The sequence below is a fragment of the Trifolium pratense genome, linkage group LG1 (assembly GCF_020283565.1).
Source record: "Trifolium pratense cultivar HEN17-A07 linkage group LG1, ARS_RC_1.1, whole genome shotgun sequence".
Classification (NCBI taxonomy): domain Eukaryota; kingdom Viridiplantae; phylum Streptophyta; class Magnoliopsida; order Fabales; family Fabaceae; genus Trifolium; species Trifolium pratense.
Window position 1 is genome coordinate 45,545,987 of NC_060059.1, and position 72,089 is coordinate 45,618,075.

At 35.0% G+C, this 72,089-nt stretch overlaps 2 protein-coding genes, 2 long non-coding RNA genes and 1 pseudogene across 7 annotated transcripts; 1 reads left to right on the forward strand and 4 right to left on the reverse strand.

Moving 5' to 3' along the window:
* Positions 1–19,435: 19,435 nt before the first annotated feature.
* Positions 19,436–23,705, reverse strand: LOC123913781. Its single transcript, XR_006811710.1, has 6 exons — positions 23,448–23,705; positions 22,739–23,195; positions 22,472–22,574; positions 19,985–20,632; positions 19,754–19,893; positions 19,436–19,593 (listed from the first exon to the last, which is right to left on the reverse strand). It is a non-coding gene; the product is annotated as an uncharacterized LOC123913781 (long non-coding RNA).
* Positions 23,706–28,370: 4,665 nt separating this feature from the next.
* LOC123883908 (ketohexokinase-like) lies at positions 28,371–34,886 on the reverse strand. Of its 4 annotated transcripts, none has more exons than XM_045932876.1 (13): positions 34,698–34,884; positions 34,530–34,604; positions 34,365–34,454; positions 34,068–34,145; positions 33,520–33,594; positions 32,420–32,472; positions 31,644–31,794; positions 31,091–31,201; positions 30,486–30,625; positions 30,312–30,405; positions 29,139–29,277; positions 28,964–29,016; positions 28,371–28,718 (listed from the first exon to the last, which is right to left on the reverse strand). In XM_045932876.1, the coding sequence occupies exons 1-13, from the start codon at positions 34,782–34,784 to the stop codon at positions 28,641–28,643; spliced, it is 1,224 nt and encodes a 407-aa protein (XP_045788832.1). In that variant the 5' UTR covers positions 34,785–34,884; the 3' UTR covers positions 28,371–28,640. The 4 variants fall into 4 exon arrangements, with proteins under 4 accessions (XP_045788832.1, XP_045788842.1, XP_045788823.1 ...); XM_045932886.1 differs by having other exon boundaries at positions 30,312–30,409; positions 30,499–30,625; positions 34,698–34,883; XM_045932867.1 differs by lacking the exon at positions 28,964–29,016 and having other exon boundaries at positions 34,698–34,886.
* Positions 34,887–43,796: 8,910 nt separating this feature from the next.
* Positions 43,797–53,350, forward strand: LOC123922685 (monothiol glutaredoxin-S10-like). Its single transcript, XM_045975385.1, has 4 exons — positions 43,797–44,227; positions 44,323–44,397; positions 52,623–52,649; positions 53,048–53,350. Exons 1-4 carry the CDS (start codon positions 43,867–43,869, stop codon positions 53,122–53,124), a joined length of 540 nt encoding a protein of 179 aa, XP_045831341.1. The 5' UTR covers positions 43,797–43,866; the 3' UTR covers positions 53,125–53,350.
* A 5,586-nt stretch (positions 53,351–58,936) lies between these two features.
* Positions 58,937–59,709, reverse strand: LOC123907991. The gene is made up of 3 exons (XR_006809540.1): positions 59,614–59,709; positions 59,212–59,301; positions 58,937–59,107 (listed from the first exon to the last, which is right to left on the reverse strand). It is a non-coding gene; the product is annotated as an uncharacterized LOC123907991 (long non-coding RNA).
* Positions 59,710–60,232: 523 nt separating this feature from the next.
* Positions 60,233–72,089, reverse strand: part of LOC123894974 — a 15,218-nt pseudogene continuing 3,361 nt past the window's right edge.

Genomic DNA, 72,089 nt, shown 5'->3' on the forward strand with positions numbered 1-72,089 from the left:
CAATGCTTACATGGGAATCATGTTTATAAACAAAGTTCAAATTGTAAATTAGGGGAGAACTTATAATAACTAGTTGGCTTGATGCGAATTAGTATCTCAATATACATGTTTGAATGTTCCCAAAATATAAATTAGAAGTTATGATCTCATAAGTATCAATCATGTAATTACTTTAGACGTCTAAAGAATGGATCTTCTAGTCCATTTTTTGTATGATCATATTCTATTTGATATCGATTTCAATTGACATACGATACTTATCAAATATTTTCTAAGAATTTAGAAAATGAGATCTTAGCAAAACTATTTGCGAAAACAAACTCACAAACTTCTGGTTGTGAGTAAACATGCATGTGACCAATTTAGTTGATGCATCAATTCAAGTCACAAAATATCTAAATGGTCAAAAATCTCAAATTATCAATTTCTTTTGGGAATTAGTAACCTATAAAAATTATTAGAATGAAGGAACTTCAGGCCCTTCACTATATATTTATAGTTTTTTTTTTCCCATCATAATAAATCCGGGATGACCCAACCGGTATTGCCAACAATAAATTTAATATGATTTGTAAACTTCTGGTTTACAATAATTTGTGCTTCAATTGCATTATTATATATAAAAGTGTAGTATAAACTTCTGGTTTATAACTTTTTCATTACACTTAATTTATCCAAAATATGTGTAGTAATATATAGAGATATCCAACATCTCTTCATTTCTTGTTTCCATATTGATATTCATATATGAATGACAAGAAGATTATACTTATGCAATCAATTGTTCTGCAAATCAACATCTCCCTTATTATTGGGCTGAATTGTTACTATTGTCATTTTATGTCCGTTTAAAAACGTTTCATCATATTAGCGAGTGAGTGCCTTTACCAATCATTGGTACATTTATATAAATGAGCTACAAGCAAACTTCAGGTTGCCACTCGAATTCTTCCTTACAAATGGAGCCAATAAATTTTGATGACTTTACAAGTCATCTCAAATAGCCACAAATCAACGGCAAACCAATGTATAATAATAAAAGAAAAACTCTTATAATAAATCAATGTAAGGATAATTTAATACTCAATTGTCTTAATAGTTCCTCAAAATAATAAGACAATATAAAATTTACAAAATATTTACAAATATTCATATAAATAACATTTGGTGTAATAATTATCGTAAAAAAATTTGGTGTAATAATTAACAAAATTGAGCCTAAAATAAATTTCCAAATAGAACACTTTAACAAAATAATTAACATTAGTGTTACAACTTTTAAAGTAAAAAAGAGTTTCTCATATAATATTTTAGGATCAAATCGTGAGATTAATATAGTTTAAAATTATATATGATTCTCAGTTCTCAGATTCAATCAACACCAAATATTTAAAAATTTCACAAAATAAATTCAAATTCCATAAATCAAGGATATGATATTAATATCAAACAAATATTCTTGAATTCTTGAATTGAATATATAAAAAAAATATTCCAGGTATAAATTATAATTAAATTTATTTCCAAAAGAAAAAAGATATGATTAAGGTATGAATTATAATTTTATTTCCAAAAGAAAAAAAATATCAATTAAATTGATTTATTACGGAAGAAAAATATTTTCTTAATATGACAGAATTCATAAACAAATGTAAACATAACTTATATTAGGTACTTAATTAGTTTCTATCTCTTTTGTTAAAAGTATGATAATTGGTATATGGAAACAAAATCAATTATAAAAAAAAAAAAAAAAAACGATACATAAGGAATATATTTTTTGTTAAAAAAAAAATAAAACATTGATAGTTATATTTGGAAACAATATTAAATATGAAGATTTGTCTTAATTTAGAATTTTTAACGGAAAAATCAATACGGCCATTGACCTTTGTTTATATTACTGCAGGTCGTAAAAACAAACGGTGCGATTCATGCTACATGCTTTATGTGAAATTTACTTAGCAATTGAATTTTACAATTTTATCCATTGAGTTCTTCAGGAACTATATAATAAATCACTATCAATTTACAATCCTTCAAGAATGTAGAAATATTGAATTCATCTTGAATTCATTGAAGAGAAAAAGAAGTTGTTTTATTAGTTCTTCAGGAACTATATAACACATAAAAGTATTTTGATGTTCAATCCATTAGGGATGCATGATGATAAATGATGATATTTCGTAAGTTCTTCAGGAACAAAATTAATTTTTTTCTAAGTTCTTCGGGAACTAAGATTGTGAATTCTTCAGGAATTCATGTATTAAATGTCTAAGTTCTTCAGGAACTAAGAATAGGTTCTTTAGGAACCAAAATTATGAATTCTTCAGGAATTCATGTATTAACTTTCTAGGTTCTTCAGGAACCAAGATTATGAATTCTTAAACATGTTTATGTTCTTTTGGATGATCGAAGTGTCGATGTTTCACCATACAGGTGTCGGTCACGAAGCATAATGATGCTTCACCAGACTATTGTCGGTCACGAAACTCAAACAATATCAAACATCCAAAATACATATTATAAATAAATAAATAATTGATCAACATTTTATGTAATATTAATGATCAAAGTGTTATGCTTCACCATACAAATGTCGGATATCACGAAGCGTAAACAACATTGAATCAATTAAATACATAAAGAAATGATGCTTATTTATTTTTTTAATTTTAATTAATATTATTTGATCTTTGTATACAAGGTTCAAACGATTCATAATCATATAACAATCAAAAATAAAAACTACTTGTGATTTCATAAAAATAGAATAAGAATTGTGTACCTCAGTTGGTAAGCTCGTGCTGATAACGTGTTATGAAATATAAGTAATAGTAATAATATATAAGTATAGAGGAGAGAAGAAGAGAAGAGAGAAAGAATAGAGATTGTATTATTCTCATCAAGATGTATCTTTACATGACAATACAAGTCCTATTTATATGACAATATAATGGGCCAGTGGAATGGGTCAATGCTTAATGGACATCCACCAAATTATTCATAACAATCTTAGATTAAGATGTTCCTTTTTTATGTTAATACAAAGATAATTATTTTGTATTTCTTGTTCTATTTGATTTAATGCAATTGGTTTAATATTGATAATTTATATGATTACAAGAATAAAAATGATTTTTTTTATATTATATACAATTTAAATCGATAATTTTTTTTATTAAGGAGCCACTTTTAAATTTTGCACAGAGTCTCCTAAAACTCAGAGACGCCCCTGTTTGCAGTCTCCATGAAGAAAGGTGTTTATTAGTTCGATGGTCATTCTACTATTTGGATTATGTAAGGGCTGTAGTGGTTATTTCTTCGATGTGCAACCTATAGTGACATCTTGGTAGTATGTAAAATTATGAAAAACATATTGAGCATGTGTTTACGTGGAAATTTGGTAAACAACCGCTAGTTTAAGTATTTAAACTGGTGAGATCAACTAGTAAATCTCAGGACAATTTTGTGTTTTATTCATTTAAGAAAACTGTTCGAATGTTCGTTTTAACAAGGAAAGCAAACACTTAGAAATTAAAACGTTTTCAAAATACAAGAGAAACTAATTCGAATCGCCTCGAAGTAGCAGTTTCTCGAGCAAGCATTTGGAATTAAACTAAAGAAAATTACTGGAAAGCAAATTGCATTGAATGAAAAGCAATTACAAATAAAGATGGTTCACAAAGCATACATTTCTCCTCTGAATTCCTTTCGTTCGATCGCTGAGTACTTAGAATTTTAGAGAGAGTGTTTGTATAAAATTTTGTGACCCCTGTTCTGAATGAAAAACTACTATAAATACTACAACGAAGTGGTAACTGTTTCTTGATCATCTGGACGCTCTTCGATCTGCCACGTCGACCACGTTCTCCATTTTCATCTTCCATTCCTTCAGCGCGCGCCAATGCCTCTTGGGCCGTTTGTTGTTTCTTTTTTGGGCTTGGCCCAACTATCTTTCGATTCGATTTCGCGCTTTCGATAGCCTCCTGGCAAAACCAAAACTGGACGTGTCCTCCACAGCCTTCGAAACGCTCTTTTGCTTCGACATAGTTAGATCTCGACACCACCTTTGAAAGTTTTATTTTGACAATATAACCTCCAAAAATAAATGTTGGACCCACCAATTATATTTAATTGATAAGTACCAAATTTATGTCCAACAAATTGCCCCCCAAAAATGCCATTTTCGACCGTGTCTATCGAAAGAGGAAGTGGCGTTTTTGAAAGTATTAATGGATATCTTTCTTTTCCATTTATCTCTCCTATCGTTTAGGCTGCCATTCAAAACTTTGGATTGGCTCCAAAATTTGTTTTCCCCTTTTTTTTTTCACCTGTCAAGGGATTTGGACACTTGTCAATATAGGAAGTTGAAAAATTTGTTATTTTCCCTTTTCGGATTATTTTATCCTTCAGATCGCGTGCCTCTATAAATAGCTAGATCCTCCCTTTATTGCGTTTTTTCAATTTTTGCTCTGTCAACTGTTCATCTTCTTCTTCATCTTCTGCGATTCTTTCTTGAATTCTTGCTTCCAAAAGGCTTCCTATTTCCACCACTCTGTTTATCACCAAATCATCAACTTTCCCTTCACTCGGATTTTACTAAACTGTCTCAAACAACTTGTGATTCCCAAATTCAACCCTAATCACCGTTCTTTTACACAATCTTTACACCTTCATCAATGGCGTCAGGTTCAGACATTGGAAAAACCCTTCCTTACGCCGGTAAATGGACCACCGCCACGCTTTCTTCTTACGACGAGGATGTGGTTCCAGAACCATCGTTGCGTCTGGACTTACAAAAGTTTTGGGAAAGCCAATTAATCTTTCCTTATTCTGTTGATAATCTTGTGCATGCGTTTGGGGGACCCAAACCAAGTGATAAAAGCCGGAATTCCAAGGTTCTGTCTATTTTTCCTGTTTATAAACCTTGTGCTCCTAGGGTTTTCATTAGTGAACCCTATAATTTTAGCTACATCAAAGCGCCTAACAGGGTGTTTCGATCGGCTCCTTCTTTGAATGACCAATACCTTGGCTGGTTAGACAGGGTACAACGTGATAAAGCTGACATCTGGCAAGCCTGTGGTATTTATGACCTTATTCAACTTTCTCGGACAGGCCTTAAATACCAGCAAGAGATGATTATTGCTGCTTTACACTTCTTTGAGTCTTCCACCAACACCTTTCACTTTGAATGTGGCATGATGACTCCTACACTGCTAGATGTTGCTGCCATTACTGGCCTATCACCTCTTGGCGACACTTATGATCCTTGTAAAGCTTCCGACACCATCAAATTCGATTTTCGAAACAAGTCTTACTCCAAATACATTGTGGAAAATCGAAAGACTAGTGATGAAGTGAGTGACGAAGAGCATGTTGCTTTCTTAACCCTATGGCTATCGCAGTATGTCTTCTGCACTCAATCTCTCCAAATAGCCAAGAAATTCATCCCTATGGCCATTCAACTACATGAATGTCAGCAATTCAACTTTGCTCGACTTGTTCTTGGATGTCTTTATGAATCCATGAGGGGTGCTTGTGAACACCTTAAGAGAACAGGCGATGGATCTACCTTTTTAGGTGCTGGCCCCTTCTGGTTGCTGCAATTGTGGTTAACTGCCACATTTCATACTGAACTTGACCTTTTCCTACCTGAGCCATACTATGAGGAATCAAGAACACGCCAAATCGAAGGCACCAGGCTGGCAAGGATGGTTCCTAGGGAAAGAGGCCTTAGTTATGATGTGGCCTTCCAACAATACTTTAATGCTTTTCTCAGCCTGAAGAAATTCAAGCCTAGCTTTGCTCCTTTTGTGGATAGGCCACTTGGCCCCCCTTGGTTTACTCACACATTTCCTTCTCCACCAGAGTTTGAGATGGTCACCAACAGCATTTGGAGTGCTTACTTAATGCCCACAGTCTTGTCTTGTCGAATTGGCTTGACTTCTGGAGATTTTGGGTTAGTTGGCTACTTCCCAAACCTAGTGTCTCGCCAATTTGGCTTAACTCAAATACTCCCTAAGAGCATATATTTGGAAGAGAGGGAGGTTTGCTTAGGCAAGCATGGCATGACAGAACCACAGTTTCATTCGTTCTTGAACCATTTTAATCAGCCTTCTTATGAGCTTACCCCATTCGACTTTGCTCCCTCACATGCCTGCACTAGGGAATTTTTTAACTGGTGGTCTCGACACTATGAAGGACGCCTGGTTAATAAGACTGCCCTGCTTGCTGCTATCTCTGATGGGTTTGACTCATCTATTTTGAACAAAATTAAGTCGAAGCCGAACGCCAGAGGTACTCTTTTTGCTTCGACTTTTGTTTACACAATTTTTTATCTTGCGTGCTTTTCTCTCATACATACTTCTCCAATGCAGGGAGTAAGTCGAAGGCAGGTTCTAGCAATTCTAACAAACCTCTTCCTCCACCACCAAAGGTTGAGCTAAAGGTAAGTATTTACCTTTTTGTGGCTTCTCACACTTTTGTAGTATTTCCATATTAACTTTGATATGCCCTTTCCAGATTGCCTCGCGCAAAAGGTCCCATTCGACTGAAACTCCTTCTGCTTCGAAGAAACAAAGACCTATTCCAGCCACTTGTTCGAGTGCTCCAGATAAGGTATCCGTTTAGCCAAAGACTTCTTTTTCTTTTGTCTTGAATGTGAACTTACTGAACTGTGGCCTGTAGGATATTCTTGTTCTCTCGACCATCCTTGAGCAGACTAACACTGCCACTACTCAAAATCTCCCTCATAATGCTGAACCCATTACCGATGAGAAGAAGAAAAAGAAGAAGAAGAAGAAGAAGAAGGAACACCAATCTAACCAAGAAGGTACTCCTGAGCAAAAGTCCTCTGAAATTGAGGCACAACCTAATACTCTCGCATCACCTGAGAACCCTCCTCTAGAGCAATCAGAGAAGAAAAAGAAGAAGAAAAAGAAACACAGAAAATCTCCTGCTGCAGCTACTGTTGTCGAGGCTTCTGCTATTGCAAAAGAAACAACTCCACAGCCTGAAGCTTCTGTTACCCATCAAGCCCAAGTAAGCCATTTTCACTTCTTATTACTTCCTCAGCTCTTGACTGTGTCACTTATTCTTTCATGGCTTCATTTATTTCAGCCACAAAATTCTGCCCAAGTTATTCCTCAAGATGAGCCTGCTCCTAGCAAAGCGGCTGAAGGGGTGATCGAAGGACCAAGTGGTACGCAGCCTGAAGGTGTGCTAGAAAAATCTCCATCTCCTCAGCCTGTCGAAACGGCCATCCTTACTGAAACCTCATCACCACCCAAAGCTCCTGGCTCGCCTCACCGCGTTTTCGAAGATGATACCCTTAAGCCTAACAATGAAGAGGACCAACTTGATCAAGGCCTACCGCAACAAAATCCTTTGACAAATCCTGCCCAAGTATTAACTGATAATGATCCTCCAACCAACCTTCAAGCTGACCCTGCTGCCAACATTTCCACTGAACAGAGGCCAACAGTTGATGGCGAACATTCCACTACCAATCAACCACAACCAAGTGGGTCAAACCATGAGTCCAGTTCAACCAGTGCTGACACTTTCGACTCCGATGATGGTAACTCCTACATTGGTGATTCACTTGGTGAAGAGGGAACCTCTGTGTCGAAGCCACCTCCTACTGTTGTCTTGCCAGCTGAACTTGCCAAAGAGTTAAAAGATTTAACTCCAGCAGATGCACTCAACAAGCTTTTATCAAGTCATGGCGCCTCTAGCTCCGCTGTTAAGGACACAGAGGGTAAGGAAGATGCACTTGCGCAAGAACAGTTTGAGCATGAAATCAGATTTAGGCGAGAGATTCTTAATGGGGATATGATGGGCCTGCTTGAACGTGATTCTTCTATATACTACAACATCAAAGCCCTTTTCCGCAAGCTGCAGAACCCAAGGACTAACGAAGCAATGTTCCTTCTAGTGACTCAGGCTGAAACCTTTTTAGAACAGTTCGTTAGTCAATCTCAACTCTTAACCAGGACCAGCAACCTTCTGACATCTCTGCTTGCAACACAGCAACACCATTTCGAGCAAGCTAATAATTGCAATGCAGAAGTCACAACTATCAAAGCTGCCTCTGATGAAGCTCTCGAGCAACTTGTGGCTTGTGAAAACAATATTGCTCAATGGCAATCTGAAATCGAAGCGTTGAAGGAAAAGGTTCGACAAGAAGAGGCTAAGATGGAAAAACTAGCTGCAGTAGCTATCGAAGCACAAAAGGTCAAGCTTGATGAGCTAGCACGTGAAGGCATCCAACATTACAGTGATGGTCTAGCTGTTCAGAAGCGGGTTGAGCATCTTGCTAGTGATAAAGAAATGCTACAACGTAAACTGGTGTCCATTCGAACTCAGTATTACCAATTCCAAGCAGCCAATCGAAAGCCTCCTTCACCATCTCAACAACAACCTTGACTTTGTAAATTTTCTTTTTAGTCTTAAGTTTTTTCTCTTTTGGATGTTGTAATTGTGAATCTTTTAACACTAGCAAATGTCGAACAATTTCGGGCATGCCTTTTGAATGTATGCCCTTTTTGGCTTTTTAATGCTGCATGTTCATATATTGGCTGAGTATTTTATTCCCTTGTTGTTGTTTGTTTTCCTCTTTTTGGGTCATTATCCCAAGCCTTATTAATGGCATTTTGTAAGGAATGAAGCGAACATGTTTCCAAAGCAGTCAACATAATTAACTACACGGCTTTGGGCATTAATGCCATGGCATTTCCCTATGCAAACTGACCATGGTTGGTTGTAACTGCCTAAACATTAACGCGTGTTAAATCCTTCTATAAATACTCACGCCCTGCAACTCTTTTGCTCATCACTTTACACAAACTAACGCATCAACATCTCTTAACAAAGAATGGATAACAAGAAAAATCCTTCTTCTTCCACCCCGGACTCAAACACGCCACGTCCTCTTGGAAGGGGATGAATCAAGATTCCAGCTTCCAAACCTCCATGCACTAGAATCCTTCGCCCTAGGCCGGCAACAGCTAAGGTAGTGGAAACCATCATTCTCTCTTCTGACTCTTCAAGCTCCAGTTCAAATGATGAAGATGAGGATTACCTTGAGTTCCTCAGCACCCTAGAGCCTGACGAAGAATACCCAGGAACTCCGACTCCTTCTTCTGAGGATGAAGACTCTCAGATCTCAGAACTCTCCAATTCTGATTCAAAGGATGAAGGAGCTCAAGCTCAGGGTAAACCTTAAATGGTTACCCTTCAACATTCAACCAGTTCTTGTGCTTTCTTGAATATTCTTGAATGATTGGTTGTATTGTTGATTTTTTTTTTTTATGAATAAAAATTTATTCTTGGCATTTTCTTTTACCATTTCGCAATTTTTGTTCTTGCGTTATTCATTTTTTATGCATATTTCTTGCAACATTGGCTTGTATTTCTTTAAATACTTGCCATTCATGTTGACTGAACGTTTCTCAGGAGTTAACTCTTCAATCTCATAAGCTCCATTTGACAATACTTGAGAAATCTTAAATGGCCCTTCCCAATTGGGTGACCATTTTCCAAAGACTCGATCTCTTTTGTCCATGGGAAGGATAACTTTCCAAACTAAATCTCCTACGTCAAAGAGTTTGGATTTAACCCTTTTATTATATGCTTTAGCAATTCGTTCCTTTTGTCGAATCAAAGCATCCAACGCCTGTAACCTCTCCTCCTCCACGTCTGTTAATTCATCTAACATTAAATTCCAATAATGGTCAGGAGGTAGTTCTCATTGCCTTTGCACTCGAATTGACTGCATCATTATCTCAACAGGTAACACAGCATCATGACCATACGTTAGTCGAAAAGGTGTCGAACCTGTTGATTCCTTAGGAGAATTCCTGCATGCCCATAGGACTTGGCCCAAGGTCTTATGCCAATTTTTTGGCTTCTGAGCAACATGTTTCTTAATTAAACTAAGGGTAAATGATCATTTACCCCCCTGCAAAATAAGCAAATTTTCGTTTACCCCCCTATGCAGATTTTTTTTCTGTTTACCCCCCTGCAAAAAATAGATTCCCTCATTTTGCCCCCTAGGTGTACAGCAGGACATGTGACTGTGCAAATCTGCTGACGTGGCTTGTACACGTGGAAAAAATCATTTATATTTATTTTTTAAATTCCATGTCACATAATTTTTTTTTTTTTTTAAAAAATCCTACAAAAAAAAAACGAATTTTTTTTTCCCAAAATTTAAAATAAAATTTCCTACAAATAATTTTTTTCCTACTAAATAAAAAAAAAATAAAAGATTTCGTACAAAAATAACTATTTTTGCATAAATAAAAAATTAAATTTTCTTATTTTGTCCCCAAAATAAAGAATTTAACGATTTATTTTCAAATATCTTTTAATTAAAAAAAATAGAATCTTTATTTTTGTCTGCGTAATTTAGTGCTGCAGATATAGTACAAGCTAAGGTTGCTGCACAATTTAATATCACATAAGAATTGAAGCATAATTTTGCTTAATTTTTTTTGCTGCATAATTTAATATCACATATAATTTTGGTAGAAGAGGAAAACACAAATAAAACTTCTTCTTCTATTTTTTTTTTAATTCAAAGAGATTAACAAAAAAAATAAAGTTTTGTTTTTAAAAATTAAAGATTATGTTTTTTTTTTTAATTTAAAGAGATTTGAAAATAAATCTTTAAAATATTTAATTTGGAAATAAACTTTATTTCGGAGTAAATCTTTATTTTGGGAGTAAAATAAGAAAATTCGTTTTTTTATTTTGGGAGGAATTTTTTTTTTAAATTCGTTTGTAGGAAAACAAATATAATTTTTAAAATTTTGTAGGAAAAAAAATTATTTGTAGGAATTTTTTTTTAATTTTGGGAAAAGAAAATAAGAAAATTGGTTTTTTTATTTTGTAGGAAAAAAAAATTATTTTTTATAAAAAAAAATATCTGACGTGGAATTTTTTAAAAAAATATAAATGATTTTTTCCATGTGTACAAGCCACGTCAGCAGATTTGCACAGTCACATGTCCTGCTGTACAGCCAGGGGGCAAAATGAGAGAATTTATTTTTTGCAGGGGGGTAAACAGAAAAAAAATATGCACAGGGGGGTAAACGAAAATTTGCTTATTTTGCAGGGGGGTAAATGATCATTTACCCTTAAACTAATTATGACCTTGTTGGCCGCTTCAACTTGGCCATTTGCTTGAGCGTAATAAGGCGTCGAAGTCATTAGTTTAAAACCTGATTGTTCAGCAAAATCTTGCATCTTTCGACCAACAAACACTGTTCCTTGGTCTGTAGTGATCGTCTCAGGGAGCCCAAACCTATAAATAATATGGTCTTGGATAAAATTGATCACTGTTTCCTGATCCGCGTTTGTTAGGGCAACAACCTCTATCCATTTGGTAAAATAGTCGATCCCAACTAATATATATTGTTGGTTCTTTGATGACGCAGGCCTAATCTCACCAATTAAATCTAAAGCCCAGCCTCTAAAAGGCCAAGGTTTGATAATCGAATGCAACTCGCTGGCTGGGACATGTTGTATCCCTGCGTGTTTTTGACACTCTTGACAGCCTTTCGCGTATTCTATGCAATCCTTAAGCATGGAAGGCCAATACAAACCTTGTCGAAACAGAAGCCATTTCATTTTGTGGCCTGCTTGATGGGCGCCACAGGCCCCACTATGAGCATTTGAAATTGCTACATACGCCTCATTCTCATTGAGGCACTTTAATAAAACTCCTTCAGGTGTTTTCTTAAATAGCTCATTTCCCATGATTGTGTAACTCAAGGCTTTATACTTAACCTTTCTATCGGCTGTACCTATTGGATTTTCTATGTATTTAACAATGGGTTGCCTCCAATCATTGTCAGCCAAATTGTCAATCACGAAGATCTCAGTCATCACTTCATCAAAGTGTGCATCTGCCATTTCTGACTCCATTTCGACACTTGGTTCATTTGCCCCCAGCTGATGGGGTGTTACCTCACATGAGATTAGTTTTTCTTTAATTTCAACTAACTCATCTAATCTTTTCCCTGTTACCTTATAGCCAGAAGCAATTTGGGCTAAATCATTTGCTTCTTGGTTCTCGATCCGAGGCACATGTTGAATGTCACATGAATCGAATCGTTTTAGTAACGAGAAGGCAATAACAAAGTACTTCATCAAATGTTCTTGAATGCATTTGTATTCCTTTGCCAATTGTTTTATTACTAACTCAGAGTCTCCTCTGATTTTAACATGTTTTGCCCCCAAGTCTAAAAGAATCTTTAGACCTGCAATTAAAGCCTCGTACTCGGCTTCATTATTAGAGCATGTTCCATTAATCTTGTACTTAAACTTTGTTGGAATCTTTAAAGGAGAAATGATCAAGATTCCAATTCCTGTACCATGTTTGTGCTTCGAGCCATCAAAGTATAGCACCCAAGGCTCAGATTCCACATATGTTATTGGAATTTCAACCACTGAATGATCAACAAGAAAGTCAGCCACTATTTGACCCTTTACAGCCCTCAGAGGCTGGTAAGTCAATGAATATTCAGTTAAAGCTAAAGCCCACTTCCCAATTCGACTATGCAAGATTGGTTTTAATAACATATGCTTAATGATATCAAAATGAGAGTAAACATAAACATGAACTGGTTTGATGTATTGTTTAAGTTTGGTACAAGAGAAATACAAACATAGACAAAGTTTTTCGATTGAACTATATCTAGTTTCAGCATCATTTAAGATTCTACTTAGATAATAAATAGCCTTTTCTACGCCATTTTCATCCTCTTGTGCGAGCATGCTTCCAATAGTCGAATCTGATGCTGCAACATACAACTTCATTGCTTTGTTTCGAATAGGAGGCATTAAAGTTGGAGGCTTCGACAAGTATGCCTTGATATCATCAAATGCCTTTTGTTGTTCCGTTCCCCATTCAAATACATCACCTTTCTTGAGCCTCAGCAGTGGAGAAAAAGGTTGAGCTTTGCCACTTAGGTTTGATATAAACCTTCTCAAGAAATTGATCTTTCCTAACAAGGATTGAAGCTGTTTCTTCGTTCCTGGAGGTTTTGTCTCCATGATAGCATTTGTCTTGTTTTGGTTAATTTCTATGCCCTTTTTATGCACAACAAAGCCAAGGAAATCTCCTGCATGTACACAAAAGCGCATTTTAGTGGATTCATCTTTAATCCACATTTTCTCATTCTTTCGAACGATTTTTTAAGATGTTCGATATGTTCATCCTGGGAGGAGGATTTCACAACAATATCATCAATATAAACCTGCATAAATATTTCAATAAAATCATGAAAAATCAAGTTCATGGCTCTTTGGTATGTTGCTCCAGCATTTTTCAATCCAAAGGGCATCACCACCCACTCATAGGTGCCTAAAGCACCAGGGCAACGAAATGCGGTTTTTGGCACATCATCTTCATCAATAAAGATTTGATTATAACCTGAATAGCCATCTAACATACTTAAATATTCATGTCCTGCTGCTGAGTCAACTAGCATTTCGGCTACAGGCATGGAATATTCATCTTTAGGTGTAGCATTATTCAAATCCCTAAAGTCTATACAAACCCTAAGTGATCCATTTTTCTTAATAACAGGAACAATATTAGCTAACCATTCCACATACCTGGTTGTTCGAATGAACTTGCATTTGAGCAACCTTTCAATTTCTGCTTTGATCTTTGTCATGATTTCCGGTGCAAACCTCCTTGGAAGCTGCTTTACAGGTTTCTTGTCTGGTCGAAGGGGTAGCCTATGCTCCACGAGATTTCTGCTTAGCCCAGGCATTTCGTTATAATCCCATGCAAAGCAGTCTCTGTATTTCTTAAGCAACTCGACCATTCTTTCTTTTAGGGTTGGATCAATATTGGCACTAATATAAGTTAGCCTTTTAACAGAGTCATCTCCAATATCAACTTCCTGCAAAGGATCTTGGGCTTGCATTCTTTGAATCGAACTATGTGGATCTTTTTCAAAACCCAAAGGCTCATCATCATAGATACAATCTAACCTTTGCTTTTTTCCATCATTTACCTCACTAGCCTCCAAGGCCAGTTCGTCTCTTAAGTCACCATTGGCTTCGACAGCCATATCTTCTTGAACATTAATGGCTTCAAGGGCCATTTTGATTCTATTTTCGGCTGCGTAAGCCGTAATTCGATCCCATGCTGGGGACTCAATCATCATACTCATCATGGTTGACCCATCCAGACACTGGTGGGTGTGCATCCTCAAACAAGGGTTTCTCTATGTCTTCCCTTTCCCAACAAAAGCCATGGGTTGGATGCAACTTAACTGAGTGGTATACATTTTTTGACACCACTTCATTTGGATCGAAGGCAGCATCTTGCTCACCACAAGGAGCAATTGAAGCCAGGTTTTTGTCGAAGTTCTGTAAAGTCACAGTGCCTGTCTCTGAAACATATGCACTTTGATCTGCTTCCACATTCTCGACTAAACCATCTTCTCTCCAGATGATTAATCTTTGGTGCATGGTTGAAGGAACAGCTCCAACACCATGTATCCATTCTCTGCCTAATAACAGATTGTAATTAGGTTTGGCAGCTATGACCATAAACAAGGTCTTTCGAACCGTGCTACCAACACATACTTCCAATTGCACTGCCCCCAGGGAATGGCCAGTTTTTCCTTCATAGTTGGCCAACACCACATTGTGGGAATGAAGGTCTGTGTCATAGAGACCTAATTTCTTCAACATGAAGTGGGGCATGATATTCACCACAGCTCCTCCATCCACTAAGACCTTATTGATTCCCACATCATTGACTTTTGCCCTAATGAACAAAGCCTTCAAGTGGTTCTGCATTCCCAGGTTTGGCTTTTCGAAGACAGCTTTTTGCTCTTCGACACAACCATTCTGCATAACATAGTAACACATTGGCTTATGATCAGCCAAATTAAGGGCCTCGAAGTCCTCTTCCAACTCATTGACTTCCGTAGGCACATCATATTCTAGAGGCAGAATGGACACCACATTGACCATAACGTCGAAATCAGACCCCTCATCCAGGAGATCATCATCCTCCATGTCATCTTCACCTTCTGCCCCTCCTTGGGCATTTTCAGCTATTGGCTCTTCCAATACTATCGAAAGCCTCTCTTTTGCTGGCCTCTTGGCCATTTCAACCTTTTCAGCTTTCTGGGTCGCAACAACCTTGCCCCCAGCCTCAGCCTCTTTTGCTGTCAACTTCTGCTTCCTCTGAAACCTTCGCCACTGAGTGCGGGTCATAGGATTTTTTTCCCTTATAGTTATTCCTATAATAGTATTTGTTGACTTCTGTGGCAGCATTCACTGTTTCCTTTCCAGCTACCACTTTTGAACCCTTGGGTTCAGCTACAATGTTCACGTTGACATTGCTAGAGCTTCCATTTTCCATCATCCTTCGATTGAAAGTGACGTATTGTCCACTCACCCATTGGTTAACAGGTGCTCTCCCAGATGGTTTGAAAGTGTTTTGGGGGCCTAGCCTTTGCTGGATCGAAAGGCCTTTGGTAATGGGTTTTCCCCAATTGGCCCCTTTGTAAGGCCAAGCTTTTTGGTTTGGCCTAGCTTTTGGCCATTTTCTCTTGTTTTCAGCATAAGGTACAACATTTTGAAGGCCTGCAGTGGCCTCTTTGTCGCACACAGCACTGCATCTAGGGCAAAGCATCACTTCAGCATTCTTCAGCTTGCACCTATTCAGGAAGTCCACTAGTTCTTCCTCAGCATTGGGATATACCTCACGCACCCTCTTTTCATACTCCTCTTCAGGCACAGCCTTGACTGGAGCAGCAGCATCCATAACTTCAACCATGTTGCAGTCATAGACTTCGACATAGGTAGCATCAGCAGGTGGTAAAGGGTCTGAATCCACCTTCATTGGAGGCTTTGCCTTATCAGCATACTTCAGCCTTCCTTCATTCAGCGCTTTTTGCACCAAATCCCTGAAAACAACACATTGATAAGTTTTATGTCCCAAATAATTATGAAACTTACAATAACCTCTTTTCTTTCTTTGTTCCATTGGTGGTATTTTCATATCTTTTGGCACAATAATTTGGCCGTCAGTCACCAATAAATCAAAAATTTCATCACATTTAGTAATGTCGAAGGTATAAGTCTTCGTAACAAACTTATCATTTTTTGGTTCGACTGGATTTTTTCCATTCGACGGCCTCAACAACCTGCAAGTGTAAGAAGGCCCAGGCTTTAATTCAGCCACATTAATATCACTATCATCGAAATCTAAGTACTCATCACTAATTTCATAATCAATTTCATTATCATAGGAGTCAACAAAACCTATTTCTTTCTTTTTCTGAAACTTAGAATTTCTAGCTTTTTCAGCTTTTAACCTTTCGATTTGTCTCACCCTGTCAGCCAACTGTGACATGTCTCGAAGGTATTGGGTATCCAATTTCTTTCGAATAGAATAATCTAACCCACCAGCAGCCATTTCCACTAGCTCGTGTTCAGGCACTTGAGTAAAGCACCTGGACTTCAGCAAACGAAACCTATTTAAATAGTCATCAATTGACTCTTGGTTTTTCCTTTTTACACTGGCTAACTCTTTCAGGCTTATCTTAGTTTGGCCCATATAAAATTGTTCATGGAAAGTTCTTTCCAATTGGGCCCAACTATGGATCGAATTGGGAGGCAAAGTTGTAAACCAAGTAAATGCATTCTTGGTAAGCGAATTAGGAAAATACTTCATTCGCAAATTTTCATTATTTGCCAAATTCCCAGATTCAGCTAAATACCTAGCAATATGTTCTACGGTTGACTCATTAGTGTCCCCAGCAAACTTAGTGTATTTTGGGACTTTCCAACCTCTTGGTAACTCTGTTTGCAGCACGTATTCATTGAAGGCAGAGACAAAATTTGGCCTTCGACAACCCGTGTTTAGGCCATTTTGGGCCAAAATCGTTTCGACCATGTTAGCCAAATTGTGTTGGCCAAGTAAGTTATTGTTCTGAACCTCTCGCACTACCTCATCAGGATCCTGGTTCCTCCTAACCATTACTACTGGGGGGTTCTGATGAACCACTTGTGGATTTGGGTTGACAACAGGAGGATTTTGATTTACTACTTGAGGCATTTGATTAACCTCGTGAGGATAATGGGTTTCCTCTTGTACAACTGGTGTAGGTGTTGGGTTAGGAACTGTTTCATTGGCCACATAAGTTGGCCTTTGCTGTACTGGAGTCGAAGACATTGCAGGTAATATCACTTGTGGAGTAACAGGATTTACTCTAGGAGGTGGTGGGGGTGTCCCAAAAAAATCAGCAATTCGACTCATTTGAAATGCCAACATTTGATAACTCTCGTTGGTATTCTGAATTAATGGATTAAACACAGTACCAATTTGTTGTGTTAAGAGATTAACCATTTCATGGTTGCTCTCATCCATTTGCTGCCTCAAAGACAACACAGACGCAGTCGTTAAGGGTGTGGGAGTCACCCTTGACGAAGTATACCTATCAGATTCGAAAACTGGCATCCCTAAGCCAAGTGTAGGGGGAGGCCCATACATAAAATTCTGACCTGATGGTGGTTTCGAACGTCCAAAACCAGCAGTCATGGACGGAATTGCCATAGTTGGTATTGGCAAAGTTGGAATAACATCATGCACAGTCGAAATGGTTGGACTGGAGAATATTGGAACATTTACCAACTCAGATGTTCCTAAACTCTGTGGAGGTGGATCGACTCCACCACTCGAACTTGCTTCGCTACTCATCGCACTAGAATTTTGATTTTTACTAGGATTAGATCTTTGAGTAGTTTTAACCATAACCTAACTTATCATCAGTTATATGCAAGTAACAAGTTTCTCATTCCACAATATAAAAAGAACACAGTTTGAATAAACACAAAACCTGTCCCACTGGGCGTGCCAATTTGTTTACGTGGAAATTTGGTAAACAACCGCTAGTTTAAGTATTTAAACTCGCGAGATCAACTAGTAAATCTCAGGACAATTTTGTGTTTTATTCATTTAAGAAAACTGTTCGAATGTTCGTTTTAACAAGGAAAGCAAACACTTAGAAATTAAAACGTTTTCAAAATACAAGAGAAACTAATTCGAATCGCCTCGAAGTAGCAGTTTCTCGAGCAAGCATTTGGAATTAAACTAAAGAAAATTACTGGAAAGCAAATTGCATTGAATGAAAAGCAATTACAAATAAAGATGGTTCACAAAGCATACATTTCTCCTCTGAATTCCTTTCGTTCGATCGCTGAGTACTTAGAATTTTAGAGAGAGTGTTTGTATAAAATTTTGTGACCTCTGTTCTGAATGAAAAACTACTATAAATACTACAACGAAGTGGTAACTGTTTCTTGATCATCTGGACGCTCTTCGATCTGCCACGTCGACCACGTTCTCCATTTTCATCTTCCATTCCTTCAGCGCGCGCCAATGCCTCTTGGGCCGTTTGTTGTTTCTTTTTTGGGCTTGGCCCAACTATCTTTCGATTCGATTTCGCGCTTTCGATAGCCTCCTGGCAAAACCAAAACTGGACGTGTCCTCCACAGCCTTCGAAACGCTCTTTTGCTTCGACATAGTTAGATCTCGACACCACCTTTAAAAGTTTTATTTTGACAATATAACCTCCAAAAATAAATGTTGGACCCACCAATTATATTTAATTGATAAGTACCAAATTTATGTCCAACATCATGATATCAAATGCTCGAGTTATTTTTACCAGGATATCAAATGCTTGAGCAGGATATGAAATACTTTTATCTCTACAAGCTAGCATGTTGATCTGAAATTTTTACCATTTTTCGATCTACTCCTTAAAGTGATATCGTTGGGATAGAAAGATAGAGATGGTAGAGGAAATGATTAAAACTGGTTTTTTTTTGGCCAAACGAGGCAAAAAACTGGCAGCAACGTAACTTCAATTTTTTAGGGTTTGAGAAGGAAGAAAATGAGGGTCAAAGGAGTAAGTACGCAGGCTGGTTCAATGAAAGAGAGATTGGGCTTGGCCCATATTTTTTGTTTTATGCAAGGTTGTCCTCCTAAAATGATAGTGCTAATAGCAATACATTTAAAGTTGTATTTTTATATTACTAAAAAAAAAGGCTGTATTTTTATTGAATATAATAAAATAATTTGAAACCTTAAACTTATATCTTTTAATTTTAAAATTTTGTACCCCCTAAAATATATCTTCGAAATTTTAATAATATATTCTTACACCCTAAAATAACCTTTCAAAAAGAGTTCAGCAACAACTTCATTATTTTGAAAAAAATCCCCATTGAAATATAGAATGCATGAGAAATACTATATGGGCACAAGCCCAAATAATGATTTGTTAGGCACACTCACAATAAGTAAATAAAATTAAAAAAAATAAATAATTGAATTGATATTAATTGATGTGGCAAATATATTTTCCAATTAATTTTTTGGATTGATGTGTGTGGGGCTAAAAATCGTGCCTAAGTAGTTGTGTGCCTAGGTAAGACCTTCTCTAGAATACAAATAGAGGATGAAAATATTGTAGGTTTCGAGTTAAGTAGAGATTGTTGCCGAAGAACTTGATTTTCAGCATATCCAAGAATTTCTCTTCAATACTACAAAAATTTAAGTAAAAGGATCAAGATGTTTATACATTTTGTAATTTAATGGTCAACAAATGGCAAGTACTTCAAAGACTTTAGCCAGGTGATACTTTAAATTATATCAATTAAATATGTACGAGATACCAACAAAGTGTTAATTCGAAACCAAAACCTTTGCATAGAAGTTTTGAACTGGATTATTATCGATTCAGCATCCAAAACTTGCTTCAACCTTTCTTCGCTGAGTTTATTTGCCTCTTCATACCTTTTCTCAGTTTCATCAATTTTCTTTTCCAATGAACTCACCAAGGTCTGCAATGGACTCCAGCAAGTGATTAATAATTCAAAGTATAAAATATACTCTTCAGTGAAGAGGAAGTGTTAATGCCCATAATCAGCTCACCTTCAGTTGCTCATTTTCACCCGTTAGCTTCTCTCCAACAAAGGATGGTCAACAACAGGAACCTCCTGTATGACAGGCACTGTCTCTGCTTCTCTTTTTGCAGCCTCACGCAGTCACGCTCCTTTTGAAGCAATGACTTGGTTTCTTTGAACTGAAGTTGCATCTCGTGCAAAGCAGATTGTAATTTTTCATTTTCTTGTTTTTTTGCTTCTTTCATGTCAACCTACATTTGTTCCAAGAGATTTAAGAAGCTTTGCAAGCGAATGACCTATATAGTTGAATCAAAATACATTATATACAAAACCGCCACTAATGGAAGATATACTTGACAGTGTGTTTGTGTCTAGAAACAAAAATATATTATGTACAATACACGTTTGGTCCACCAATTAAAGTTTCCAGATAAGTATTGTCTAGAGCTAACCAATCTTACTACAATAATATCTTATAAATTAAATAATATGCTTAACATGGGTCAGGAAAACTGTCAGTCTGGTACAATAAAACAATTACAGTTGGCAGTTCACACTGAAAATAATAGTTATCTACCCTCGTGCGTTTTTCCAGCTGCAACCTCAATGTAAGATCTTCAACTTGCTTTTCAAGCTATTTCTTGGCAGCTTGGAGAGCTCCAGTTTCTCTTGCAGCCTAATGTAAAATAAAAGTTTCAATCAATGAACAGATAATTAATAGCAATCATAACAAGAGCTTTAAAACAAACGCCCTTTCCAACCCAAAAAATAGCAGAGCTTTAAAACAAATGACCTTTCCGACAGAAAAATAGCAGTCTGTTAATCCTAACAAAATGGACAGATAATTAATTTATTATTATTATTATTATTAGAGAATAAAGAATATGAGCAGACAGTGTAATAGGTGTTTTACACTGACATCAAATCATAATTCACTAATTTACCATGTAATTTTTAATTTGTTAAAAATTTTTACTGAATAATCACAAGAACCCCACGTTCTCTTACACGTCTCTCCACCCTCATCTTGTTTCTTGAGTGACAACATACTCTGAAACCTTTGGCATACAAATTTCACTCTGTCATCATATCATTTTAGATTGAGAATTTATTTACAATCCCCCTCCCCCTCCCCCTGTGATTTCTAGTAGGCGCCATGTTTACATCCCACCATCATATAACCTCCACCCCTGATTTCCAGTCAACACCCCACATATATGTGTCAGACTAATGGTTCTAGTTCATCTTCTTTGTCATTCTTTTAATAGGAAGGATGGTGCCATGGCCACAGTTTGTGGTTTGTGTGTCACACATGGATGGTATCATATCAATCACCCGTTTTCATTGCACTTTTTAAATAATTGCAGCAATGCCCAGGCAAGTTAAAGATGAAAAGTTGCAGAAGAGTGTCATCAATCTGGTTTGTAGAAAGGGGGGAATGGAAAGTGAAAACTGTAATTTATTAATTAAATTACTTTGAAAGTAATGCAATTAATGATATGGCAAAACTATAAAATTTGATTGGATGACTGTGTTTACACCGTCAGTGGATCTTTAAACTCTTCTTATTATTATTAAGACTATTATTATTATTATTATTATTATTATTATTATTATTATTATTATTATTATTATTATTATTATTATTATTATTATTATTATTATTATTATTATAAGGTTCAATTATCGCAGATAGTTGTACTCCTAATGTACTTATTCGTCATGAGCAGTGCTATACTCAAGTAAACTACAAGTGCACAGCTGAAACTGCAGGATTATGCAATCTGCTGCAAATCTTTCTTAGATACGGAGAGAGACAATAGAGCATTTGATTGTGTTTCACAATTTTAAACTAGAAATCAAAAACAGAAAACTGCATATACAACACACTAGCAGACAAAGGACCTGCAGAGCTTTGGGTATGAGATATTTCAACAAAGAAACAAATTTGACACAACCGTTTTCATAATTATTTAGCTTATTCTAAATACTTTTCTAAGTTATTTATTTCTTAATGGAGGTATGGGTGACACATTATCATAAAAATGATGGATGAAAAATCAATGGGATAGTATTAATTGTTCCAAAACTAAATAGCACATGGTTGAAAATATAGGTAGTTTTGCTAAGGAATTCAAAAGAAAATATCGCATAAACATATCTCGCAAGAATAATACAATCATGGCATCTATTCCTCCTTAAAATGTTGACATTTATGCAAACTAACAATGTATAAGTGGTGATATTCATGCAATGCTGCAATGACTACGGGGTGAACTTGCAATAAGAAGAACCTTAACATAGTTTCCATAATAAGCAATAAGGTGCTGCTAGTGTTAGGTATCTAAACTTTGTACATTTTTCCTTCTAAAAATGTTCAAAAGTGAACTCACTTTAATAACTACTATTTTGAGTCCTGTCAGTAATATTTATAAACTTACCAAATAATTTAACAAGTTTAAAACATTTCATTGATCGATTAAAATAACATTTTCTTGGGGGGTGAGGTAGTTACCATCTTGAGATTTCGACTTTCCCTCTCCATGCACATTGGGTGGCAATTGCTGCCTTTTTAAGTTTATAAAATGATGTTGGGCCAAGTATTTCGGGCAGTGGCTCTGCAATACACAAATCACAAAGACAAACTAAAATAAATCAAAATTATAAAATAAAATCCAAACTTACAAAATGGGTGTAGGAAAGGATGTATGGACCTTTACCAATAACAAAAATACATATTTTAAAGTGTCCTACAATGATGGATTTTTAAAATGTTCTCTACCTGAATGATAATAGCTGCACTGGTCTGCTTCCTAAAGTGAAGCTCACAGCGAGCAGCCATCCCTCGCATACCAGTTTGAATAGAAATAGCTGAGCTGTACAATCTATTGTATGCCTTCCTAGCAATATGCATGCATAAACACCTCTGAATGATCAGGATAGAAGCCTCTTGCAATCCCTCGTATACTTTCCGAGCAAGTTGTCATATAAAAGAACTCATGAGTCTTCTCATGTTTAAGTTTTCCTTCAATAGAACCAGTAGGATAATATTTTGAGAAACTTGGCAGATAGCTTGTATCTGTATAGCAGACAAGCGAATCGAGATGAAACTTTGGTGGGCCAAATAGGAACGAACATCCCTTTGAATAATGCTTGCTGACTTTTCCTAAGATCTCACTTCTGTGAGTATCCAGTTCTTCCATTTGACAAGCTCTAAGAAACACTTTGGTTTTAACAATCTGCAGCAATAAAGAGAACCATTAAAATAATTCACACTTCCGATATATATATATATGCAGTTACCTCGTGCTCATATACATAAAATAGATTAGATATTTTTCTAAATAATATCTAAATTTAGACAAAAAAAAAATAAGTAGATGAAAGAATAAATAAAGAAATAACCAAGTAGATTAACATGTGATAGAAGTGTGATTTATTTGCATTGACTAATAGGTTTATCTTAACACAATCAAAGAAATCGGACTAACTTGGGATATAAACCAGTAACAGTGGAATTAAACGGAAAAACAAATACCCCGAATCAGAACCCAGTAAAAAGAATAAGACATACGAGATAGAAAGAAAAATCCTAGAAATATTAGTAGTATTGAGGTTGCTGTAATTATTTAAGAGAAATGAGAGAAAGAAAATTTAGAGGAAATGTGATGGTGGTTGTTGATCAGCAAGAACAAAAAAACGCAGAGAGATAGAGAGAGGGCTGTGTTATGCGGCGGCTAGGGTTAGAAAGGGAGGTGATTGTTAGGACTTTATTTATTTATTTATATTTATGCTAAAGGGGTTTAAAAATAAAAATTAATAATGAAATTGTATAATATTTTTTAGACAGAAAATTATGGTGAAATATATATATATATATATATATATATATATATATATATATATATATATATATATATATATATAACCGCCGCAAAACTTTAAAGTGTTTTAAAAAATGGGGTGCGAGAAGTAAAACTCGTAAAAAAAACGATTTTCAAAAAGGTCAGTTAAGACCAATAAAGTTTATAGCCAGTGTTTTAAAAACCGGACCAGCCGGTCGAACCGGGTTCCAATCGGTCCATTAGTATGTTGGATCGGCCATATAATTAAACAGGTAATTAATTGGTTAGACCGGTGAGAATCAGCGCGGTTCAGTTTAAAGGAAATAAATCTGCGTGACTTTATTTGTTAAAAATAGATCAAAGAAGTGGCTTGGGCAGGATTCGAACACAGGTCCAACAGGTTAGAAGTTAAATGTCTAGCCACTTGGACAATTAATTGGTTAGACCGGTAATTAATTGGTTAGACTGGTGAGAATCAGTGCGGTTCGGTTTAAAGGAAATAAACCCGCGCTACTTTATTTGTTCGGTTCGGTTTAAAGGAAATAAATTCGTGCTACTTTATTTGTTAAAAATAGATCAAAGAAGTGGCTTGGGCAGGATTCAAACACAGGTCCAACAAGTTACAAGTTAAATGCCCAGCCACTTGGACAATTAATTGGTTAGACCGGTGAGAATCAGCGCGGTTCGGTTTAAAAAAAATAAACCCACGCTACTTTATTTGTTAAAAATTGATCAAAGAAGTGTCTTGAGCAGGATTTGAACACAGGTCCAACAAGTTAAAAGTTGAATGCCAGGCCACTTGGACAATAGTTGTTGATGTTCTATTTGTTGCTTTGTTTATTTATATATCTAACTAACAAAAAATTTAGTTTTAAAATATCAACGCTAATTCATCACCCACAAAAACAACACGACTTCCCGTTTGTAGATTAATTTTTGAGAGAATAATTTGGTGTTGAAATATTTATTTATATTCATATATAATTATAGTATGCCTATTAATAATAAATAATTAATTTAAATATAAAATGAGAAAAGGGAATATGCACTGACATTGTAAATTATATTGTCAACCGATCACAACCATATTTTCCGCCACGCACCCCACTTAACTCCACCTTCTTGATATGACATGGAAGATTGAAATATTCTAATTAGTTGTTCGTGTAAAATTAAACTCATATAATTAATGAAAATAGGAAACATTATATTCATGAGTTACCCGATTCGACCGGTTTAATAACTATATAATTTTATTATAGAGACCGGTTCGTTCTATCAGTTTAATCCGATTTAATCCGATTTGTCATGCAGTTCGACCAGTGACCCAGTAATTCGACCAATGAACCAGTATCTTCGCTGGTTCGATGACCGGTCCGGTTTTTGAAACACCGTTTATAGCCTAATTAACCATGTTTTAAACAAAATTCGTATTAACTGCAATTTTTATCCATTTTTATCCTCATTGGTGGGTGTACTTGGAATTTCATTAGTAATTTCCTTCATTATTATATTTGTTATATTTGTTTTATATGTTAGTATATTGAGAATTTATTCTTGTTTATTGTTCTATATATATACGAGCCTGCAAAACTTTAAAGTGTTTTTTTTTTAAAAAAATCCCAGCAATAAATACGGGGTGCTAGAAGTTTTAAAAAAAAAAACCAAAAAGGTCTGTTAAGACCAATAAAGTCTATAACCTGACTAACCATATTTTAAACAAAAATCAGAATTTTTTTTTTCTACCCCTACATTTATATCTTTACCCCAACATATTTTAAAATATTATCACTCTACCCTTATATTACAATGTGTTGGTATGTTAAAAGTGTGCTGATATATTAAAAGTGCATCAAAAATGTGTTGATATATTAAAATTGCATCAACAGTGTATTGGTATGTTAATTAAAATGTACTTGTATATATTAAAATGTGCTGATATTAATCAAAAGCCATAGCTATCTTCTCAACTCACCAAAATCTTCACAATCTCTCTCACTCCCTCACCACCCTCAAAACCTTGATCGAAAATCTAGAAAATTTCAAACTCACTGCAATTTAATGTTCTTCACACACAACTCTCCGGTTGAAACCACCAGCAAAAACTCAGTAAGAAGGTTTTCTAACAAAACCACTTCTCCTTTTTCTTTATCTCATACTGACAAAAAGGTTTCTTTGGAATCAAAATCAATTAACAGTACTAGTTACAAGGTTATTAAGAAAAAGAAGCAGAATGAAAGTGAAACTAAAAATGTTGTGGAGAAGAAGAATAATAAGAAGAAGATTATGGACACCCCACAAGTTAAATTGTAGTATTCTTTGGATATGTGTTCTAAAAGAGGTGATTTAAAAGGAGCTTTATCCTTATATGATTCATCAATTTCTAAAGATGTCAAATTGGCACAACGCCATTAACAAACAAATTGAAGATTCAAAAACTTAGGTTGAGATCTAATTAAAGTTTGTGAGATATTGTTACCTACCAATAACAATTGGAAGGGGTCATTGCAGGATTAATTTGTGAGATAATGCTCTTTTTTTTTTAAGAAATTTGTGAGATAATGCTTGATGATGAATGACTGTGTTCTGATGGATTTTCAAGATTTTGTAGTTTAGCCACGGTTTAACCATGACTAATCTTCAGGAATTGTTTTTTAGAGTTTTCCGGTTCCTAATTCATATCGGCTTCAAATTGTAACATTCCAAAAATCTTTTAAGTGTTCCGGTTTGATTTTTTAAATACCAAAAAAAATTACAGATTGGAAAAAAAAAATTGTAGGAGTAAAGTCAAATGATAAAAGGGTAAAGTTGGAAAAAAAATTGTTTGTAGGAGTAAAGGTATAAATGTTGGGGTAGGAAAAAAAAATTCCAAAAATCGTATTAACTACAACCTATTTTCATGTGTAGTTTTCTTTATTATAATATTTGGTTTATATGTTAGTGTAGTGAGAATTTATTCTTGTTTATTGTTTATATTTGGATTATTGCGACACCTCTCATTGGGTCGGTTGATGTGGATAAATTGGTTTGGGAGGAGGAACGAAATGGTTGTTATTCTGTCAAATCCGGGTACAAACTTGCTATGAAGTGTATTTTTCGTAATGATAAATACCACGTGGAAGGTAATTGGAAAGAAATATGGAAAGCGCATGCTCCGCATAAAGCGCGTCATCTTTTGTGGCGATTATGTAGGGGATGTATTCCAACGAGGCGTCGGTTATTAGAACGTTATGTTGATTGTGATGTTCATTGTTCATTATGTGAAGATGAGATAGAAGATGATGTACACGCTTTTTTCACCTGCGTTTCTACTCAATCCAGTTGGCAAGCAGCTGGACTGTCATCTGTTTTGGGTTCTGCAGCTTGTCAGCAAGGCAGTGCGGCAGATAGAGTGTTTGCCTTGTGTCGGAATGAGGATTACGCTACTATAGGTAGAGTGGCTACGCTGTTATGGAGTATATGGCATAACCGGAATGATAAAATTTGGAATGATAATGTTAAAAGTCCAAACCAAATTGGTCGGGCGGCGTTTGATCATTGGAACGAGTGGTTTGCAGTCCATAAGTTGCGAGGTAACGATAATCATGATGCTCCGCTTGCCAGCACCAATCGGTTGGAAAGGCCTCGTATAGGATGGTTAAAGTGCAATGTAGATGCAACATTTTTTGTCGGTGCAGGTAGGACCGCGATGGGTGCTTGTTTTCGTAATAATTCTGGTGAGTTTATGGCTGGAATTACGCAGTGGCAGCAACTGACTTTATCAACAGAGGAGGGTGAAGCATGGGCATTATTGCAAGCTATGAATGAAGCCAAGAGTAGAGGTTTTGAAAGCGTCCAATTTGAAAGTGACTCTCAAGTGTTGGTTGATGCTATTCGTACCAAACGGCGAGGCAACTCAGAATTTCTTTCAATCGTTAATGAAATTATTCTTGTTATGTTATCATGTGTGAACTTTGAAGTTAAGTTTATTAGGAGACAAGTGAATTCGGTTGCTCACACGTTAGCTAGGGCGGCCAATTCTTGGACTAGTTTCCATAGATTTGAGATGATTCCTTCATGTATTGAACTTTTGATAAGTAATGGAATGCAGTAAGTTTGTTTGGTTCAAAAAAAAAAAAACCAAATTTACCGAAAATGATAAAAAGATTTAAAAAACATACCTTTGTCAATTTTTTTATTTTTTAAAAATATAGTAAAAACAAATTAAAGATTTAGAAAGTTCTTTTAAGAATTTTATTTGGTTTTAAATTATTCATTTCATTTTTGTAAAAAAATAAATAAAATCATTTCATTGATTAATTCGGTTTTAATTTAATACACAATCAATTGAACAATCATTAGTTGATTCGGTGGTGATTAACGTTGAACTTGGTAGGGATTACCATTGTTCGATTTACCGCAATTGCGATCGAAAAGAGCTAAAACCACTTGATATCAAAATTGACCTTCAAACCAGATTAGACTGACAATGAAAGCAAAAAAAAAAAAAATCACAGTCCGTTGTCTAACTCAACTTTACAATTCAGATTCTACTAATTTTCGTTATCTATCAAATAAACTTAACAACTCTTTTAACAAAATTATTTCTCATTTAAAACTTTCATCTGACATCATTGCAATCCATGATGGAAATTACATTGGAAGTAATAAAGGTAAAATTTAGAAGCAGGGAACATATATCCCCTCCCTTGAGTTAAATGTGAAAATCAAATATCTAGAAGCCAAGACTTCTAAGAGGAGGGTAAGTGTTAAAGATCATTAACTCCAACAAATAAGCAATTCATTTAAATATCCCAATGAAGACATCTCTTCTCTTGTATTGGCTCAATGCTAGAAAATCTACCGAATAAATGATGCAAAGCGTGCACCGTATGGAAGACCACTTCGAGCTCCTAGATCTCTGCACTTGGCACCTGCCTGAAATCCGCATTAAAATACATAAGTTTCCTGGTGTACCTAACTCATATCTCCAATAGGTTCAAACTAGAGAACAAGGCATGTCAATGCTACACACACATGCGTGATACAACCACTAGGGTTGAGATGATATTGAAGGGATTGGAGGTTAGAGGTTCAAATTTTATCGGCATCATTATACACTAACATATGGCAGTGTAGACTATATAGCTGAGGGTAGAAGAATATAATGACCATTAACATACCACATTAGCAGCAAAGGGTAGCATTTTCTCGGGTGAGAACTTCGAACAAATAGCTGAAAACAAATCAAGTACAGAGCATATTTCTTATGTGATCATTGAGTTTAATACATTATATTTGACACAAATATCTCTGAAAGACACATAAGAGAAAAATAGAACAAAGTTGTTGCATTACCATAGATCACAGCTCCAATAAATGCATCCCCAGCACCAGTGGTATCAATCAGCTCTGATGGTGGAATGCTCTCAGCTGTACCGATGTATAGTTTCCCGGTAACCGTTCCTATTCCTTCTGCCTTTAATTTTGCCACTGACTGGATGGATAGGAAAAAATGATGACTAAAATGTTGGTCAAGAACATGTGATATTTTGTTGGAGTTACAAACTACAATCGCTGTTTCTATAACTTCAGGGATCCAAGTCATTGAGTACTCATGTTACTATGAATGCCTAGAAACTTTTATCTCTCAGTAACACACTCAAAATTATCAGCTTAATGAGCTTACATAATTGATATTTTGACTCGGAAAAAATATAAATAACATCTAGAAGGGATCAGGTCAAACGTATTTGTAAAAAAAAAAAAAAAAAAAAAGTCGAACGTTGTAGTTTGAACTAGTAGTATATTAAAACATAGAGAAGGACAGGGAATGCTAAATGCTAGTTATTCAAAATTTCCTTATATGTATGTAATGGTCTGCTTGTAGACCAAAAAATGGCCTTATCTGTTCAAAGATATCATATTGTCGTCCATATCAAGATTGGCATATAAATGGAGGACTATTAAATGTGGACACCTTTTCTGCAAATGTTTGCTGGCTGGCTTCACTAGGATGTCTTTCTAGTTCATACTATTGCTAGATAACATATCCAGTATATATTAACAAAGGAACATCATTGTGTTCATTTAGTTTTGTTTTCAGCACCATTTGGAAATAAATAATGAATATATTATGTTATTATTGGAACATAATTAAACAAAGCCCAGCTGATGCCAGAGGGTTTGGTCAAAGAACACACTAATAGTTGCATGAAGAATTATATAGTATTTTCTGTTTCAAATTTGCATGATGTTCACCTCAACGATAGGAAATTGGCACAAATGGAATATAGCTGGTAAGAGACAGCAATGGATTATTCTAAGAATACATTTCCAGAAACCCTTACAAAATAGATTATGCTTAAGAGTTTTACTTTTACTAAAAATTGGGTGTTTGAAATAGCCCAACAATGTCAGTTGATTTAATTACCCTACCCCGCTTAGTGGAATAAAGCTGTGTGTTAGACTTCACTTCAGTTATTATACCACAATAGAGAAAAAAAGAGTTCTGAGTTTCATTTGCATTACCGATGATATGCAGGTTGGAATGGATGCACTCTTATCCTTTCTTAACTCCAATGATTTCAATAAGTTGTCTACATCCACATCTTCGACGGAAGGACTTGCTGCCAGAAAAGGTAAAATGATTCAAACCTGTTTACATTAAAAGCAGATGCAACATACATTGATTATACATGCTACCATTTTGATGTACCATTAACACTTCTCTCGAGCATTAGACAACCATCTTTTCCTAAAGTTACAGTCACAAATTTTACGTTGGGTAACCTTAAAAGGATAGAAACAAGTGCTTGTGGAACAGTTGATGCCTCTGTCCATGCCTGTCAGAAAATAAAGATCATGATGCATGGTATTTATAATGCTCAAAAGGAACTCAACACCACAGAGCAGAGTAAAAATAAACTCAGTAAAATAAACGGACAAATATTTATTAAACATAAAAAAGTTATACCAGAAAAGATAAATGAATGTATCATTCGTATCAGAACATCAATATTTCTTTCCCACCACAAAAAGAATATAGCTTATATAGATAATTGAAATAACATGTGTACAAACTTGTAATTTTGTGGCCACGAAAAAGTTTTAGTCATGTCTTTTCTTAAGATGCTAATACAGTTAAGACAGCACATATTTTACTCGGTAAATAGTACATTTACTGTATAGCTGTTAGAACAAAAAAGTAGACTGTTAAAACTTCAAAATTAAAATCAATTCAACATAAACAAGGTTTGTGAGAGAACCATAGTTTTATATATTTCTTACAGCAGCTTGATTGCACTCACCTTTGGAAACTTTGCTGAGCATACAACATAATCAGCTAATTTCAGGAGATCATCCAACCCTTCCCTTGGTCTTTCTGCATCAATTAAGATGGGTATATTCTTCCTAGCTGCCTGCACTGGAAAAATACAAGATTTTGTTTATTTCCCTCCCCGAAGCTCTCTTTTCCCATTCCCAACCTCCTTTACAAGCAAAAGAAAGTAAAAGAAAAGGTGTAAAGAAAAACAGGTGCGTGTTTCAACAGTAAATTTAAGAAGGGAATGCAACTTTTTTGAAGTTTTAAAATAATAATTCATAAAACACCCTGTTTTTTTTGCATAATATGATCACCTGCTCACAACTTCTTTATCATTTAAGTCAGTACTATGAAGTATGAACTATCATTGGTATTCTTATAATAACGGATTATTAGCATTAATCAATGTTGGCTTTACACTAAATACTGTACTTCATGTTTCTTTGATGAAATCCTGCATGCTTGATTTCTAAATATGACTGGCCCTTAGCCCCTTATAGTTAACATTAAAATTGAAAGTAAAATATATAGGTGATAACCTCATGGGCAACAACTAGAGCAGTTTCATACAACCTCCCATCAAAATATGCAATGCTTGCTCCATCCAATGCAGATACCAAACTTGACTCTGAAAGATCTTGGGGTATCATTGGAGGATATCCAGGGGTATGAATACATGTACGAGTCTTCCTGAAAAATTACAGTTAGAACGAGTCAAAGGGAAACCTGGTGCTTTGAAGCCACAGCAGGATCCAAAGAAGGGTCAGACCAACTTTGAACATATTGTAAGAGGTCTTGCCATGCATTAGCAAGGGGCAATTCCACAACTTGAACCAGTAACCTCTTAATTATATGATAACAACTCTAACTGCCATGCTAACTTGCTAAGGCTCCCTTCACTTAGAATTATTTAATTTACAATTAAATTGTTCAACAATTTCATTGCCAGAAAATGCTTGAAGATCTAAATATACAAATATGAATAACTATTATAGCACATGATTTTTGTTTTATTCTTTTTACTGATGAACAATTTATCCTTCAGTTTCCAAATATGATATACACAACAAAATGGAAACAAGGCAGATGACAGAAAATAGATTTGTGAGTATAACTACAATGCTTGCAGCTTCAGTTCATTTCAAGATTAAAAGACAACACTATCTAGTAATTTATCATCAAAACCATAGAACGTGACCAGATTCTCAGCTAGATCCACCTAACTACCCTCTCATCTCTTTAGAAATTTAGATCATGAATATACTAAGCGAAGAAGTAAAGACTTTGTAACCGTATGTTGGAGAATGACCATTACGTTTCGTTGTCGACAATAATATATGTAAATGGTGAAGTTCCCTCTTCCGATACCTGCAAATAACGGGAGCATAACCACACCCAAAAAAATGTGTTAATAAAATAGTCTGCGGCCAATGGCCGTCCAGAACCCCACATATTGATTTTAATTTTCGATAGAATAGATCTTATTCATATAATACCGTAATTAATTATATTTCCATTTATATGGTCATATTTAATTGATAAGCTTAAGGAAATTATACTCTCAAGTCTCAAGTAGTAAGTGGGCAGTGTAAATAGAATATTGAGAGTGTATGAACATATAGAGAAAATACAAACATAAGAGTTGGAAAAATAACAGATCATGCATCATGCACTTTCATCACATGGTTATAATATTGCTTGTAACCTAGGAAGCACCGACACCTCTATGATTAGACGTGTCGCGGTGTCCGACACGTGTCGGTGTCCGACACTCGTATGACACTCGTCCGACACGTGTCGGATAGCTCATATCGGTGTCGGAAAAAATTCAATTTTTTCTTTAGTTTGACACTCCTTTGATCGGTGTCCGACACCTGTAAGACACTCGGATGACACGTGTCAGACAAGTGTCCCAAAAAATAATTATTTTTTCTTTGCTTATACTCTCTTTAGGCACATATTAAACATATCTACAAGAGTTAAAGATGTGTAGAAACAACAATATTGATCAATGTGGGATTGAAGACATTACATTTTGATTACGATATTTTTAGTTTTTTCGATCGTAGATGGATAAATAAAGGTAAAATACTATCATATTTTGTTTTAAATTTTTTTTAAAATATAACTTCCTCAAATTAGATTTACATGTATATATTTTGATTATCAATTTATATGTTTTATAAATATGTAGCGGTGTCGGTGTCCTATATTTTTTACATTAGCGGTGTCGTGGTGTCCGTGTCCGTGTCGTGTCGCGGTGTCCGTGTCGGAGTCCGTGCTTCATAGCTTGTAACCAATATGCATTGGCAACAAATTCAAATCTTACCATACATACCAAAAAGTACTAATTCAAATTCCAAGATTCACGAAGATGACAAATACAATTGAAGACAAAAAAGTCTTGAAAATTACCACAAGAAAGGATGTATCTACACCATCAGCCCGTAACTCATCTAATATACCCCTGCCTTGGCTGTCATCTGCAATCTAATGAGCACCAAACATAATGCTTTCAGTATCAGTCTAAGGGTCTGCTTGGATTGACTTTATTTGAATTTATCTAGTGGCATAAACATTTGTGAGCCTGTTTGGAAGAACTCATGAAAACAATTTATGACAACTTATTTACCCTTAAGGTGGATAAGTGGAGTGTCCAGGGTTCGAACCCCGACCCCTGCATATAAAATGTGATGTCCCTTACCAACTGAGCTAAGCTCATGGGAGGGGACTCATAAACTCTTTTATGATAGCTTATGAAAACAACCAATATAAAAAAAGTCTGACTGTATTTTATCTTTTATTATAAAAATGGTTATAGATAAACACTTATATGTTAAAATGCTTATTCTATAAGTGCTTAATTACGCTGTTTAAAGAAGGCTGCTCCGAGCAATCCTGAAATTGTTTTTATCAGCACATAAGTTCAAATAAGTCAATCGAAAAATAGAGAAATAAATAACCTTAGAAATGATCCTTGTGTTTAGACCTAAGCGAGCAAGGCAAGTTAAAGCATTGCCTGCATTGCCACCGCCTTGAACCTGAAAATTACAATTTACAATGCATAAAATCACCGTTTAATATTAAAAAAGAAAAAACATAAAAGGTTAATGTTTGCCTCACATCCAAATATTATTACTAATTTTTTTTTTAAAAATAAAATAATAATAATAATAATAATAATAATAATAATAATAATAATAAATACAACATTAAAGGTGAAAGAAGAAGAAAAGAAGAAGAAGAATAATTAACCTAACCTTCAAGGTGGTAGTTCTGATTTTGTCATCTGGTTTAGGGTAAGCAGCAACAGTGGCCAAGAAATCAACGGACAGCGATCCACAACCGACCTGCATAGGCACGTGTCAAGACAAAAGAAACCCTTAAAATTTGGCGGAATACAACAAAGAAAGAAAGAAACGCACAACGGTGGCGTTTTGAGGAATGGAGGAGCACATTTTGAGCATAAAATTTCTGCTACGATGTTTCTTCCGTGTTGCCTGAAATTAAACATACAATTAAAACTACACGATTTTTTTGTTCCTTAATAAAGAGTGAAAGAAAAAGAATGCGTAACTAACTATTATGATTACATTGTATAATTTGAGAGGTTGAACGCTGAAGATGAAAGGTGAAGTATTAGAACAAGAAGAAGAAAGAGTGGTGCAGAGGTTCGTCATTGAAAGAGCTGCCGCGAGCGATTGGGTTCAACGGATGAATGAATTGCGATTGGTCACAAGTTTGGATCAACTTTTACTCATTTTCTTCCACGGGGCGTTCTTTTAATACCTTCAACTTCACTTTCAATCCTCTCCTCCACTTTCAATAATTTCTGTCACTTCAAGGCTAAAAGTGTCTTTTTGTAATTCCAATAAGCTAGCTTATACAGTAGTTTATTGGACTAGCTTATAAGCTTGTTTGAAAAAAATAAAAATGTTTGGTAAAAAACCTTTTTCACGAGCTTATAGTTTTTTTGATATGCTATTTTAAGTGTTTGTTTGGCTTTTTCGGTCTTAGAAGCTATCTAAAAGCTAAAAGTGAAAATAAAAACTTTTAAGAAAGAGTTAAAAGTTGTTCGGTAATTATTGTTTTTTAAAGCTTCAAAATTATTTTTAAGTTCAAAATTGTTTGGTAAAATATATTTTTAAAAACTTAAGTTTTTAGGACAATCAATCGTATAAATAAATAAATATTTTAAAAATAAAAGATAACTTTGAATAAAAATTCATAAACTATCATATAAAAAAGAGTTCGAAAAATATTTTATCAAAGAGAAATTATTTAAAGAGAGTTTACTAATATTAAAATACTTTAACAAATCATTCCCGATTAGAAAGATACTAACAATTTTTTTAAAAAAAATATAATAACAACTAATAATATTGCGATAAAAACAAACTTAAACAAAATAATAACAACTAATCTTTTCTTCTTCGATATATGCAATCAGTCCTCCTATATCATTAATTTTTTGTTTTAAAACAATGTAATTTTTGATCTAATGATAAAAATCAATTTATACATGATGCAGTTTCACATATATATTATAAAATATTAGTTTAATAAAATAAAAGAAAATTAGTGTATCTATATATATAATTCCTAAATAGTTCTCCTAACCCTAATCCACTTAGACCAATCAAATTGTTTCATTTAGCCACATCATTCGTTTAAATCCAAATAAACCACTCTACAATGCCACATCATCCATTTATTATTTTATTATTTCATCTCTATACTTTTCATATTCTACATTTATAAACTTATGACTTTTTAATATACACTCAATCTATATATATAAATCCTAGATAGTTGTGGAATTGTCTATCTAAACCCTAATCCACAAACCAATGAAAACTTTTCATTTAGCCATATCATCCACTTACATTCATTAATGTGGGGTACTAATTGTAATTATTATTATTATTATTATTATTATTATTATTATTGGTTATTATTCATTTACATTTTTTTGTTCATTTTATTATTATTTTTTTTTATTGTTTTTTTTTCAAAAAGGTTAATGTTTTTGCTAATAATCTTTTGTCCAATCTTTGTAAATATAAGGAGTTGGTCGATTGTCAGGACTACTTTCTAATGTTAGTAAAAAAAATAGATAAAATAAAGTTTACTAATGGTTGTTATGTCCTGTATGATTTTTATCATATTCGATATTTGAGTATGAGTTAAGTTGGTTTATTTTTGCTCCAATAAGTTTCAAATTAATATAAATGTCAAATTCAATAATACAGTAGTTTTTTTGTAAGAGATAATAAAGTAGTTTATCCAACTCAGAATCCTCCAATGAGATTTATAATATAAATAAAAACTTATGTTTCAACATCGATTGTTTTCCATGGTCAATTATATGTTGTCATTTCCATAGTTATTTTGAAGAATGAGTTAAAGATATTGCTAATCAATGTTAATGAAGAAGATACCAAAGTAACTTCAAATCTGATGTATAAATAAGTTTTTTAAATGTATAAGCATCGATATATATAATTCCTAGATAGTTGTGCAACCACTAATCTAACCACAGTGTATGAGTATGACCATAAACCGTTTTCATAGTGACATGACAATTTATGGGTTACCAACTTATTTTGGTAGATGCAATAGGATCCATTGTAATCTTTTCGAAATGTATAAACACATATTTAATATCTATCTTATATTTACATCACTTTATTATATTTTTTTTTAAGGAACATCACTTTATTATTATTATTATTATTATTATTATTATTTTGTTTTTATTGATGTTATTATTATAATTTTCATAATACTTATTGTTTCAATTTATACGAATGATTTTTCAATATTATAATATAAAATACCGCATAACACCCGTGCATCGCACGGGTGTGGGACTAGTATTCATAGAAAAGAAGAAAAAAAAAACATGTATAGCATGCAAATAAAGTTGATAACATATTTTAAAAAAGACAATTGTGTGAATGTATCAATTTGTCTAGTTAAAAGAAAAAGTTTCGCTATGTACCAAAAAAAAAAATAATTTCGCTGACTTTAAGGACAATATGAGTTTATTGTTTGTGACAAACAAATATTGTTGCGTGCGTAATAATATATAAACAACTAGAACTTTGACCCATGCGGTGCATGGGTCTAATTAACTGTAATATGTAACAATAAAAAATAAAATACAAAAATTCTAAGAGCATTTTCAATAAGAGTAGTATAGGAAATTTCATGGACTAATTATTCTATATTTGTTTATGTGCTTATTTTATATTTTATATATTTTTTAAATAATTTTGGAACTCCATCGTTTTGTTTACTTATTAAAAAAAATTGATGATAACTAAAGGTTAAAAAAAAATTAAAGACACAATCAAGAACATAAACTTAAGTAGACATCCATAAATAAATAAAAATTGTGATTAATTCCACCGTTCAAATTTATTGAAAACAGGGTTAACATATTAGGATTCCTAAATTCTTTCATAATTGAAGCACATGTTTTAGCGGTTGAAAGGTTTTATTGTAAGTAAGAGATGCAGGTTCGATTCCCATCGTAGACAAATCTGTATTTTTTTAATATAAAACTGCAATAAAAAGAAAGAGAAAATGAGAGGGGAAAAAATTTGGTTTATGGTTAGCTTATGTTAGCAAGCTTATAATATAAGAGATAAGAGATTATCGGTTTTTAATTGTTTAAATTGTGCAATGAAAATTGATGGTGCTTAATTGTCGTATGAAATATTTCCTATGAAAGTTGATGGAGCTTAACACTTTGTAGACATAATTTAAATCACAATTGGTCTGCTAGTGCATATTGTATCAATTGATCATCGGTTAATATTAAATCTGCAATGTTAAAATCAAAATAATGAATGTGATTAGTGACATGACTATAGTTGTGTTTGGTTGTATTGCAAAAAAAAATTGATTTAGCAGAATTGAGTTTGATAATAACTTTCCAAATTACACGTGATAATAACTTTTCAAATCTCACATGATAATTATTCTCTAAATTTATGATCCGGTAGAAAAAAAATCATTGATCAGGAAAGAAATAAAAATATTTCGTGATGAATAATATAGTCAACAATAATTTTGATATGATATATTTTTAAAATTGATGGTGCTTATCAATTATTGCACATAATTTTAATCACAATTGGTATATTTGCCATAGTGGTTGGAAATATTGCCTTGCATTAAATGGTTGCGGGTTCAAATCCTAGTCAAGACAAAATTGTAATATTTTTTAATAAAAATTGCAAGATAAAATGGAGGGAAAACAGAAAAAACAAATTAGGGTTTAAGGTTTGCTTGTGTATACAAGCTTATAATATAAAAGATTCGGAAAAAAGAAAGAAATGTAGCCGCAGGGAATCGAAGGGAGTCCAAAGAAAAAATAAGCTCCGTTTTTTTTTTCCAAAAGTAGGTTTGATGCTCCTAGAAGTTCTTTTTATTCAATTTTGCATATTGGAAAAACGCTGTTTTTTTATGGTTAAGAGCTTTATTAAAAACTAGTGGGCTGCGTTCCGCGCCTGCCTGTGTCTAACTTATGTAAAAAAAAAAATTCTTATCTTATTGTGAGTTTGTTAATAAAAAAAATTTGTTGCTACTAAAAAAATCAAGGGTATTGCTGGTATTATTGTTAAATATTATTTCAAATTATTGAAGGGCAAAATGGACCCAAAAAAAGTCAGTCCAAACTCCCGTATTCCCTTTATATATTGTTATAGATGTGTTTAGCCCAACTTCTTATTTTAAAGAGAATAAAAAGCTAAAAAAAGTCGGGCCAAACGGAACCTAAGTAGTGTTTGAGCTTATAACTTATAGTTTTTACTTATTAAAAAAAATTGATGATAACTAAAGGTTAAAAAAAAATTAAAGACACAATCAAGAACATAAACTTAAGTAGACATCCATAAATAAATAAAAATTGTGATTAATTCCACCGTTCAAATTTATTGAAAACAGGGTTAACATATTAGGATTCCTAAATTCTTTCATAATTGAAGCACATGTTTTAGCGGTTGAAAGGTTTTATTGTAAGTAAGAGATGCAGGTTCGATTCCCATCGTAGACAAATCTGTATTTTTTTAATATAAAACTGCAATAAAAAGAAAGAGAAAATGAGAGGGGAAAAAATTTGGTTTATGGTTAGCTTATGTTAGCAAGCTTATAATATAAGAGATAAGAGATTATCGGTTTTTAATTGTTTAAATTGTGCAATGAAAATTGATGGTGCTTAATTGTCGTATGAAATATTTCCTATGAAAGTTGATGGAGCTTAACACTTTGTAGACATAATTTAAATCACAATTGGTCTGCTAGTGCATATTGTATCAATTGATCATCGGTTAATATTAAATCTGCAATGTTAAAATCAAAATAATGAATGTGATTAGTGACATGACTATAGTTGTGTTTGGTTGTATTGCAAAAAAAAATTGATTTAGCAGAATTGAGTTTGATAATAACTTTCCAAATTACACGTGATAATAACTTTTCAAATCTCACATGATAATTATTCTCTAAATTTATGATCCGGTAGAAAAAAAATCATTGATCAGGAAAGAAATAAAAATATTTCGTGATGAATAATATAGTCAACAATAATTTTGATATGATATATTTTTAAAATTGATGGTGCTTATCAATTATTGCACATAATTTTAATCACAATTGGTATATTTGCCATAGTGGTTGGAAATATTGCCTTGCATTAAATGGTTGCAGGTTCAAATCCTAGTCAAGACAAAATTGTAATATTTTTTAATAAAAATTGCAAGATAAAATGGAGGGAAAACAGAAAAAACAAATTAGGGTTTAAGGTTTGCTTGTGTATACAAGCTTATAATATAAAAGATTCGGAAAAAAGAAAGAAATGTAGCCGCAGGGAATCGAAGGGAGTCCAAAGAAAAAATAAGCTCCGTTTTTTTTTTCCAAAAGTAGGTTTGATGCTCCTAGAAGTTCTTTTTATTCAATTTTGCATATTGGAAAAACGCTGTTTTTTTATGGTTAAGAGCTTTATTAAAAACTAGTGGGCTGCGTTCCGCGCCTGCCTGTGTCTAACTTATGTAAAAAAAAAAATTCTTATCTTATTGTGAGTTTGTTAATAAAAAAAATTTGTTGCTACTAAAAAAATCAAGGGTATTGCTGGTATTATTGTTAAATATTATTTCAAATTATTGAAGGGCAAAATGGACCCAAAAAAAGTCAGTCCAAACTCCCGTATTCCCTTTATATATTGTTATAGATGTGTTTAGCCCAACTTCTTATTTTAAAGAGAATAAAAAGCTAAAAAAAGTCGGGCCAAACGGAACCTAAGTAGTGTTTGAGCTTATAACTTATAGTTTTTACCGTTTTTTTTTTCATTTTTAACCTTTAATTTAATTTTATTATTTTTTTATAAAATAAAAAACTACCGACTAAAAAAAACTACCCATTACATATAAATATGTCCTTTTTATGTCTTTTTATATTTATCAATTATTTAAAAAGCTAATTTTACCAAATACTTTAATTTCAATCAGCTAGTTTTGATAAGCTAGCTTATAGCTTAATTTTACCAAACAGATAGTAAGTCTACGGGGGAAGGGTTAAAAAACACCGTAAGATATATTATTAAAATAATGAGTGGTTCAGATGCATTACCACCAACTTGTAGCTACGGTGTTTTGAATGTTAATTTGAATTCACAAGAATACCAAATATTTTTACTGAATTACAAACTGAAAATGTGAAAAATATCCCCCCATTTTATTTATTTGTAATTGAACAATAAACCCTATAATATACTTCATCCGGTCATTAATGTGAGAGCAAAATTACTTTTTAGATTTATTCAGAATCGAATGTATTTAGTCTAGGGAGAAGTTATTATACATAAGTGTAATCCTTATGCATGGTACATAAGTCAATAACATCCATTAGATTGAGCATCCACATGTAATAATTCTAGCCAATCTCAACTCACACACTCACACCTAATCTCACACCCCCCAAATTTCTCACGTACCCCCCAAATTACTCGCGCACCGCCAAATTTCTCGTGCACCCCCCCAAATTTCTCATGCACCCCCCAATTTCTCGCGCACCCCCAAATTTCTAGCGCACCCCCCAAAAATTTTCACGCACCCCCAGATGACTTGTGCGTCCAATTTTTTTTTAACCCCCCATATTTCAAGCCTAAACCATTTTGCTGTGGGAATGGTTTCAAAAATATACACTCCAAAACCATTAAGTGCATAAGATGGTTTTGAAGTACAACCTATAATTAGAATCATAATTGTTTTTTTTTGGTACAATTATAATCATTATTTAAAACCAGTTAAATGGTTTCAGATAGTTATACACTAAAACCATTTGTATTGTAAAATGGTTTTATGTGTGTTTTTATGGTTTCAAAAATTCTGGAAACCATTATGCTGGTTAAATGGTTTCAGATAGTTATACACTGAAACCATTTGTATTGTAAAATGGTTTTATGTGTGTTTTTATGGTTTTAAAAATTCTGGAAACCATTATGTTGGTTAAATGGTTTCAGATAGTTATACACTGAAACCATTTGTATTGTAAAATGGTTTTATGTGTGTTTATATGGTTTTAAAAATTCTGGAAACCATTATGTTGGTTAAATGGTTTCAAATCACAATTATTGTTTGTATTCTAATTATAGGGTTGTACTCTAAAACCATCTTATACACTTAATGGTTTTGGAGTGCATATCTCTGAAACCATTCCCACAACAAAATGGTTTAGGCTAGAAATGTGGAGGGGACCAAAAAAATAAAATTGGGGGGCAAAAGTCATATTGGGGGTGTGCGAGAAATTTTGGGGGTGCATGAGAAATTTGGGGGTGCATGAGAAATTTGGGGTGCACAAGTAATTTGGGGGTGCATGAGAAATTTGGGGGGTGTGCTAGTAATTTGGGGGGTGCACAAGTAATTTGGGGGGTGCACTAAGTAACTTATGCATGGTGCATAAGGATAACTTATGTATAATAACCAATCCCTTTAGTCTATATAAATATAATAAACTAAATATATTAGATTCTCAATTAATCTAAAAAATAACTTTTCTCTTATATTAAGTATCGGAGAGAGTATTATATTAAAAAAAATAACTAGGGTTTTAAATTTATTTAATTTAGTGCGTTGTTCATATTCCCATCTCAAATTAACCTGGTGTTGGTTGTTGTTGTTGAATCTGAAAATATAATTCATACGTTTAAAATTGGAAGTTGGGCTTAACCTATCTTTACAAAATTGGCTTGTAAGGTGATGATTGCCTCTAGTTTATAAACACTTATTTAGGCCTTCTTGCAAGCGATGTAGGACTTCTTTAACACACCCCATCGCGCTCAACACTGTTGGGCTTGTTGCGCGGATATAAATAGTGGAGGGCCCAATCAAAAACCCGATTGCAGGCGGTTCGATGAAGTGGCCCAGCGAATCCTAGATAGGCTCTAATACCATCTTAGAATTGAGTATTGGGCCTAACTTATCCTTATAAAATCGGCTTGTAAGGTGATGATTGTCTCTAGTTTATAAACACTTATTCAGGCCTTCTTGCAAGCGATATGATTAAAAAAAAAATTTAGACGCATAATTTTTTCCAACTTTACTATGGGCATGATAATTATAAGAAACCAATACATCAAAGTGACATAAAATAAGATTTAATAAACAAAAAAAAATGAAATGTGTCGGGCTGACCCATTAGCCGACATGGCCCATATGGGCCTGACCAAATTCTTCAATAGATAACCAAATAATAATTAAGTCAGGTTGGGCTAGCCCATTTATATAGTTTGGCCCACTGGGCCAGGAATATTTGAAATACGTTGAAGGCCTTCAACCAGCTTCAAATTGTTGCAAATTGTTGGAATTTAAAACTAGAGTGACTCTTGAGATTTTTTATTTTATTTTTGCCTATTAAATGCCATAATATACAACATTTTTCATTTACATAAATTTACATAATAGACACAGACAGACCCCGCGAAATAGCTGTGTATCTTAGGGCTAATTAATAATAATAATACCTATTAGTTTAGTGAATCAATTCTTAAAAATGGAATAGGAGAGAACCGAACAAACTACATCAATTTTTTTTTTCTATTTTTTTTTGGGTCTTGCTAACTAGTGCCCCCGGCACTAGTTAAGGAGCTAAAAAAAGAAATAAAGGAAAAGTTATGCATTGAAACAATCAAAATTTAGATTTTTCATGTGTTGACTTCACAATACTCAAGAAAAACCTTCTAAATTTAAATTCTTAACTAATGCCCCTGGAGCACTATTTAGCATTTGCCTTTTTTTTTTTCCAGTTTGAATCGTAGTTGAATTAATTTTTTGTGATCCGCTTGCATCCTTGCTACAACACATTAGGCTATGTTTGGATTAGTGGTAAAGGATGGAATGAAATGGAATGGAGTGGTAACTAACTAAGTTCCATTGTTTGGATTTGCAAAAAATGAATGAAGTGGAATGGAACACAATGGAACCCATTCCATCCGATACCCTCCAATCTTCTAATTTTCTTTCCCCTTCAAATCGGGGTGTATGCAATGGAATGAATATTTATAAAATATATCCAAACAATGGAATGATATCTATACTCCATTCCGCTCCGTTCCACTTCATTCCATTATGTTCCATTCCGCTCCATTACATTTTGTACCACCAATCCAAACATAGCCTTAGGAGAACAGCTTATAAAAAAAAAAAAACACATTAGGAGAACAGACAAGACAGAACCAAAAGGAAAGTGAATTGCATAATGATGGCATTATCATCAGTGGCGAACACTTTCACTCTTCCTCGCTTTACCTTCAACAATAACTCATCTTCTTCTTCCTCCATCTCAAAAATCTTCACTTTCTCCACTCCTTCACCCATCATCAATGCATCTTCCTCAATATCACGCCCATTCACTTTCCCTCGAGCCATGTCTTCTTCTCCTTCTCCCTCTTCTTCTTCCCCCTCCTTTGGCTCTCGTCTCGAAGAAACCGTCAAAAACACCCTTTCTCAAAATCCTGTTGTCGTTTATTCCAAATCCTGGTGCTCCTATTGTTCCGAGGTTAAATCATTGTTCAACAAACTTGGTGTTCAACCTTTGGTCATCGAATTGGACGAATTGGGTATTTCAACTCAAACCCTAATTCATCATTTACAACTCAACTATTGCTTGCAATTTTGTTTGTGTATTTATTTATTTTATATTATTTTATTTTAGGTCCACAAGGTCCACAGTTGCAGAAATTATTGGAAAGAATCACTGGCCAATACACTGTCCCAAATGTCTTTATAGGTAAATCAACTGCATGTTGGGTTTAAATTTTTTTTTTAGCTGAAAAAAAAACATTCTTCCCCATAATATTGCAATTTGTAAGATTAATCTCTATTTTGAAAACTTTTTACAAAAAATATATAATTATAAGATCCTGTTTAACAAAAATATACTATTCATTTAGCTTGTTTTGACTGTATTGTTTTAATAATGTATAAATGTAAATATTAGCATGTAAGATCTTGTTCAATTTGTTTTGATGAGTATTTTCAAAATATTAAATTTTTATAATTTTTACTAATAGACAATTAAAGATATTGATAGGATTCAATTTAGTAATCTAACAAAAATCAGTAGGGAAACAATAGAAAATAAGGAAAACGACTGTATATTATTTCTGGAAATCCAATTAGAGTTCAAATGGGATCTAATTGTGAAGTACAACGGAATAGTAAAAGAAATAACAATGGATGAAAGAATAAACTGAGTAATTCGAGCTACTCAGGGTCTCCACATGCATAGAAGCATCTAAAACTTAAGCATGACTGACTCCAATGATGAGTCCATTATTAATAATGCCAAAATCTGTCATATCTGTTTTTCTCTCTCTGCCATCTGCGCCATTAATGGTGTTTAAAAGTCATTTATCTCTCTGTCATCTATCCATCACACCCCTGACTCACTGCAACAGAATATTATCCTACATCCCTTTTGTTTCCTCTTCTTTTGTAGACCCTACCAAAGCTATCAATTCCCCTCCCTTCAAAATTCTCCTTGTCCTCAAGGAGAAATCTTGGATATTCTTTCCTGAGCTTATCAACTAATTCCCAAGAATTTTCAAAAGCTGGGAGACCTTTCCACTTCACTAATACCTCCATCTCTCCTGTGTCATTCCTTCTGGTGTCTAAGGTTTCCTCCGGTTCGGGTTCTAACTGCCAGGATTCATTCATACAGCTAGGTAAAGGTTGTGGTTCAATGTTGGGTGCTAATGCCTTCTTCAAAAGGGATACATGAAACACTGGATGGACCCTACTGTCATCAGGAAGTTGTAGTTTATAAGCTACAGCTCCTATCTTCTGCAAAATTTCGAAAGGCCCATAGTATCTTGGACTAAGTTTTTGATTAAACCTTTTAGCTAACTTCTGCAATTTGTAAGGTTGTATCTTCAAATAAACCATATCTCCTACTTCATACGCTACCTCTCTTCTGTGCTTATTAGCTTGAGTTCTCATCTTATCCTGAGCCTTTAGTAATTGATCCTTCAGTTCTTCTAACACCACATTCCTCTCAGCAGTAAGTCTATTAACCTCTTCTATGGCAGATAGACTTTCATTCCCCTTAACCAACACTGGAGGTGTTCTCCCATAAAGAGCCTCAAATGGTGTGGTTTTTAAAGAAGCATGGTAGTTGGTATTATACCAATACTCTGCCCAAGATAACCACCTAGGCCACTGTTTAGGTTGTCTACCAGTCAAACATCTTAAATAGGTTTCCAAACATCGATTCACTACCTCAGTTTGGCCATCCGACTGAGGGTGATATGCACTGCTAAATTTCAACTTGGTACCTGCTTGTTTAAAAACTTCAGTCCAGAATGAGCTAAGAAACACCCTGTCTCTATCGGACACTATGGAATTTGGAAACCCATGTAGCTTCACTATTTCCTTAATGAACACATTGGCTACTTCTTTAGCTGTATATGGATGACAAATAGGCAAAAAATGAGCATACTTAGTTAACCTATCCACAACCACCATTATAGTATCCACCCCTTGAGCTTTAGGTAACCCGCCTATGAAGTCCATAGAGATGTCAGTCCATACCTGTGTGGGAATTGGTAAAGGCTGTAATAATCCTCCAGGGCTGAGGGTTTGATATTTATTTCTCTGACACACTTCACACGCTTCAACATACTCCTTGATGCATTTCCTCATTCCCTCCCAATACACAACCCCCGATATCTTCTTGTATGTTCTCAAATACCCCGAGTGTCCTCCAGCTGAGGTATCATGGAATTCATGTAAGAGCCAAGCAATTCTAGGTGAATTCTTAGGAATGACTATTCTGCCTTCATGATATAACCTTCCTCCTTTCAATTGGTACCCTTGATGACTGAGAGGTTCCCCTATCAAATCTTGTACCACCTTCTTCAACTTATCATCATCTTGAATTTCACTCTCCAACCCTTCCCATGCTTCACATTGAATCATGGTCACAGCCTGATATTGCATCTGCCTTGATAGTGCATCAGCAACACTATTCTCCTTCCCAGGTTTATATTTCACTTCAAAGTCATAGCCCATCAGTTTTGCTAACCATTTCTGCTGATCTCCCCCCAACACCTTCTGCTCAGTCAAGAATTTCAAGCTTTTTTGGTCAGTGTGGACTTGAAAATGCTTGCCCAGCAAGTATGGTCTCCACTTTTGTACAGCAATAACAATTGCCATCAACTCCCTTTCATAAACTGATTTATTTTGAGCTCTCTCTGACAGTGTTTGGCTCATGTAAGCTACTGGTCTTCCTTCCTGCATCAAAACAGCACCTATTCCCTTACCAGAGGCATCAGTTTCTACCACAAAGTCCTTGTTAAAGTCAGGCATGATTAGAACTGGGAGAGTTGTCATAGCTTGCTTAAGGAGTTCAAATGCTTGTTGAGCTTCTGCATTCCATTGGAAACTGTCTTTTTTGAGCAATTGAGTCAGAGGCCACGCAATCTTACTATAGTTCTTCACAAACTTCCTATAATATCCAGTTAAACCCAAAAATCCCCTTAGACTTTTGATCTCTTTTGGGTATGGCCACTTCAACATATCCTCAATCTTTTTAGGATCAGCTGATACTCCTCTACCAGATATCAAGTGACCTAGATATTCAATTTCCTCTTGGCCAAATGAACACTTTTTCTTGTTAGCAAATAACTGATGGTTTTTCAAAACTTGTAAAATTTCTCTCAAGTGCTTCACATGCTCATTCTTATTAGCACTATATATTAGAATATCATCAAAGAAAACTAAAACAAATTTTCTAAGGTATGGCCTCAAAACCTCATTCATCAATGCTTGAAAAGTTGATGGAGCATTGGTAAGGCCAAAAGGCATAACCAAGTACTCATAGTGCCCCTCATGGGTTCTAAAAGCCGTCTTATCTATATCACCCTCCCTCATCCTAATTTGGTGATAACCTGACTTAAGATCCAACTTAGAAAATATTACAGCACCACTCAACTCATCTAATAACTCATCAATGACTGGTATAGGGAATTTGTTAGGTACAGTTACCTTGTTCAAAGCCCTGTAGTCGGTGCAGAATCTCCATCCTCCATCTTTCTTTTTCACCAATAAAACTGGACTTGAAAATGGACTTGTACTGTGTCTGATAATGCCAGCTTGTAACATTTCCTTCACAATCTTCTCTATCTCATTCTTCTGGTAGTAAGGGTACCTATATGGCCTTAAGTTGGGAATGTTGGCATCTGGTTTGAGCACTATAGCGTGGTCATGCTCTCTGGTGGGTGGTAAACCAGATGGCATGTTAAAGACCTCAGCAAATTCTTCCAAAACTCCCTTCCATTCATTTAAGTCCACAACTTCTGGTGCTACTTTCTCTTCATCAGTGATAGGTTGTATATAGAACCCTACTCCTTCATTAACAATAGCCTTCATCATAGCTTTCCAAGTTGCTTGACTGTTGCACATAGCCGGGTCACCTTGAACTATATATTTGGTTCCTTCCAACTCCCACTTCAGACAAAGGTTACCAAAATTAGCCTCTATATTACCCAAGCTTGCAAGCCAGTCCATCCCTAATACCATCTCTGTCCCTCCCAACTTCATGATGAAAAAATGTTGTTGAAAATTAACCCCTTGTATCTGGAAGTTCAAATTTTCACACACTCCTTGATTCTTCACCTTCTCCCCGTTACCTACTTCAATAACATAAGTGGCTGTATCCACTAATGTCAAATCCAACTCCTCCACCAAACTGGGTGAGATAAAATTGCTAGTAGCTCCAGAATCTATCAAAGTCAGCACCTGTCTGTCACCAATTTGTACCCAAACTTTGAAAGATTTGTTGGAAGTAAAACCTTCTCTGCTTTGTAATGACAGCTGCAATGTTTTCAACTCCACAACAGTTACTGCTTCACTCCCTTCCTCGGCTACTACCTCATCTACCTCCTCTTCACCACTACTGCCTTCACACAATCTCAAGCTCATGTGTTTGAACTTGCATATGTGCTCCCTATTCCACTTGTCACCACATTTGAAGCACAATCCCTTCTTGCTTCTTTCTTCTAGCTCTGCAGGTTCCAATCTCTTCCCTCTATACTTATCATTGGTCCCTGCTCCTCCTTTCTCACTTTCCCTCTTTCCTCCACTAACATCTCCTGGATCTTTGAATCTATGGGTACTGCCTCTGTCCTTCCAGCTAACCCCTCTCCTCATCATCACATCATTCCTCTCTTCAATAAGCAAGGCACGATCCATCAAGTCAGATAGATCTTGGCTCTCATACATTTTCAACTCTGCCTGAATCTCCTCCTTCAATCCATTCAAAAAAATAGAGTCTAACATCACTCTATCTTCTTTACGTAATGGTGCCACCAACTGTTCAAATTTATCTCTATACTCCATTACTGTACTCTTCTGTCTTAGGCTCAACAGAGGTCCCAATGGATTATGAAGCAATCCTGGCTGAAACCTCCTTAGTACTGCCATCTTAAATTCCTCCCAATTTCTCAACGGTGTTTGTTCCTCCCACCATTGAAACCAGTTCAAAGCCTTCTCTTCCATGGCTAGCACCACCGTGTCCACCTTATCCTGCATACGCACTTCATTCAGACGGAAGTAGCGTTCAACACGGACTAACCATCCATACGCATCATCTCCCTTAAAGATCGGGATCTCCAACCTCCTCCTACCTCCGGCGTAACCCAATCGGTTCCCACCATCGTGTCTCCTTGGTTGTCGTCTTGGTCTCAACGACATCGTACTCTCTTCGCTCCAGTCCTCCTCCTCGTCGTCATGGTTACTTCTTCCTAACGGTCGTCCTTGACGACGGTGCTGATGAACCGGTTGCTCCTGAATGAGCTGACGGATCTGTTCAAGTGTTATTTGAGGTCGCGACTGTTGTTCTAAAACAATTTTACGAATCTCATCGACAGAATTCTCTATGTTACCCATTCTTTGTTCTACTTGGTCAATGCGATTCTCCATAATCCTTCTCGTAATTTCCATGCACCGTTTGAACGTAACCAAGGCTCTAGATACCAAATTGATAGGATTCAATTTAGTAATCTAACAAAAATCAGTAGGGAAACAATAGAAAATAAGGAAAACGACTGTATATTATTTCTGGAAATCCAATTAGAGTTCAAATGGGATCTAATTGTGAAGTACAACGGAATAGTAAAAGAAATAACAATGGATGAAAGAATAAACTGAGTAATTCGAGCTACTCAGGGTCTCCACATGCATAGAAGCATCTAAAACTTAAGCATGACTGACTCCAATGATGAGTCCATTATTAATAATGCCAAAATCTGTCATATCTGTTTTTCTCTCTCTGCCATCTGCGCCATTAATGGTGTTTAAAAGTCATTTATCTCTCTGTCATCTATCCATCACACCCCTGACTCACTGCAACAGAATATTATCCTACATCCCTTTTGTTTCCTCTTCTTTTGTAGACCCTACCAAAGCTATCAATCACTGCAACAGAATATTATCCTACATCCCTTTTGTTTCCTCTTCTTTTGTAGACCCTACCAAAGCTATCAGATATTAGTGATCAAAATTGTGCATTGGCATACATGCAGTGGTCAAAGAGGTCTTATAATTAGGGACGAGGACTACAGTCGATAAATTATTTTAAATTTTGAGGGATTAAAGTTGAAAGCTCATAATTTTGTAGTGACTAAAAGCATATTTACGCCTTTAAAATATCTTGTTAGTGATTCCAATTGTTCTGGGGAAATAGAGAGGTGAGGGAAATTTAATTTAGAATGTCATAGTATTTTGTTCCTCTTCGGAAATAGCATAAGCACTTATCATATAGTAATTTATTATGTATAATACTTGTTCAAAAATTTATTATGTTACAAAAATAAAATAAAATAAAACTGTTTCCATATAAGGTATACGATATTTCCATAAGATATCGTGGAGAGCTTATGTAAGTAAGCTGAAAATAGATTATGGACATGTCGTAAGCTGTTTTCTTAAACTCTCACAAACAGTCTCACTAGTGCTTATGCCCGTAGATAAATTAAAATAACCAAACCAAACAGGCCCTAATTAGTTGCTGGAATACTGCATGAATTTTGCTTGTCAATTTATCTTGAGTGAGGTGGAGGTGCTTATCATGCTCCTTATCGGTTCTAAAATATCTTGAAAATGATTCAATTTAAGATTGTTTTGGGAAAAAGGTGAAATGGATAATTTTTTATTTCATTTTGTTCCTTTTGTGAAATATTAACCCTAATATAAACCCAAGGAAAGATATTAAAGATGATAGAATATGAGCTTGTTAGCTTGCATATTTCAGTCATGTTGATTAGGTTATCATTACTTAGATATGGCAAAATCTTGTACAGACTTCTGTGTATGTTCAGCTTAAGAAATTATATAAGGCAGATAAATAAATTGAAATTATATCATATATAGGGGTATATATCGAGCACTTATGGGTTGAAGGCATGGTGAATATGCTTGATATCTAGTGATTTATGAAACCAAGAAGCTGTGTTTGGGCCTGAAAAGTATGAAAGGGAGAGAGAAGGATATAAGCTCAGCTGAAAATATTTGCCATTAAGATAGGATAAGTATCCTCTATGAAAACAAAGGTGAGAGAACAACAACCACAGAGGGGGTGAAAAGTTAAGAGAAAAACTAATAATACAAAAAACTCCATTGAAATAACCATGGATTTCCCAATGGGTTTGTTAAGGAGGAACTTTTGAATATTTGGGGAGTTTGAGAAGGATTGATGAAAAAATACACCATAAAAATATAAATTTGAAATGCTTTCTATCATCATTGTTAGCAAAAAAACTGAGTAGATCTAGCAGCAGAAGGTATTGTGAATGAATAACTTCTCTATCATTCAAGTTCTTACTAAAAAGTGGAATTCCCGGTCTGTGAGGGAGAACTAAGAAAAAGCCTATGAGGAGTCATTTCCATCCCCAAGTATTCATCTTCCCAGAGTTTGATACAAGTATTGCACTGAAGGTAATAGAAATCAGATGTCCAAAAGAGTAGTCCATCTAGGAGAATGCCATAGCCACTTTCCATGGCAATATTTTTAGACACGAAATTTCGCAGACCGAATCCCCCTCCATTTCTAGGTTTGCAACTATCCACAAGCGTAGTAGGTGACAGAGTAACTACTACAACAGAGGGTGTGAGAAGAGAAAAACTAATGATGCACAGGCTGTCATTCTCTCTGCAAGTCTGAGTTGGAGACTGCCTTTAAATAACCATGTCTTTCCCGTGGGTTTTTTGTGTGTAAATTAGTTATCCTCTATGCGCAACTGCACTGACTAATCCCTTGAGCCGGATAGAATTTCAATGGACAACAAAACTCTCCCTCAAAAGCTTTAATAGTTGTTGCGTTCTAAGGGTTGGATTTGAACCCAATACATTTCCTAGTGGGTTTGTTAAGGAGAAACTTTTCAAGTTCTTACTAAAGTGAAATTACCAGTTTGTTAGGGAACCCTAAGGAAAATCCTTTGAGGAATCACTTCCAGCCCCAAGTATCCTGCAAGAGTTGGATACAAGTGTTTCACTGAAGGTAATTGAAATCAAATATCCAAAGGAGTAGTCCATCTAGGAGAATATGCCGCAGACACTTGATGTCTTGATTGCCAAGGCAATATTTTTAGACAATAAATTTCCCAGACTGAATCCCCCTTCATTGCTATGTTTTTTTTCCCAGACTGAATTTCCCAGTCTGATACGAGTTCTTTCAGCTAACTCCAAAGTTCTTTCTGTAAAGAATGTAACTTTAGAAACTCCAACTTAAAATTATGCCACACTTGCCATTCACAATTGTGGAAAGTTCTCACAGTCAAATCCTGATATACTATTTCAATTATTCCCATGCCTTGAATTATGGATTAATATACTGTATTACATCCTCATATTATCTAATATAATATTCTAAAACAACAAAAGTCTGTTACCCTTGATTTAATTTTATCTTTTGAATAGAACAGTTTATTCCCGACCCTAAAGTTTTCTTCATTGCAGGTGGCAATCACATCGGTGGCTGTACAGGTATATATTCCTTGTGCTCTTGTTTTATTATTGATTATTTAACTGAGGGGGATGTCTCGACTGCTCAAAATATTATTCTTCTTTTTCACATTCCTCTGCTTTTACTTCAAAATGTATATGACAGCAAATGTAGTAAATCGTCTGAATATATGAATTTGGATTTGAGCAGTGCTAATTATGATAGCAATTTATCTCAGTTTCCAGTTAACCATTTAAATGCTCTTTTGTCTGGAAAACATGCTTGTGGAATTGCATTAATATTGTGCCACGTTATCATTTCTGTTTGGATTTCTAGCATTCTCAGAAAGACCAGCATTAAGCAGTTTGATAAAAATCTTAGCAATGTGAAATTTCTTTTGTATTCTCCTTTTGTTTCCCACGTTATTTTATTTGTGCAGATACACTTAAGCTGTACAGGAAAGGAGAACTTGAAACTCTGCTATCAGAAGCTGTTGCTAAAATTAAGGGAAGCTAAGACCTTGTCAATATTACTCTCATCCTATAGGGAATCTGTTCCGGTTATCGATTTGTCCACATGTTGGTTGAAACTTGAAAGCACTGAGTTTATACATCGATGTTTAGATATTAGACCCTAATAAACTTTGTAATTGAAGAGTTTATATAACTGAATTAAGCAACTTTTATATCTGGAAGACTGTATTTATATTTTTCTTCATTATTATGTAATGATTCTTCTTCAATTGGTCGATTGAATGCCTTTCAAACTACAATTCTTTGAGTGCTCAAGGCAAATGAAATTTATGAATACGTAGTTTGATCTATTATTTGTTGCATCATGACATGTTTTAGGAAGCTCCTTGCATGCTGCAAGCATTAATCTTATGATTTGTACTTTTCGCACCCCTTGCAATGTCTCAGTCACCCCCTGAAATGACCAAACTACCCTTCTCGCTTTGTAGGACGTGAGCACGTCGATCGCGTTCGAGGTTGCAGTGACCTTTGAATTCACCCACCCCCTGACATTTAACAAGTTCGCTATCTAAGATGCGAACACGTCTTAATGATAACACGGCTTCATCTTCTTCTTTCCCATTTCAACGATTTCTGAAAAACTATGATGAGTATTGGCCTACTGGTAAAATTGAAGGTTTATTGGCCGTTTGTGGTTGAAAACAACAAAGGAAGTTATGTTTTAAAGCACAATACTCCCAAACCTATAGCCCAAGCCCTCAATTCTCCCAAAACCTTAGTTGGTCGAAATTGAAGGTTTCTTGGTCGTTTAGAGTCGCAATAATCAAAGGAGCAAAAAGTAATATAAGGTAAAAGCTTTGTTCCCGTTTATTTTTCTGCATGCATGACTGTGTTGGTTCACGTTGTGACAAACAAATGGTGAACTAGTGTTCGCTTACCAGAAAGCAATAGGAATTATGCGTTCGCTTCACAGTAAGCAAGCGAGCGTATATTCTGCCTGCTGTTTCTTCTGTTGTCATTTGGTTTAGATAGTAAGTGTGGTGTAGGAATAATTTGTTTTTTTTTTTGTGATGTTTAGATATGGGAAATACATCCAAAGATGCTGATAGAAGGAAACGTGCAACTAAGGCTAGTGCATCTGCCAGGAAAGAAAATGCGGCTCAGAACTCTCCGAAGAAGTGGTCACGGAAAGCTCCAGCTACGTCAGGTGCTAATGAGACTGTTCGCCCTGGGCATGAGGCTATTGGAGCATATCTGAAATTTTTAATTGCCACGTGTCATACATAAAGGAACTGAAGTGAAATGGAACGTAAGCTATTGGAGCATATACGAACCCAAATGCTCTTCAGATCCACTCCATTACCATATGCTCCATTTTTCCTCAGTTTTCATCCGGATGAATGACATGTGGCAATTAAGAGTTTCAATGACTGAGATTAAAACGTTACAGAGACAACAGACAAAACGTGAACTAACAAAAATCACCCCATTTATGTTGCTTCACCATCGATCTCTTTGACTTATTGTCGTCGCCGCCCAAGTGCCACCGTTCATCTCCCGCCGTCTCTTTGACTTATGGGCGTCGCCGTTATTGCTCGAAAAAGATTTGGGGAAAAAATGCAAATCCAAAAGATTTGGGAAAAATTTCAGATCCATAACAATGAATTTGAGAGAAAGAAGAAGACCAAGATTGAATACACAGTGGTGGCGGAGCTTTGACATGGTGGTGGTTGACGGTACGACGATACTGAGAAAAGGAGAGTAACCATTCAATAGGTTGTTGTTGTTACTTCACAAAGTGTTTCTCCATAACTTTCACTTTACTTCAGTGTCTCTTTGAATCGCCCTCTCTCTCTCTCTCTCTCTCTCTCTCTCTCATATCAGCAGTTGCAATTTAAAGTTGAAAATTTTATCGCAAAATTAAAATAAAAAATTTCAGTTTTGAAAATCAATAACAGGTTGACCAAGAAAAATAACAGAGGTGCTACAGTGATGCTGCGGCGGTGACAAAAAAGGCAAAGAGGCTAAGAGAGATGGTGAAGCAAGAAGATAGCAACTAGGTTGTTGTTGGTTCACAAGTGTTACTATGTGGCTGATTTTTTAATCTCAGCCATTGAAACTCTTAATTGCCACATGTCATTCATCCGGATGAAAACTGAGGGGAAATGAAGCATAATGGAGTGGATTTAGATTCCGTCAGAAAACAATTATGATTGTAAACAAACGGAAAATAGTTTTAAATTTTCTTCAAGAAAATCAATTTTCTTGAAAGTGATTTTTTTTTTAAAAAAATCATTTTTTTTAATCATTCCTCACTATCTTAAAAAAAAATAGATTTTTATGATTGTAAACAAATGGAAAATAGCTTTAGATTTTCTTGAAAATGATTTTTTTTTTTAAAAAAATAAAAAAAAAAATCTTTTTTATGATTTTAAGGGCCTGTTTGTTTCAGATTTTTCACCAAAAAAATCTATTTTTTCCAAAAAAAATAACTATTTTTTTTTATCTTAGTAAAAAAATCATTTTTTTCATCAAAATGAGAATCTATTTTCAATAGCTTTTATCAAAATCTATTTTTTTTATTATTCATCATCCCTCACCATCTTAAAAAAATAGATTTTAATGATGGTAAAGAAACGACAAATAGCTTTAGATTTTTTTTCAAAATCTTTTTAAGAAAATGATTTTCTTCAAAAAAAAATTCTTTTTTTTTAAAAATCTCAAACAAACAGGCCCTAAATCATCTCTCATCATCTTAAAAAAAATAGATTTTTATAATTGTAAACAAACGAAAAATAGCTTTAGACTAAGAAAATCTATTTTCTTGAAAATGATTTTTTTAAAAAAAAAATTATTTTTTTAAAATCTCAAACAAACAAACACTAGATTCTAAAACTATTTTCCGTTTGTTCATGATCATAAAAATCTATTTTTTTAAGATGGTGAGGGATGATGAGTGATAAAAAAATGGATTTTGATAAAAGCTATTGAAAATAAATTCTCATTTTGATGAACAATTTTTGAAAAAAATCTGAAACAAACATAAGTAAAATAAAAAAATCAATTTTTTTTTTTGGAAAAAATGGATTTATGTTTTTCGTGAAAAATCTGAAACAAACAGGCCCAAATTCTCATTTTGATGGAAAAAAAAAGATTTTTGAAAAAAATCTGAAACAAACACAAGATAAAAAAATAGTTTTTTTTTTTGTTTGAAAAAATAGATTTTTCAAACATCCTCCATCACTGGCTCTTCGTTGGATCCAGCAGGTCGGACCAATTGATGGGTTTATGAATTAAGAAAATGAATGAAACAGTAACAATGAAGTAGAATGGAAGAAAAACTTGCAATTATATTAATGGAATATGCGATTACAATGAAAAATTGAATAGAAAGATAGTAACAAACTAATAGCAATATAACTACTAGCCCACAAAACGCCGAGCGTTTTGCCCAAATCACATAAAGTGACCCTACCAAGAAATATCTCAATTATTAGCTACTTATTCCTTCTGCATAACACTCCTTATATAGCGGAGTGAGTCATCATCTTCTTTATGCACTCATGTCACCTTATCATTATTTCATTCCTTTCCACGCCTTAGTCTTAGGCCAAAGTTAAGGCCCACTTTCACATTATATCCACCCCATGAAATTTTTTTTTCTACCCCAACATTTATCCCTTTACCCCTACAAACAAATCAATATTCCCATTTTACCACTTCAAAAAAACTTAAAAAATGAGTTTTGAACATTTAGCCACGGTTAAACCGTGGCTAAATGGAACATTTTTCGGAACACTATCCTTTAAGTTTTCCTGTAACAAATGTAAACCGGAACGGTTGAAAAAAAAGTGTTCCGAAAAGAGTTAGCCACGGTTACACTGTGGCAAATATTAGACTCTGGAAAATCTAACCGATCTTCTTTTCCATCTCTTTTAGAATCTGGAAAATCTATCAATTCCTTCTTTCTCACCATGGAAAATATTAAAGTTTCCATTGCTTTTGATTTACACTGTTTTAATCAAAACCCTGATTTCAAATTGCTTAAACCTATGATTTAGTTTCTATAATCGCACATTTGAATAAAAATGTAAACTTTATTAGTTCCCTCTTAGAATCCATGAACAAGATTGGATTTTTCAACCTTAACAACATCATAAGTGTTGCTACAAAAATTGTCCCAAAAGAAAGAACAAAAACCTTATTCCTGTTAAACTTTCGGCCATGGTGAGAAAGAAGATTTTCCAGATTCTAATATTTGCCATGGTTTAACTACCGGAAAACTTAGGGGATGGTGTTCCGAAAAATGTTTCATTTAGCCACGGTTAAACCGTGGATAAATATTCAAAATTCATTTTTTTAAGTTTTTTGAAGGGGTAAAATGGGAATATTGGTTTGTTTATAGGGGTAAAGAGATAAATGTTGGGGTAGAAAAAAAAAATTTCCACCCCGTCAAACAACCTTGTCCTCAAGGTTGAAATTTTGCATTCATCCAGCTTGCTTCTATCAAATACAAAGTTGAACCATCATGAAAAATAACTGTCACCCAAACAGTAGCCATTAGTTGTAGTTGCAATAAGAATATTGAGTTCTCCTGGATCCCATCTACCCATATTTCCCAAGACAAACCCAACCTTCATTCCTTCCAAATTCCAAGATTGCATAAGCATTTCAATCAAGGCAGTTGGCAACAAATCATTTCTATCGACCAAAGAACTCCATAAACACACATTTATCTCCTTCCCATTATTATATCTATCCACACTTGGCTGGATCATGTGATGAATTATAATAACTACCCTTGTATATTCCTCCACTTCCAAGACTAACATATACTCCCTCAATGTTTCCAAATGATTCTTAATAAGAAATACTGCAAGCATGGTCCAACAAAGACAAAAGAACCAATCTGGTACAGCTACTATCCTTTTAATCAATGGTATAATTCTGCCACTTCTAAAAACATAGGTTTGGCTTCCAAAAGCAAGATGATTCCCTTCATGAAGACCAGCAACGATAGAGTACATACCCCAATATCCCAGTATGTCAACAATTCTCGCCTTCATCTGACTAATGATATTCATCCGTCTTTCATCACCAAGCCAATAAGGATTCAACTCAAACATTAAACTGAACTGATCACTTCATATGACAAGTGAATAAAAAACTTCCAAGATATTGTGGGGCAACCGGGCAACATTGATGAAGGATGCAAGGATTGAAAACATCTCTTCACTTGTCATCCACTGACACACGTCAACAACTCTCTCCTTTTGTCTTGTGCCTTCACATTGAATCTCACAGTCACACAGTTGCAAATGATTAAATTGAAAGATAATAACTCATCAAGACCTGTTGGCTGATCCCCACCAAGTTTAGACAAAATTTCAATTCCATTGTGCTGCATCAAAAAATTACCTTCATTCAAGTAGTACAGCATAATTTCAAGATGGTGGACTTGTTTGATCACTAGATTTCCGACCCGTGCAACGCACGCCCAAGAATTTGTTATATATTTTAATTGTTAGTATCATGATAAATAATTAGGCATAATATTAAGATATCAAACATTGACCTAAAAATAATCCAATAATACGAAATAGTACAATAATAATGACATAGGTCAATCAATAATACAACACATGATTTTTAAAGTAGAATTTGAAACTCATACTAATCAAAATATAATAAAACAACACATTGTTCAAACCATAATAAAACATCACATGGTTCTTAAAACATAAGCTAAACTGAACAAATGATAAATAGAGTTAATCATGTTGGTCGATGATTCCAACATTCAAAATTTCTGGTGGATCTAAAAGAGTAATCCTAAGCCTAGAACCGATGTTGATATTAGCTTGTTTGATAAATGCAATCCACCCTTGACTTATATACTTCTCATTCATATTCCTTGGTGATGTATGAATCATGCAATTCACAGAAATGTTTGAGTTATCCAAAATCAGAAGAATCTCTCGTTGCTGAGGTAGCAAATAGTTAGACACGATAGTTCGGGGGAAATGCTGTCCAGTTGAATAATATATACGTGAATTAGTATACAAATAAAAAAGTATGTGAGAGTAAGTTAAATATAAGTTCAAAACAAAAGATGAAATGTCTATATTACCAAAACTGCTCTGCCCTGAACATGGTTAGCAGTGGTAACCATCTCCCAAAATCTTGGTGGTTCAACATTTTCTCCATGAATCACATTCATCTAACAATACAATATTTGTAAGATATAATGAGAAGACTAATACATCATTTAGCAACATTCACAAAAAACCAGCAAAACTCCAAAAATTCATGTAGATATATAAATTGGTAAAGTATACCCTAAAACCATTATAAAAATGCAGTATACAAATATCTGCATAGTTTGGAGAATTTGCTTTGAATCTGTGCTTTATATTTCATGAAAATAACTTTGTTAATGTAATCTCTCACAATGAATCATAATTCGATGCATGTCAATTACTGAGATTATTGTTCGAAGTAAAGATGGAAACTGGGATGATAAGCAACATACCTTTGTAAGAGTAGAAGCAAAGCCTTGTAATCTGATGCTTTTGGTTGGCTGCTGATGTTCGAAAATGGTTCCCAATATTACCTTGTTAAAACCCTAGCCGTGTTGTTATTTTGGAATGAGAAGCATGATTTGTGATATAATTTGGATATAGGCTTTGTCATGGGTCACAATTGATTTAGGCCCAAATCTTTATCCTTGTTAATGGTCCACCATTGGGCTTGTAAATTATACTATAGTAGATAAAACCTTAACTACACAATTGAACCAAATTTGGGAAAAGTAAGCATATAGTTTATATAAATAACAATATAAAAGATGCAACATAGAAATTTAATTCAAGAAATTCATATTAATTTATTTGATATAGAAAATATTAAACAAATTGAGTAATTTTTACCTATATAAATAAATAATTATGGCAGGAACCAGTAATTCCATCAAAAAACATGCATCATCAAAATATAGCCAATTCAATCTTTTTTAAACTTGGACCAATATACAAACATTAAATATTATAATTATTTGGCAAAAAATAATAAACCACCAATACAATAATAATTTGTTAACAATGAAATGATAAAAAATATTTAACTTACCATGTGTTGTCTATTGATTATGTTTAAACATTTAAATGATGTAAAATTTCTGGAAATACGACATTGTTGGTTGTCGTGCAAGTCTCTCCATCTTCATCTAATATAAGAAACTTTAGGCCTTTCTTTGTTGTCACTCTTGAAACTGCTACGTACAATTGACCATGTGTAAAAACCGGTCTAGGTAAATAAACTGCAACCTTCGAAAGAGATTGTCCTTGGCTTTTGTTGATGGTCATTGCAAAACACAAGGATATGGGAAATTGACGGCGACAAAATTTGAAAGGAAGCCCAGAATCCGAAGGAATTAGGTCCATCCTTGGAATATAGACAACTTCGCCGTCCATTTTTTCATTGATAACAACGGCTGTTATAATGTTTTTGCCCAATTCCTTGACCTGTAATCTTGTACCATTACAAAGTCCCCTAGCTTGATCAATATTGCGCAGCAGCATGACAGGGACACCCACTTTTAGTGTTAACTGATGATGAGGTATCCCAGAACACTGGATATCATTTAAAAATTCAGACGTAATCCAGTCACCCTGAACCTCCTGATCCTCATCAGATTTACATGGTTGATCACAACTTAAATAATCTTGCGATTCATCTGGAATCATAGATAGCACAAAATCATTGACCTCTTTAACGATCTCCAATGTTGGAGCAAGAATTGCTTCATCTTTAAAGAAATTATTTTTCCCAATATCGTTAACAATATTTGGGTAAACAAAATCAACCAAATCTGTTGGGTTTTTGTATGTTGGCTACATTTTGCAAAAACATCTTTTAGCCAAGTGTTGAGACATATGTGCGTACACCAAGTGTTGAGACAGATGTAACAACACTTGTATGTCTGATTGTTCGCGCCAGCTAGCGGTTTTATTTTCTACTCAATCTTTCGAAGATTTGATTGAAGAATTATTTCGTGGTGACTTATACAACAAGGCGCACGTGATCAATGTGTTTCAGAAGGCAGCTGAACCCTAGTTCTATTTTCTAAAGGAATAAAATAACTTTTAGAAAATATAATATTTGTTTCAAAAATATATCTTGTGAAGATTGCTGTAGAAAATATAAAAGATTTATTTCAAATAAATCTTTGTGCTTCAAGAAGATTAGAAGATTTAATTTTAAAATATATTTACAACAAATATATTTATGGGAGGAATATTTGATGCAAAGAAAGATTTGGTAAAAATATATATTTTGCATCTAGAAGATTTCTTGGAGCTGGATCATTGTGAAAAGCCCACGAGGCTCTGCTATTTAAAGGGTGCTGCTAACCCTATTTTATTTACCGAAACTTGAAGCTAAAATAGAATATCAAAGATGTAGTCTTTTAAGGGTTTCGTGTCTTTAAGCCACTCTCTAGGAGAGTTGGTGTAAAGTGAACCACTCGGGTTGTGAGATGGTCACTATGTCCTCACTCAGAAACCTATAGGTAATGAGTTGAGTATTGTAATTGGAGGAAGCTTTTAAGCAACTCCAAATTGTGAACTTAGTCGTTGGCTAGGTGGTGATGTTATTGAAGTGTGTCTTCATCTTTGTCAAGGAGAGTGTCTCCATTCTGTTGTTATTGAAATCCTTACTGGTTGTAAGGTTGAGGGGAGTGAGACAGGGTCTCATATCTAGGAGTTCCTAGGTAGAAGTTGCATTGGGTAGGGATTAAGTGAGGAGTTGTTAACGGGGGAGTTTAACTCTAAATTAATACTGCTGATAGTGAATTTCCTCCTGTATTGGTATCCCCCAGATTAGGCTGTTAGGCTGAACTGGGTTAACAATTATGTGTGTTGTTTATGCTTTTCAGTATCTATTTTTAATGCTCTGCTTTATTGTTCATACTGCTAAGACAAGTGTTACGACAAGTGTCTGAACATCGTGGACAACACTTGTCTACTGTGTACCAGAATTTCAATTGGTATCAGAGCAGGCATCCTGTTCTGTATCTGGGTGAGATCCTAGGGAATATACTTTCTGGTTATGAACAAGTAAGGAATACTGAAAAGTTGTTTGGACATGGAGAAGTTCATATTTGTTTGAATGGTCCCTAGAAGTGGAGGATGGACTATTCATGGCAAGGTGTGTAGCTTTGGTGTTGAGCTGCTGTATGGTTTGATTTATTTTCAAACCTATGTTAACCTGTTGCACCTGGAGTGTGGAGTTTGTGCAAAGGTCATTATGGTGTGCCTGAAGTTTGTTGAGGAGTTTTCTAGTTTGAATTCCGCTGCATACATATATGATGAGAAAACTCCTGGTGGTTTTGAATGTGCAACACTCTGTTCTCCTCTGAAGAGGTTCAACTAACTTGTTGGAGATGCCAACGATACTTGAGGGTGATCTCAAGTCCACTCATAAAGGCACTCATATATGAGTTTGTTGAAGATAGATCTGGAGGAAGTTGTGAGCAATTTATTTTTGCTTTCAATCCTACAAGCCAACCTCCAGTGGCCTTGATAAAGGATATCTTATTATGGTCCTTGAGAAGGGGACTGATGTGCTCCCAGATGTTGGTACATCTGACTTGCAGATTATGTAGAATTGTGTTGGATGACAATTGGGCATGAAAGGTACTTGGGATTGTGCATGGGAGTGCTTAAGTTGTATGGTCAGAAGAGGCGTTTCTGACTATGTGAATCATAATGTGGAGGTTCTGATCTTGTTTTAATAGTATGCTCTGACAATGCATGACTATTTATTCTACTAGTAGTGGATGTAAGGGCAACAAAATATTGTTAGATACTGAGGTCTGATAATTGTCTTTGGTTATCTACTGCAAGTCACTCTAGAAAAGGGCTGATAATCAGAATCTTAGTCAAGCTTTTAAGCAAACTAAGAAGTTTTGGAGTTTGTGAGTGACTTCACACCTATTAAGCATGACATCTTTCCTATTCAAAAGGTCATGATATAGAGTGTGGTTCTGCCAGGACAGTGATCAAGATGTGTCCTTGTTAAGAAAAAGGGTTAGAGTGTTGTTCAAACATGTGTGGATAATCTGGTATTGAAGGTTGATCAACTACTGATGATTGATCCTCTTGTGTCCCCCTGCTGTTGTTAATTGTGACTTTGATGCTTCCACTAAGGCCACAAGTGATTGTGTTGGTGAAACTCTCAAGGAAACTATCCCTGAGACAAATGTTGTACCAAGTGTAGGTACATGTGTGGCGCCTGCAACTGCCACATATTTTGATACATCTGCAGCACCTGAAACTGTAATAGATCATAATGTTTCAGATATTTCTTACCAGATGAATACTACTAAGAAAGAGAATACTACAAAACTAATTATGACTGGTAATAATTTTGCTGATCACAGTGTTGTGAACTCTCAATCTGATGAGAGTATGAAGACTGTGTCTAAAACTCTTGAGGATAGTTAGCCTGTTGGTGATCTTGCAGCTCATGCTCTGATTAGTAGTGTGCTAGTGTTTGTCGTGATGTTTGTGGAGGTGTTATGCTATGAATCTAGTCATCCCGATCTAATCTGTTTTTTTGTGAGAATTTATATTTCTCTGTCAATGTGCTCTGTGGGCAGGGTGAACCCAATTCTGCTACTGCATGCCTCTAGTGTGTTTGTGTTTAAGTGAAAGAAAAGTATGTCATGTATCTCTCTCTCTCTCCATTGTCTGGTGCACGCTAATCAAGGGAAATATGATTTAAATTCTTCGACAAATGTTAATTCTGCTGTTGATGCTTCTACTAAGGTCAATAGTTACTTTATTGATGAGTATATCAAGGAAACTGTTCTTGAGACTAATGTTGTGCCAGATGTTTATACATTTGTGGCACCTTATACTGGTGTAGGCAAGAATGATCAAGATAATCCTGACCAGGTGGATACTACTGAGCAAGAAAGATTTCCAGTAGTAGTAAGGACTGATAATAACTCTTGTAATAATGTTATGGGTTATTCTAAATCTGGTGAGAGTATTAGGTCTTTGTTTGCTGATAAAGAACCTTCTGTTGACAAAAGTGTGGGTGATGATCCTGATGTTGTCATTGTGAATGATATAGTGGCTGGTGACAAGTCACTAGATAAGACACCTAGTGCTAATGTTGTAGGAAGAATCAGAAGTAGGGTTGGTAAAAATGTGACAACTGTCAAGACACTTGTCTAGAAATCTATATCATGAAAGGTGACAAAATTTGCCGGGAAGAAACCTTTGTATGGTCCACCGAGGACAAAGAGTAATAATGTATCTGTTACTCGGGAGAAGAAAAAGAGTCTGAAAAGAAAAGAACCCCCTTCTAGTAAATCAGACTTTGAAAGGGAGACAAGTGTAGCTACATCTGGTGGCACATTCAGAAGAAGTGTGAAAGGAAGGAAGGTCTGATGAGAACAGTGTCTGATCTAGGTGACTGTTTTGATAAGCTGGTAAGGGAATTTGTAGTGAATGTTGGTGACAATCGTGATGATCCTAAAAACCATAAGTATAGGCAGGTCTGTGTGAGAGGCAAGTGTGTTCATCTCTCTCCATCCATAATTAATATATTTTTGGGAAGAAGTGATGAGGAAGTAGCTGAGCTGGAAGTCACAGATAATGAAATTTGTAGAATAATTTGCTGTTGTTAATTGGGTTCCTACCACTCATTCCAGTAATGTAGCCAAAGAATTGGCTAGGTTCATTTATGTTGTTGGAACTAAGGTCAGGTTTGATTATGGTGCTTATGTCTTTTATGCCACTTTGGAACATGCTAAATCTTTTGCTCTGCAACTACCCATAGCATTTCCTACTTTACTGTGTGGTATTGTTCTTGACCAACATCCAAGTATTTTGATCAGCTCTGATGTTGTCTGTAAGAGGGAATCTCCTCTCACATTGCACTATAGACTAGTAGAAGGGACAAATGTTGCAGCAGGTGTTGGCCCATATGTCTAGAAGCAGGCTGGTGTTCTCCCTAGAAAAGAGATGATTGCTGATTTGATGAGACTTATGCAAGTTGAAAACCTTGGTCGAAAAGAAGTATGTTTTTTTAGTTGTTGATGATTCCTCCAGATTTACTTGGGTAGTGTTGGGACATCTGTTAGATGTGCCTCTGAAACTTTCAAACTGGTATAAATGTTGTTGTTGTTGTTGATGACACTGTTGTTGAAATTGTGCATGTGTCATTTTCTAAGGTTGTTGGTTCTGACACTTTGCCATCCCCCACTAAAGTTGTGGTTGAGTCCCCCAAAGAAACCTCACCTGAGTCTGATGTCATATCGAATGTTGAAACATCCTGGACCAACCCGTTTGTGTTGTTAAAACCTGTTCTGCGATTCCCCAAACTGAGGCTGATATGGTTCTGAGAGTCTTCAATCTAATAAGGTTGAAAATCAACCTAATTGTGGTTTGGAGTATTGAGGTTTTGAATGTGGTGGAAGAAACCGATTCTGATGATCTTCCACTTGACCAAAGTTGTTGCTCGAAGTGTGACTGAAAGAGAACTAGCATGATATGATTGTTTGTGTGGATGTGCTTTCTGCTAAGAAGTACTATATGTGTTCAGATGTGGTATGATCAGATGCGATAATGATCAAATATGTGATGATTAGAGGTGATTACTACCATTGTGTGTGACTGTTTCAGACCTGTTTCTGAAATCTCTAGTTTGATGTTCTTATGTGATGACAATATATCTATTGTTGAAGATGCTTTTGGTATATGTCTCTTGAGATTGAAACTGAATAATACTCATCTGTGTTGAATAACTTATCTGTTCTGGTACGAGATGTTGTAACATCTGTCTCAACATCGTGTTATCTCAAGTGTTCCAACATTGTGTACAACATCTGTCACCAAAATGCCAGAATGTGGTTGACTATGAGCCAAATATTGAGGATGATGTTCTAGGCATCATGTCACTTGACAGGAAGAAAGTTGACATCTCTTCTGTCCTCTTAGAGAATGTTTCATTCATTTTGAAGAAAATGTCTAGAAATAGAAATTTGTGTTTTTGGGCAGTATATTTTTAACTATGAAGCAAGCTACAACGTTTATGGAGAAGCTACCAATAATCTTTATGGGTGTAATCTCTAAGAGTATTATGAGACAACTCTTTAAGATTGAAAGATCAGAAGCACTCCAAAGCCAAAAAGGGAGTGTCTTTGACTTCTGACTATAGATTTCTTTTGTCGGACCACATGTTCCTAACATTGTTTTCTCTGCCGGTTGGTACATGTTGTTTCCAAGAACAATGTTTTCTCATGCTCTTGTCATGTTGTGGAAACAAGGGGAAAATGTATATTTTATGAGTGTTGACTATGGAGTTTGATGTGGTGGATATGATATGGTTCCTCCATTTCTGATTTATATATGATGAACTATGTATCCCATGGTGTTATATTTGGTTGTAGTAGCTCTGTGCACTATGTGGTTGATGCGATGAAGATGGTATAAGTTTATGTCTTATGACTTATGATCTTCATGCTATACTGTTGGAGTTTGGTCATGGTATTGTGGATGAAAGCGCACATGTTCTCTTTCCACTACTTTTGTTCTCCGTATCTTTTGTGGGCTAGGCCCTGGATTTCTAGCACCTGTATGTGCCTATGGTCTGTAATATGTGCACTCTGGATATTTCTGTTTTTGCTACTCTGTGTTCTGATATGTATGATGTTTGTCAAAATTATGACTAAAAAGGAGGAGTAGTGTGTGTGTGGACAAATGTGTGGACCGATGTTCTTACATTTGGTGAAGTTGTTGTTCTTATGCTTCTATGCTCGTATTGATGTTCTTATGCTTCTATGCTCGTATTGAGGGGGAGTGTGAGTTATATATATATGCATGTGTTGAGGGGGAGAAATGCTATTCAGGAGGAGTAGTAGTGTGTAGCTAGCTTGATAATGTGTTCTGCTAGCTTATGCTCTGATAGTGTGCTTGATGGTTGTGGGAGTGTTATGTTCCTGATGTGTGATGTCATGTTTGATGTCTAGACATCCTGATCTGATGTGTGAGAATTTATTTTTCTCAGTATGTGGGAGTTTATTTCTCCCTATGTGGTTCTTTTGTGAGAGTTTAGTTCTCTCTGTTATGTAACTTGTACTTCTGATACTGCTATGGTACCTCTATGCCTCTGTTCTTTTGTTTAATGCACACTGACTTTATTTGTCAGAATTTGTGGCTAAAAAGGGGGAGTAGTGATCTGTGATGTGTAAGATCTATCTGCGTGATGTGTGGATAGATGTGCTGACATCTGGTGTGTATGTTGTTGCGGTTCTTCTTGCGATGTGTTAATCTTCTAGGTCTATGTCTGAATGGAGTAAATGTTACCTTCAGCTCTGTGTGATGTGCATGCCAGAATTCCAAAAAGCATTTAAACTTGTAGCATAGGGCATGATCATAATCATAGTCATAGAAATATGGATGTTTCATCGTGCTTAGTCATAATCATAGAAATATGGATGACTTTTATGCTTAGGATCACAATCATAGAAATATGGGTGATTTGGGTCACAGTCATAGCAATATGGGTGACTTAGTTACAATCATAGAAATATGGGTAACTTGTACATGCTTATTTATGAATGCACACATGTGTGTCTACAACAACCATTAAGCGTTGATCACTCTGATTGAATGCTTCTGCTATTATAAGGATGTTGTAGTTCCTATGGTTGACTACATTGTATGCTTGTGCTCTGTCATGCACAAATTCAGGGGGAGTGGTAGTATGAATAAGTGACAAGTGTGATGCCAGATGCTGAGACATCTTGGCTTTATTCTCTGGTGGCTGGGAATTTATTTTTCCTAGTTCTATGTTTGTGGGAATTTATTTTTCCCTGGTGATCTTTTGTTGAATGGATGTACTCTGATTGTAGGAGTTTATTTCTCCTATCTTTGAATCCACTCTGAGAGTTTATTTCCCTCTATATGCTCTGTGAGGCTATATGTGTTTATTCCTGCTGTTGCATGCCTCTGTTACTACTTACAAGTTATTCTTAGCTGAAGAGCTCTCTTGGAAGTAGCTATTTTATGTTACTTTCTTTCCTAGTTGTGTGCTCATGTTGACTCGAAGGAAAGGTGATATTGTATCTCTCTTAATACTGGTCTAATATTGTTTTAGCCAAAATTTGCCAAAGGGGGAGATTGTTGGGTTTTCGTATGTTGGCTACATTTTGCAAAAACATCTTTTAGCCAAGTGTTGAGACATATGTGCGTACACCAAGTGTTGAGACAGATGTAACAACACTTGTATGTCTGATTGTTCGCGCCAGCTAGCGGTTTTATTTTCTACTCAATCTTTCGAAGATTTGATTGAAGAATTATTTCGTGGTGACTTATACAACAAGGCGCACGTGATCAATGTGTTTCAGAAGGCAGCTGAACCCTAGTTCTATTTTCTAAAGGAATAAAATAACTTTTAGAAAATATAATATTTGTTTCAAAAATATATCTTGTGAAGATTGCTGCAGAAAATATAAAAGATTTATTTCAAATAAATCTTTGTGCTTCATTGTGAAAAGCCCACGAGGCTCTGCTATTTAAAGGGTGCTGCTAACCCTATTTTATTTACCGAAACTTGAAGCTAAAATAGAATATCAAAGATGTGGTCTTTTAAGGATTTCGTGTCTTTAAGCCACTCTCTAGGAGAGTTGGTGTAAAGTGAACCACTCGGGTTGTGAGATGGTCACTATGTCCTCACTCAGAAACCTATAGGTAATGAGTTGAGTATTGTAATTGGAGGAAGCTTTTAAGCAACTCCAAATTGTGAACTTAGTCGTTGGCTAGGTGGTGATGTTATTGAAGTGTGTCTTCATCTTTGTCAAGGAGAGTGTCTCCATTCTGTTGTTATTGAAATCCTTACTGGTTGTAAGGTTGAGGGGAGTGAGACGGGGTCTCATATCTAGGAGTTCCTAGGTAAAAGTTGCATTGGGTAGGGATTAAGTGAGGAGTTGTAAACGGGGGAGTTTAGCTCTGAATTAATACTGCTGATAGTGAATTTCCTCCTGGATTGGTATCCCCCAGATTAGGCTGTTAGGCTGAACTGGGTTAACAATTATGTGTGTTGTTTATGCTTTTCAGTATCTGTTTTTAATGCTCTGCTTTATTGTTCATACTGCTAAGACAAGTGTTACGACAAGTGTCTGAACATCGTGGACAACACTTGTCTACTGTGTACCAGAATTTCAAAATCCATCAAAGGTTTGTCAGCTTGTACAACACACAATTCTTCTGGAACTTGAATTTCAGCCTCTCCATTTTCATCTCCATCCAATAGGCCATCTCCAATTTTCAAAATCCATTCAGCAAATTCTTTGAGGTCACTTTCTGAGTTGTCGGTAAAATCACCTTTCAACCTCATGTTTTTGGTCAGTTTCAAAACTTTGCAATGCTTCCATAATTTTGATGAGCTAATTGTTGCCCGAACAACTTCACTTCTTGATCCTTTCCTAATTACAGGTAGTATTTGTCTAAAGTCTCCACCTAAGACAACAACCTTTCCACCAAATAGTTTATGTCGCATATTTTTGTCAACCTTTCCCATCAAATCCTTCATTGTACGATCAAATGCTTCAAAGTAGTATCTATTCATCATCGGAGCTTCATCCCAAATGAATAGACTTGCTGCTCTTAAGAGTTCTGCTCTGTGACAATGTTGTTTAATATTGCAAGTAGATTTCTCATTTATTTCCAATGGGATGCAAAAAGTTGAGTGAGCTGTTTTTCCGTTAGGAAGCAATAAAGAAGCTATTCCGCTCGAAGCAACGTTGATTACAATCTTCCCTTCAGATCTTAGTGCGGCTGAAAGTGTTTTCCACAAGAAAGTCTTGCCAGTACCACCGTAACCATACAAAAAGAAGAATTGACCATGTCCAGATAAGACCGATGTCAAAATTTGTTGATAGACACCATGTTGCTCATTAGTTAACTTTTGAACCAAAGTTGCATGCATGGCAGCTAATTCAACTATATCATAGCTGAGTTCATCTGCTATGAGTTTATTATGAAACGTATTGACATCTTCAACTATAGGGACATACATAGACGGGTAATCACTTAATGTTCTTCCATTTTCATTCAACAGTTTTCCAATCTCAATGAGACAAAGATTTTTCAACTCATCATCAGATAATTGTAAATCTACAACAAAATTTTCATTTAACAAGTACGAAGTTGTTTTATAATTTTAGATATAATATATAAAATATTATAAGATTTCTAAGGTCAAATTAATTACCTGGAAGATTGAGTTCCCTTCTTTTTTTGTACAGAATACCATCAGACAACATTTTCCATGTACATCACCAAACATCAAATGGATTAGTCATTGTATTCATGTTCAATAATCTAACAAACAAACTCCTCATCTGACCACCTGACGCTGTTTCATAAGCTTCCTTAATTGCATCTTTGAACTCTTGGTCATTTTTTAAAAGCCTTAATTCACTACACGCCTCTTGAAATGTATTGAATACTTTGCCATTAACTGTTCTAATACTTTCAAAACTTGTGCATCCCTTTTGTTTTGTCAACAACACCCTCAAGTAGTATAACTGACCGGCTCCAACAGGCACATATGTTAATCTTCCAATGCTAAAACCTTTTTGCCTTGGTTGCCAACGATGTTCCTGAGATAGATAAACAAATTTTGTAGGAAATTGGGAATATGTTAAATCCCGACCTTCTTCATATTCCAAATTTGCTTTAAACCAAGCAGTAAACATTGTGTCAACCATTTCCCGGTAACGGACAACATTATGGAGTGAACTATTATCATCAAATTTGACTAATTGTTGATTTTCCAAGTGAATAGTCAATCTAATCACAGCTGGAAAATGTTGATGAATGTCAAATGCAAATGTCCTCCATACAGCCTCTGCCGGAGATAAATATCGGCGGTCATAAAATCGTTTGATTTCATCAACGGGCTGATTTGACTTGTCGCCATCGGAGATCTCAACATTAGAATGGTCAGGACCTTTATTCATATATTTGAATAAGTACTTGATGGCATTAGATTTATTGCAATATTCAACATTAATATGAGCTTGATACCTCATCAACAGAAAAGGATTGTAAGGAACAACATAGGCGTTGTCCAAGCTGGCTGCAGTCTTCTTGACAACAACTCCAGTATTATGTCTCCTGTAAGATGGGTAACCTTCATCATCAATGGTTGTGGAGGACTTGTACTTTTTTGGAAAGAACTTTGAGCAACGGTGAGAAACCATGCAAGGAGACTTGACATTTGCTTCACCACATGGGCCGTGCATCATAAACGATGATACAACACCGTAGAGTTTTGGATATAATTTAGGGTGAGGAAGCTCAGCAGATATGACCTTGTCAATGTCACGACCAGTCTTTATCTTGTTTTGCTCATCTAACCACAATAACATATGTGCATGTGGAAGTCCTCTTTTTTGAAACTCTACAGTATACATACCTATTATAATGCAAGTATATCAATATACGATAATTTTATGAGTTATTAAATAAGCTTCAAGAAAATATAGGACAGATGAAATGAAGTAAAACAAATGAAAATTAATACTTGCCTGCTATAACCTTGCCAAAATTTTGATCTTTTTTGAAGTCTGACATCATTTGATCCAATTTCATTTTGAATACTCTACAAATAATGTCTGGTCGGTCGGAAGGTTGAAGCCCTCTTCTATCAATGAAATTACGGATTTCAGGCCAATTTGCATTACATGTAACATTTATGAACATATCAGGATAACCAAATCTCTTGCAGATTCCCATTGCATCTTGACAATTGTTAAACATATAGCGTGGACCTCCAGTAAAAGAATCAGGCAAAATAATGCGTTTTCCGACCGTTGATGCATCCACATCTCCTCTATCGACAACTTCTTGTAGACCACTTAGTACATCACAACGAATTTTGTCTTGGTTTTCTCTTATGAATGACAACCGCTGGGCTTCAATCATAGTG

Coding starts and splice junctions, on each gene's coding strand:
- LOC123883908 (XM_045932867.1), bottom strand. CDS start 34,784: ATGACGAACCTCTGCACCACTCTTTCTTCTTCTTGTTCTAATACTTCA. Junction 34,455..34,529: donor TTCCTCAAAACGCCACCGTT/GTGCGTTTCTTT, acceptor GTGCCTATGCAG/GTCGGTTGTGGATCGCTGTC. Junction 31,202..31,643: donor CTCTAGTTGTTGCCCATGAG/GTTATCACCTAT, acceptor TTTCCAGTGCAG/GCAGCTAGGAAGAATATACC.
- LOC123922685 (XM_045975385.1), top strand. CDS start 43,867: ATGATGGCATTATCATCAGTGGCGAACACTTTCACTCTTCCTCGCTTT. Junction 44,228..44,322: donor CATCGAATTGGACGAATTGG/GTATTTCAACTC, acceptor ATTTTATTTTAG/GTCCACAAGGTCCACAGTTG. Junction 52,650..53,047: donor TCACATCGGTGGCTGTACAG/GTATATATTCCT, acceptor TTATTTGTGCAG/ATACACTTAAGCTGTACAGG.